Source organism: Magnolia sinica, chromosome 15 (genome assembly GCF_029962835.1).
Source record: "Magnolia sinica isolate HGM2019 chromosome 15, MsV1, whole genome shotgun sequence".
NCBI lineage: Eukaryota > Viridiplantae > Streptophyta > Magnoliopsida > Magnoliales > Magnoliaceae > Magnolia > Magnolia sinica.
The window spans coordinates 11044909-11116997 of NC_080587.1; the positions used below are offsets into that span (position 1 = coordinate 11044909).

The following is a 72089-nucleotide window of genomic DNA, read 5'->3' on the forward strand; positions in this document are numbered from 1 at the left end:
AGAATCGGCGAGTTCTAAGCCCATGCTTCGTGCGCGGATGACTTAGCTCGGGCTAAGCTTGAGGCGGCGAGGCATATCAACAGGCCGAGGAGAAGACTCGGGAGGCCGAGACGGCTAGGGACCAGCCGTCCAAGCATTCCTTGAGTCGGCCGAGTTTGAGGACGAGAGGGATCGCCTGTTCCAGACGGATATCTGGAATGCGTCAAGGATATAAAGAAGTCTTTTCCCGACCTTGACCTTTCGGAAATCGAGGGGGAGGAGCCTCCGAATCCGAGAATCCGGACGCCGCCGCTGAAACAACTGACGGGGACGGGGCCGACGCATGAAGACTTTGGTTTTTTTTTATATGTAAATATTTTTGCTCCGATGTATTCGGTTGCTTTTGTACTTACACGTATTCGGACGAATGAAAAAGCATGACTTTAAACATCAAATACAAAGCTAAGCATAGTAAACCATGAGCTGTTCGGCGTTCCATGGATGAGGCAATGACTGTCCGTTTAGGTCTTCCAGCCGATATGTTCCTGGTCTAATGGTGCCCGAGACGATATAGGGTCCTTCCCAATTGGGTCCCAGTGTACCCGACCCAAACTCCTTAGTGTTGGAAAACACTTTCCGAAGAACCATATCTCCCCTTCGGAATCTTCTAATCTTAACTCGGGTATTGTAGAACCGAGTCACTTGTCGTTGTCGAGCCTCCGTGCGCAGCCTCGCCCTTTCCCTTTGTTCGTCCAGAAGGTCGAGTCCGAGTGCAAGGAGTTCTTCATTCTCTTCCGCATTGAATAAGGTGATTCGAGCCGAAGGTAATCCGATTTCGACGGGAGTGACTGCTTCCGAGCCGTAAGCGAGTGAAAACGGGGTTTCTCCTGTGGCCGTTCGGGTTGTAGTTCGGTAAGCCCAAAGAATTTTCGGGAGCTCTTCGGCCCATGCTCCTTTGGCCCGACCAAGCTTGGTCCGAAGATGTTGCTTGATAATCTTGTTAACTGCCTCGACTTGTCCGTTGGTTTGAGGGTGATGCGGTGATGAATAAATATTCCTGATCCCGAGGTTCTTGCACATCTCACGAAAGCTCCTATTATCAAATTGCCTTCCATTGTCTGTGACAATGGGGGCACTCCGAATCGGCAGATAATGTTTTTCCATACAAACTCGGTGATCTTTTGCTCGGTTATTTTAGCTAATGGCTCTGCCTCGGCCCACTTCGTGAAAATAGTCCACTTCTACCACAGCAAACTTGGTCTGCCCTTTTCCCATAGGGAGCGGTCCTATGAGGTCGATGCCCCATTGTGCGAAAGGCCAGGGACCAGTCATCGGTGTCAGTGCCTCGGGTGCTTGCCTCGGAATTGCCGCAAACCGTTGGCATCTGTCGCATTTTTGAACGAGCTCACGAGCGTCGTGTTGGATAGTGGGCCAGTAGTATCCCTGTCGTAAGACCTTGTAGGCGAGGGATCGCCCTCCAGAGTGGTTTCCGCAGATTCCTTCATGAATTTCCCGTAACACATAGTTTGCCTCGTTGGGTTTGAGGCACCGCAGCAACGGGGCGTAGTATCCTTTCTTATAAAGGGTCCCGTTGAATATGGTGTAACGGGAAGCTCGGATCTTAATTCGTCGGGCCTCGGTGCGATCCTCTGGCAACTTTCCTTCGTCAAGGAATTGGCGGATTGGATCAATCCAGGATGGTTCCGAGTCGATTGTATTGACGGCCTCGCTAATTGGCTCGTCTATACTTGGTTTATCGACGTATTCGACAGGGACGGACCTGGGTATATCGTCTTCTTCGGCCGAGGCGAGCTTTGCTAGCAAATCGGCTTTGCTGTTTTCCGTACGAGGTATCCGAGTTACACGATAGAATTGAAATCTGTTGATAAGTTCTTTCGCTTTCTCCATGTAAGCCCGTAGCGGTCTTTCCGTGTCTGGTATACACCGGTAACTTGGTTAACAACCAACTGAGAGTCGCTCAAAACGCTTAGGTGCGTGACCTCCATGCTAGCGGCGAGTCGGAGGCCGAGTAGCAACGCTTCATATTCCGCCGTATTGTTCGACGCTTGAAATCCAAGTCGTAAGGCATACTGTATATAGGTGTGATCGGGGGTTTCCAGCACCACCCCAGCCCCACTGGCCTTCGAGTTGGAAGAACCGTCGACATACAGATTCCATGGAATAGGGCAAGGGGAAGCGGTCGAGGCGGGCACTGCATCGACCTTCGGCGTATCGTTCACTGAGAGTTCGGTTGAAGGTGTTCCTTCGGCGATAAAATCAGCTACGGCTTGCCCTTTGATTGCTGCCTTTGGTCGGTAGTGAATATCAAACTCACTCAGCTCGATAGCCCATTTGGTGAGTCGGCCGGAAGCTTCTGGTTTTTGCAGTACCTGGCGAAGCGGAAGGTCGGTCATTACAATGATGGTGTGGGCATGGAAATACGGCCTAAGCCGCCGAGATGAAGTTATTAAAGCCAAGGCAACTTTCTCCAAGCTTGGGTATCTTGTTTCTGCCGGTAGTAATGCTTTGCTGACATAGTAAACCGGCAGTTGCTTTCCTTCAGATTCTCGTATCAAAGCCGAGCTAACAGCTGCCTCGGACACGGCTAGGTAGAGGAGCAACGACTCCCCTGGTTCGGGTTTTGATAAGAGAGGTGCAGAACCGAGATATGATTTTAATTGCTGGAATGCTGCTTCACACTCTTCCGTCCAACCCATCGCTTGTCTCCCTTTCAATTGATTGAAGAAAGGGAGACATTTATCCGTAGCTCTGGACAGGAATCGATTAAGTGCTGCGACTCGTCCGGTCAATCTTTGGACGTCCTTAATGGTTTTGGGGGATTCCATATCAATCAGAGCCTTTATCTTCTCAGGGTTTGCCTCTATTCCTCGTTGACTGACCAAGAAACCGAGGAATTTACCGGAGCCTACTCCAAAAGCACATTTACTTGGATTCAACTTCATCCGGAACTTCCGTAGGATTAGAAACATTTCTTCCAAATCATTCACATGATCCGCCGCGTGTATGCTCTTGACAAGCATGTCGTCGATGTATACCTCCATGGTTCGGCCTATAAGTCGAGCAAAAATTTTGTTAACTAACCTTTGATGCGGTGCCCCGGCAGTCTGCCGACCAAATGGCATCACTCGGTACCAGTACAGGCCTTTGTCGGTGACAAAGGTAGTTTTTGATTTATCTGTTTGATGCATTACAATTTGATTATATCCGAATAAGCATCCATGAAGCTAAGGAGCTCATGTCCAGCTGTAACTAGCAGGTCTATCCTCGGAAGCGGAAAGCTATCTTTGGGGCGAGCTTTATTCAAGTCGGTATAATCAATACAGGACTCGCCATTTCCCGTTGGACTTCTTCACAAGCACGACATTCGCGACCCACTCGGATAGTGTATTTCTTCTATGAAATTAGCCTAGTAGTTTGTTGACTTCTTTCTCGATGATGGCGTATCGTTCGGGGCCAAGCGGTCGTCGCGTCGGTCGGATCGGTCGATATGACGGATCGACGTTAAGCCGGTGAGTCACCACGGAGGGGTCGATCCCTTGCATATCTTCATGATTCCAAGCGAATACGTCGGCGTACTCTCGGAGCAAGGCGATCAGCTTTTCTCTCAAAGGGGACTGCAGAGATGAGCCAATTCGCACTGTCTTGGATTCATCTGTTTCGACTAAGGGGACCGAGACAAGATCCTCGACCGGCTGTCCTCGTTCATAATTCTCGCCCGAGGGTCCAACGATTCGATTGTTAATATGTTGGTCGGATTCTTGTCGGCGGCTCCTTTTACAGCTATCATGTAACATCGCCTTGCGTCTTGCTGGTCTCCCTTAACAATTCCACTGACTCGGTCGGGAATTTCATTGTAAGATGGTATGTGGATACCACGGCCTGGAGGAGACTCAATGAAGGTCGGCCGAGTATCGCATTGTATACCGAGGGTTGATCGACGACCAGGAAGTCAATCATCATCGTCGTCTGATGTGGAGCATTGCCAGCAGTGAGTGGTAATGAGACAGTTCCTTCAGGCAGTACCTGTCCTCCGGAAAAACCGATCAACGGGGTCCGAACTGGGCGCAGTGTGGATCGTTCGATCCCCATTTTGTCGAACGCCTGGGTAAATAACACGTCTGCAGATGACCCCGTATCGACTAGTATACGAAACACCTTTCGGTTAGCGATAGTCATGGTGACAATCAATGCGTCATCGTGGGGGTGATAGATGCCTCGGGCATCTTCTTCTGTGAACGAGATGCAATATCTTTCTCTTTACATCTCCTTTGATGGACTATATATAATCATGAGCTCGGACAGAGGCACTCTAAGTATTCGTGATTTATTCCTTCGTGCGTTGTTTGAGAGGCACCAACAATGTGGACCGCCGATAATCGTCAGGATTTCTTCCATAGGCTGACTCTCGGTCGGGCGCGCCTCAGATGCCCCAGCTTTGACCATATGTTCTCTGAGTCGGCCGTCTTTTATGAGTCTTTCGATCTCTTCTTTTAAGTGACGGCAATCACTTGTGTTATGCCCGTGATCGCGATGATAATGGCAGTACTTATCCTTATCCCGCCGATTAGGATTACTCCTGAGCTTACTGGGCCAGCTAACAAAGCCTTCGTTTTTTATTTCCATCAGTACCTCTTCCCGAGTCTTATTCAGGGGAGTATATGTGGAAAATTTTCGATCCGGCCGTTTTCCTGACCTTCGCTCGTCACGTGCTTGATCCTCTTTGCGTTTCCTTCCCCCGGCCGAGTCGGCTTCTTTTCTGGCCGACTCTTTGGCCGAGGTTTTGGTTTCACGCAGGATTCGCGCTTCCTCAGCGTTGGCATACTTATCGGACCGTGACATAAATTCTGCCAGAGTATCGGGCGGAGTTTTGTCTAGAGATGCCAGGAATGACTTATCCCTAACTCCTTGCATGAGTGCATTGAGGGCCGTTTCTTCCGAATGTTTCCGAACTTGAAGGGATTCAAAATTAAAACGCTTGATGTAATCTTTCAATAGCTCTCCCTGCTTCTGAACTAGGTTATTCAGATGTGCAGGGGGCTTTAATTTTTTCTTTCCGCCGATGAAGTTGGTGAGGAAGGCGTTGCTTAGCTCAACGAATGAACTGATGGATTTTGGCTTCAGCTGTTTGAACCACAGTCGAGCTACATCGGTCAATGTAAGAGAAAAGGCCCGACACATTACTGCATCCGAGGCATCATGGAGTTCCATATAGGTTCTGAAGCACTCAATATGCTCGGTCGGGTCAGTCTTGCCGGTGAAAGGAGTGATTTGAGGTAATCGAAACCTCTCGGGCAATCGGGCTTTCATTACCGAGTCCACAAAGGGGGACGCTTTCGCTTCGGACCCGGTTTATATATTTCGGCCGTGCTTTATGTCCGCCATCTCTTTTGCCATCTCTTCCCGCACTTCTTTTTGAAATTTTGAATGTCGGCTTTCCAAGGTTCGCTGCCGTGCCTTCCATGGAAGGGCGATTGCGCCTTCTTCGTTTTATTTCGTGCAGATCAGTCGAGGGGAGGGAGGCGTTGGCCGACTGCGCTGGTGGTTCTGAACCGCCTTGGGGTTGGCTCGGCCGGAAAAACTGCGGCGCCGAAGGTTGAGGATCAACCGCCGCCGCCGTACGCGCGCCGTCTCCCCTTGAGGATGCGGGAGTGGTTGCATTTGCTGCTGATACGTTCCAGCATCTGTTTCATCGTATTCATATCGAGCGGATTTCTTGAACCTCCTTGTCCAACCGCCCATCGTCGCGACCCGTCTGATTGTTGCTTGTTCCGGTCGCCTCGTCGGCGGTTGTTAGGTGCGTTCTGGGCTGGGAGAACGGCGGGGCCCGGTGGCCCTGTAATCGCGTTCTCATTCAAATCTTCTTCTGGGACCGTCCTTCTAGTCATCACCATTGGACTCAATATAGAGGTACGGGATGGCTTTTTGCACGTTCCCACAGACGGCGCCAAACTGTTGATGCAATTACCTGGTTCGTCCTCCTGGATCCTTGTATGCCTGCACAGAAAAAGGACAAAGGAGACCCTGGCTAGCGCAGGGGACCCTCCGATGCCAAAGTCAGGCCTGGACTCGGGGTCTTAAAGTATTGAAAAGTCTTTTGGAGGAATTTGTTTTTCGTACCTCTCAAGGTGAGGGCCCCCCCTTCTTTTATAGCTGCTGGGGCATTTAATCGTACGAGGATTCTCTTCCTGGTATTGTGCGCGAGATCTTCTCCTGGGATCACGGAATCTTCTCCTGGGATCACGGAAACAGGATCGTGCCCGTCTCATGCCTTCATCCGATCCCGTGAGCTTCGGGATCGGGAATCTTATCCCAAGACATCCGGAGTGCGGCTTCATCTTGTGACGGTCGATCCGATAAAGAGGTCCGCCCGAAGCATGCCCGAGACACTGACGACCCTACCGACCCGTCGGGGCCGACTCAACCTTTGCCTCGGTCTAGCGAATAACTCCTCGGATTTGACACATCCTTTGGTGGCCCGAGGCATTTAGTCCGAGTCTGCGGACTTGTATGTTTTGTCCCCAACAGCATCTACAGCTGTATCATGTGGGGCCCAACATGAGAGTGCATGACATCCACACCTCCATCATGTTGGCCTGCTTATGTTTACCTTATATTAAAAAAATCGGGCTCATTCAAAACTCAGTTGAACGATGGCACACAAAAACATGTCTAAAACTACTTAACCATGTGGAATGGCCCACCTGGGTTTGGAAATTCTGGTGGGCACTTATAATGAATGGATCAGATCACATCTATAAAACAAGTGGCGTGCCCATCCCAACTCTTCCTCGTGGCATGACACACCTATGTTTTGTGTTGGTCTGACTTTTGGGTATTGGGTGAACCTCAAGGGGCACACTATGGACGGTGTGGATGTGGGGCCTACATCACGCTGGGCCACACTGGGCCCCACACGAATAATTGCAGAATAAGCTTATCCTACTGTAACTAGACTCCTATTTTTCACCAGATCGGATTGGGTGACGGCGCGGCCCTTACCATGGGGTTGCCGTGGGCTCCTAATTTTTGGTGGGGTCTTCTCAAGCTTTGGATCTGATTCATTTTTTGGATCATACCTTAATATGATCTCTCCAAATGGATGGACGATGTAGATACAAAACATACATCATAGTGTGGCCCATAGAACTTGGTGACGTCACTTCAGTAGGAGCCTCGCTACTCAACATGCAATTATATATATATATATAGTGAAGCTATATATTCATTTCAAAAAAAGGAAAAGATTACACAAGGCTCTACACATACTTAACCGGCCTCTCACAACAAAAAGGACGAGAGGAAGAAACAAGAGTGGGCACGGTGACCACCTATCTACAACAAGCGCCAAAAGGAAACAAATAAAATAATCATGCTAGTCGTTCAACTTGAGTGCACCTAACCTCACCCTATCCAAAAAAATCATACGATGGACAACAAGAGGAAGGTACCTGTACTGAAGATAGATGGAAGACTTGAAGAAGACTCTTTTCTCGAGCTAAACCATCAGCCGGACCGTTGCTTTCTCTGAGAATGTGAGCGAAAGCAAAAGTTCTCAGCTGGCACAATCGGTTAATTCTAGACAGCTAAGGGTACCACTTCCAAGGGGTCATGGCGTGATTAGTGAGGCTATGAATCACCAATATATATATATATATATATATATATATATATATATATATATCCACACCATCCATCAGTTTTTCTAGATTATTTTAATACATTATGCCAAAAATGAAGTAAATCCAATTATCAGGTGGACCATATCATAAGAAACAGTGGTGATTGACTATTAATGGCCACGAAAGTTTTGGATCAAGCTGATATATATATATATATATATATATATATATATATATATATATATATATATATATATATCCACACCGTCCATCAATTTTTCCAGATTATTTTAATACATTATGCCAAAAATGAAGTAAATCCAATTATCAGGTGGACCATATCATAAGAAACAGTGGTGATTGACTATTAATGGGCCACGAAAGTTTTGGATCAAGCTGATATTTATTTTTTCCCTTCATCCAGGATTATTTGACCTTATCAATAGATTGGATAGTAAATAAACACTACGGAAAAATTAAGGTACAGCCCAAGAAGTGGTGCCTGCATATCATCAATCACACTCTGCCAGAGTATCAAATAAAAGGAGCAAGAGAAAAAATGGCCCCAGTTATAGAATCACGAGAAATCGTGTCCTTTAATCTCACTTTGTTCTTGTCCTGCAGACTAAGCGTTGGGTGTAGTTAAAAAAGGTTTGAAGGTCAAGATCACTCCAATGAACTCGACCACGTTTAACATAAAGAAGACCATCTGATCACCTGCATTTCAACAAACTAACAGTAATTAGGATCCAATTAAGGAGAATGGGACACATGCATTATAGTTATAAAACCCGAATACTTGACTCGCCTCAATGTTCAGCTGGGTTGTGTCGAATCGAAGACTCGACCCAACTCGATTTGATATTTCATAATTAAGTAGAGACGCGTTTAAAGTGATAACAGAAATTTAAATTATGGTTAGGTAAAAAATGGCACATTTAGAGATAATTAAGCTTAATGAATAGTTAGCACCTGTTTTAGAGGTTGTGGGTTTGGGTCTAATCAGTTCCTGAGTTTCTTGCCGAGTTGAGCTGACTCAGCTGAGTTTCGACTTGTTTTTAAGTTTTAGAAAACCGAGTAAAAAGCCTTTTAGTACCTGGTAGGAAGGAGGCATTTTGACGCCTTTGTGCCCACGCAAACCTGAAAATACCAACATTTTTTAATTCAAGGACAAGTGAATATGGCCTATATGGTTTTTCAATTTCCTATGAAATGCAATATAAATTAACCATTATTATCATTTTCAGGTGTTTGTTTTATCAGGAATAATGGCTTGTAAATCGAGAATCAAATATTCTTGCAAAAAAAAATAGGAAAAGCAAATCGTAATCGTTACATTTTTATACTATAAAACTACTGTTTTTACAATAATTTCAGGGTAAAACAAAATGTAGTAAAATCATCATTGCAATTAAACGTATGTGATATTACCACACAATTACAAGAGTAAGTAATCATTACCCATTTACAGACATTTAGTATAGTAATTGGAAAACAAAACATGTCTTAAAAGAATAAAAGAGATTAGGAATTGCATCGCATGCATAAGACGTTGATCTTGTGGGCCTCACCTTTCAGTTAATGTAAGGAGTTGATATGGAGTGCCCCATCATTGGAAAGGAACCATTATCCTCCCAATGAAATGATCATGCATGTCCATATGATGGACATTGGAAATCATCGCTAGCGAGGGACTTTATCAGATGGATACAACTTGGAAACTTGGAACCATGAGATGGGGAGAAGTTTTTGGGCATCAACTTCAACAAGGTCCACCATATGAACGTTTGGATCACCAAAGGGTGGACCCCACATGTACAGTTAGTTGGACTTTCCAAATCCTTTATCAAACTGACACAGTGGTGCCTACATGGCACTTTCCAAATTGGAAGAAGTGCCTACTCTCATGGTGTGCACATGGGATGCTTCCTAGTTGGAAACTCCTTCCTTTTCCCTCTCTTGGTTCTAAAAGTGTAAGAAGCTGGGTTTAAGTATCTTTTAGACAAGTTCCCTCTCTTGGTGATGTAGAGTGGGTTGTCGACACTTTCATGGCAAAGATGAACCAGAGAAGTCCCGATCAAAGGCATCAGAGGTGGAAGTGATCAGTATCATCAGAACCTCAAAACAGTCATATCACACAAATTGAAATGAGTTTTTAGACATATCATATATGATTTTGGGTAGGAGAAGCTCTTTAGCCAACCAATTCGCTATGCCGGGTTGCCCATGCTGGCTGCGATATTCCATCATATCGACGGTCAAAAGTCCAATCTAATTTTGTTTTTACCATAAATGGTAAGTTTTAATTCGATCATAACTTTTGATCATTTGAGTTTTAAGAGTCATGCTCAACATGAAAAGGCTTAGAAAAATTAAGAGAATAACAGGGTTAAGCCAAATTGGACACTTACTATTTTTGGCCAAAAACCATGAAGTATAGTAGGAATGATAACCATATGTAAATAGTAAGTTTACTATTTATAGTAAGTCACATTTTTAGGGAGTTTGAGTCTAAAACTCTATCCTAGGTTTGAAATCATTATTTAAAGGATTGTAATTTCATTTTTATCATCAATCAATTTATTTTCAAATTTATTAGAAATTATTTTTATTTTATCCCTCGTGGATTCGAAGACTCTGTGAAGAATCTAGAAAGCTCGTCGATTCGGAGTACTTATCCCTGAGGAAGATAGTGATTGACCTCATCACGTCCTTCCTAGCGACACTTGGCCTCTGTGTTGGCTATAAACAGGAAAACACATGCACATAAAGGGGAGAAATTCCTTTACGAAAGACCTTGTTTGCAGTGAGAGAGGTTAGCCTTGTACTGTTATTATTATTATTATTAATAATAATTTATTTTTCTTATTTTTGTGAAGAATAAAGCTCTATAGTATTATCCTCCAGATAAAGGCAATTACTGAACCATGTAAAATCTCCATGCCTCTTATCTCTTATTGTTCTTTGGCTCTTTTCTTCTATGTTACATTGTTTGAATATGGGAGCTTTTTCCACAACACAAAAATCTTAGATTTCATCTTTCTTGAAATACATCATTCCATATCATTGCATAACAAAAAAAGATCAAAGAAAAATAAGTTGTATAGAATACTCACAAGGCACCTCCTCCTGCAGGACCCATTGCCTTGAAAATGGACACTGCAGTCATAGAAATGCCATTTGCAGCTCCTCTTTGTTGTTGGGGCTGCCATTGCAACAGGAAGCTATGAAAAATGCATTAATGCAGAGTGACTACATGTGCCAATTTGAAACACATGTGCATGATCAGTGAATTTGCCCAGAAGATCAAAGGAGAGTGGCCCACATGATAGAGATATTCTGATCAAGCACACATCTTTCATGTTGGCTCCCAGTTTCATGAAAATTAGAGTGCAGGGATGGATAAAAGTAAATGAAGCATAGAAAATTACCACAGCATTGTTTTGCAAAAGTAACAATCCAGTCATAATGGTCACCTAATTGCATTCCAATAGGTCAGATTCTTGATTTTTTGTGCTTGCTTGTGTGTTTATTTGTGTGAATAGAGCAGTAGAACTTATAATGTACCTAGTTGCATTGGGACATATGGACATCCAATCAATCAATATGAGCAAACGGTTAGTTCCATCCGACAATTCATGGCCACCATGTAAGAATTGAACACCAACTGGGTGACTCTAACCATCTTTAGCCTCTAAAATGGATGGCCATTTCAAGATTTTGATCCATCCATTTGGTGGGAGCTAGAGTCTAAGTACATGTAGATAGGTTTAGACAAAAGGATCAAGAACGAGAGCACAACGAGAAGATGAAAGATGACATTAGAGATTCAAGAGTATGTGACTTTGGTTGGTAGATAATATTTTATTTAAGATGGATTATATAACCAAAATACCCTTAGCAGGCTGATGCAGGACATCTCTTTATCTCATAGCCTAGGCCCCACATCCCATGGGTTAGTGATGCGGACACAGGTGCATTCAAGGTGTACCAACGAAGAAAGCGCCAACCACAAGTGCCGTCCTTGTGGATAGGCGAATATTGAGGAGCTGAAGACCTTTCACATGTGATTGGACATATAGAAGACCCCACTTAGGGAAGACACATGTGAAGGAAGATTGGAGAAAGAAGACCGAGCGCCCAAACTTTCCCATATTTATGTTATTTGCACATTTTTTGACTTAGTTAGGGGTCTTTTAGTAATCTTATATCTTTATTTGCTTATCCTAGGGGTATTTTAGTAATTTTATGTCTTTATTTGCTTATTTAAGTGGGGTAAAGCCCTAAACACGAATGTCAACTATTGATTAATGAAAAGCAAACCCTTTGGTTGCCTCCTTCCTCTCTTCTCTCTAATGGTGCTTCTTCTCTCCCCTTGATCTTCTTCTTCTAATTTCTTCTTGTGCTCCTCCAACTTCCTCAAGGTAATAACTTTCTTTCTTCTATTTTTCAGTTTTGGCTAATTCCTCTTCGATCAAAATCTTGAGAACCGATCTAAACCCTAAATCCCCAAATTCTCAAATCCCTAATCCGAGAAACTTCTTGGTTTTTCAGACTAGTGATCTTCATTGATCGATTGGGTGTGACCATGCAAGATCGGGAGGTCTCATCCCTCGCCAGATCCAACCTAAGTAGTAATTGAATTCCATACTCCATGGTTGTAGTGATAGCCCGCTCCATTGCATGTTTCCTTTATGATTTTCTCAGTTATGATGATTACTGTTAGAATTTTAGATCATTTATTCCTTTTATTTCCGCTGTTTAATTATCTCCATGAGCATGCATCATAATTAGAGTTGTCCTGCGTCAAATTTGGTATCAAAGCCTAGGCTTGCATGGTTTTTGTCTAGATCGAGTTATCAAATTAGGGTTTTGATTTTTAGGTTTAACTTAGGAAAGTTTCAGGTTTAGAAAGTTTTCAATTTTAGAAACTTTCCAATTTTAGAAAGTTCCTAATCTGGAAAATTTCCATAGATTTGAGTTGTTTCCTGTTTCAACTTAATTGTGTCAGTTCATAGTAGTTTTGCATTCATCGCATTCATCTTGAAAGTCATAACACCTAGTAGTCTAATTAGGTAGAGTTTGGTTCAAGTCTTCATTGTATGCCCACGAGAAGAGGTAGAGGTTTCGGACTTCAACCTACCATGAATAACGAGCAGTTATCTGAGCAACTTGCTCAATTGATATAAAAGATAACCGCCCTAGAAGCGGGTCAAAGGCGTGAGTTTGCCCGCCTTGAGAACCAAATTACCACTACCATGACTAAGGTGGAGCAACTAGAGGCGTCCCAAAAGGAAAACCCCGCTATAGGGGAAGATGCGCACTCCCAAGTGGAAGGAATCATTGAAGAACGTGCTGCCACACGTGGTGGTAGTGAGGATAGAGATCGTGGTAACGGTCGTGGTGTGGTGCGAGAGGCACGAGCCACATGTGGTCATCAAGACCGTTATGATCCAGATGAGCGTGCGATGAAGAGTGTGAGAGTTGAGGCCCCGAGTTTTGATGGACGCTTGGATCCTAAGGCATTCCTTGACTGGGTTGCTGACATGGACCACTACTTTGAGTGGTATGGCATGTCAGAAAACCGTCAAATGCGGTTTGCTAAGATGAAGCTTGTGGGTCAAGCCAAGCTCTTCTGGACCAACACCGAGCGTAGGATAGAGAGAGTTGGTAGAGCCCCTATCACACATTGGTATGAGATGAAAGAGAAGTTGAAGGAGAAGTACCTTCCTCTCTCATACCGTCAGAAGCTCCTTGACCAATGGCAATCCTTACGCCAAGGGTCAATGCCTGCCGCTGACTACATCGCTAAATTTGAAGAGTATGTGATGCGATGTGATATCCGAGAAGACCCTCTAATAATGCTCTCGCGTTTTAAGACGGGCCTTTGTGCGGATCTTCAGCGCGAGCTTATTACTCGGCCCTTAACGGACTTAGATGAAGCATATCAAGTCGTGCAGGAGTTAGAGCAGTATCTGAAGGCTCCTGTCTTTCGTCGTTTCGAGTCCCGAGACTCCAATGCTAGATCTAGTTCCCAAGGAACTAGACCTAATATTGGCAATCAACCTAGGGCACAGGCGACCATTCCGCCTAGGCCTAGGGAGGACAAAGGCAAAGGGGTTCTTGGTGCCGGTCCTAGTAACATGAGCCAAGTGAGGTGCTATGAGTGTGGCAACCTTGGCCACATGTCTAATCAGTGTCCTACGAAGAGCCGTGGGAGAGCCTTAGTTATAGGCGAGTCCCACGAGGGTGGAGATGACCAGGGTGATTTTGAAGTAGAAGAGTATCACCCTGAAGGAGGACTTACTGATGAAGAAGTGGATGAAGAAGCAACGCTTGCAGTAGTCAGGCGTGTGTTAGCTCAGTCTAGAAGTAGTGCTGACTGGCGTCGAAGCACTATCTTCTACACTATTGCCAAGTGTGGTGAAAAGAATTGTAAGGTGATAGTGGACAGTGAAAGTTGTCAGAATGTGATTTCCACTAGCACCTTAGATCGCTTAAAACTGAAATCCACACCTCATCCAGACCCGTATAAAGTTTCTTGGGTTGACAAGACATCCCTACCTGTCACCCAGCAATGTATAGTCCCCATCGAGTTTGGGTCATACAAAGAGTCCCTGTGGTGTGATGTTTTACCTATGGATGTGGGACATGTTATCCTAGGTAGACCGTGGCTATTCGATAATGATGTCACGATCTTTGGCCGTTCGAATGCGTGTACTTTTATGTATAATGGTAAAAAGATCAAACTTAATCCCATGCCACTTGAGAATACACTAGGGAAGAAGAAGGATGAGAAAGCAAGTGAGCCTAGAGAAATGGGAAAATCCAAACCTAAGTCTTTACATATAATCAGCGCAAGAGAGTTTGAAAAAGAGGCTAAGGAGGATTCTATGGTGTATGCCCTTGTGACTAGAGAAATTACACCTGAGGTTCCATCAGAGTTGCCCTGTGAGGTGACCTCGGTCCTGAAGGAATACAGTGATGTATTTCCTGAAGACTTACCGAATGAGTTGCCACCTATGAGGGACATACAGCATGCCATTGATCTTGTCCCAGGGTCTACTTTACCGAACCTTCCTCACTACAGGATGAACCCTGCAGCGCATGCAGAGTTGAAGAAGCAAATTGATGAGCTTCTGCAAAAGGGTTTCATCCAAGAGAGTATGAGCCCGTGTGCCGTGCCTGCATTGTTGACGCCAAAGAAAGACGGCACGTGGCGCATGTGTGTGGACAGCCGTGCCATAAACAAAATTACTGTCAAGTATAGGTTCCCTATACCTAGACTTGATGATATGCTTGACATGATAACCAGGTCTACTATATTCTCTAAGATAGACCTCAAGAGTGGATATCACCAAATTCATATACGCCCAGGAGATGAGTGGAAGACGGCGTTTAAGACGAAAGATGGGCTATATGAGTGGTTGGTCATGCCATTCGGCTTGACTAATGCACCCAGTACTTTCATGCGGGTGATGACACAAACTTTGAGGCCGTTCATGAAAAAATTCCTAGTGGTGTACTTTGACGATATTCTTATTTATAGTACCACTAAGGAATCACACCTTGAACATTTAAAGAAGGTCTGTAGTGTCCTTAGGAAGGAAAAGTTGTACGCTAATCTTAAGAAATGTGCATTCATGTCTAACCAAGTTGTGTTCTTAGGATTTATAGTGTCATCTGAAGGGATGCGGGCAGACCCTGAAAAAGTCAGGGCCATAGTTGAGTGGCCAGAACCAAGGAACATTCATGAGGTGCGAAGTTTTCATGGCCTAGCAACTTTTTATCGTATGTTCATTAGGGGTTTTAGCACGATCATGGCTCCCATTACCGAGTGCATGAAAAAGGGAGAGTTCATGTGGTCTAAAGCCGCCGTCAAGGCTTTTAAAGAAATTAAGGGCAAGATGGTGGAAGCTCCTGTCATGCATCTACCTGACTTTTCTAAAGTCTTTGTAGTAGCGTGCGATGCGTCTGGTGTCGGTATAGGTGGAGTGTTGAGTCAAGAAGGACACCCAGTGGCCTATTTCAGTGAAAAACTGAATGAGGCAAAACAAAAATACTCCACTTACGACAAAGAATTTTATGCGGTAGTGCAATCCCTGAGACATTGGCGACACTACCTCCTAACGCAAGAATTCGTTTTGTTTTCTGACCATGAGGCTTTGAGATATTTGCATTCTCAGAAGAAACTCAACCCAATGCATGCCAAGTGGGTAGCGTTTCTTCAGGAATATTCGTTTGTTTTGAAACACAAGGCCGGGGTTGAAAACAAACCAGCGAATGCCCTTAGTAGGAGAGTGGCGTTGCTCAACTCCTTGAGTGTAGAGGTAGTCGGATTTGAGCAACTGAAAGATGAATACCCCATATGTCCTGATTTTGGGGGTACTTACGCGTCGCTCTCTAGTGACCAGCATATTATGGGTGAATATGTTCTTAAAGATGTCTTTCTTTTCAAGGGAGACAGACTTTGTATTCCCCGTATGTCCCTTCGTGAATTCCTCATCTGGGAGCTTCATTCAGGAGGGATAGCTGGCCATTTTGGTCGTGATAAGACCATTGCCCTCATGGAAGATCGTTTCTATTGGCCAAGCCTCAAGCGAGACGTAGCCAAAGTTTTAGGGCAGTGTCGAACATGTCAGCTGGCAAAGCAAAGAAAGCAAAATACCGGGCTGAACACGCCATTGCCAGTGCCACATGCTCCGTGGTAGGACATTAGTATGGACTTCGTGCTCGGGCTTCCCAAGACTATAAAAAAGCACGATTCCATTTTTGTCATTGTGGACCGTTTTTCTAAAATGGCGCATTTCCTCCCATGTTCGAAGACGTCAGATGCGTCTCATGTTGCTCGTATCTTTTTTAATGGTGTGGTGTGTCTCCATGGGTTACCTAAAACCATAGTGTCTGATCGTGATGTTTGATTTACTAGCTATTTTTGGAAGACACTGTGGCACATTATGGAAACTCGTTTGCAATTTTCTACTGCTTACCACCCACAAACAGATGGTCAAACTGAAGTGGTAAACCGTAGCCTTGGAAATCTTCTACGTTGTCTAGTGGGTGAACATGTTAAGACTTGGGACCTAATTTTACCAACTGCTGAACTTGCTTATAATGGGTCAGTTAATAGATCTACAGGGTTGAGTCCTTTTGAAATTGTAAGTGGTTATAAACCTAGAATGCCCATAGATCTCTTACCTATGTCTGTTACCCAAAGGTCTTCTGAGTCAGCTAATGCATTTGCACGCCATATTCATGATTTGCATACACATATTAGACAGCGGTTAAATAAGAGCAATGATGATTATAAAGGTTCAGCTGATTCTCATCGTAGAGTGCAAGAATTTCAAGAAGGAGACTATGTAATGGTGCGAATAAGGCCAGAGCGATTCTCTCAAGGATCAGCAAAGAAATTACAAGCGCGTAGTGCTGGACCATTCAAGATATTACAAAAGGTTGGGTCCAACGCGTATCGGGTTGACCTTCCATCTGAAATGAGCATTAATCCAACTTTTAATGTGGAAGATCTAGTCCGTGCCTATACTCCCATTGTTGATACATCGTCCCTTTCATGGCCTTTTTCTGAGTTTGCTACCCAACCCCTTCCCCCCCTCGTCCACCCATTACCCATAAAGAAGCAATTGAGGAAATCTTGGATGACGAGATAGTATCCACGAGAGATGGGGGTTTCCAAAGGTATCTTGTCAGGTGGAAAAACAAACCATCGTCTGAATCTACGTGGCTGTCGGGCGACGCATTGCAGGGTATTGATCCAGATCTACTTGAGCGCTACAAAAGTTTCAACTCATCGGGGTCGAGTTTTTCTCACCCGAGGGGAATTGATGCGGACACAGGTGCATTCAAGGTGTACCAACAAAGAAAGCGCCAACCACAAGTGCCGTCCTTATGGATAGGCGAATATTGAGGAGCTGAAGACCTTTCACATGTGATTGGACATATAGAAGACCCCACTTAGGGAAGACCCATGTGAAGGAAGATTGGAGAAAGAAGACCGAACACCTAAACTTTCTCATATTTATGTTATTTGTACGTTTTTTGATTTAGTTAGGGGTCTTTTAATAATCTTATATCTTTATTTGCTTATCCTAGGGGTATTTTAGTAATTTTATGTCTTTATTTGCTTATTTAAGTGCGGTAAAGCTCTAAACACGAATGTCAACTATTGATTAATGAAAAGCAAACCCTTTGGTTGCCTCCTTCCTCTCTTCTCTCTAATGGTGCTTCTTCTCTCCCCTTGATCTTCTTCTTCTAATTTCTTCTTGTGCCCCTCCAACTTCCTCAAGGTAATAACTTTCTTTCTTCTATTTTTCAGTTTTGGCTAATTCCTCTTCGATCAAAATCTTGAGAACCGATCTAAACCCTAAATCCCCAAATTCTCAAATCCCTAATCCGAAAAACTTCTTGGTTTTTCGGACTAGTGATCTTCATTAATCGATTGGGTGTGACCATGCAAGATCGGGAGGTCTCATCCCTCGCCGGATCCAACCTAAGTAGTAATTGAATTCCATACTCCATGGTTGTAGTGATGGCCCGCTCCATTGCATGTTTCCTTTATGATTTTCTCAGTTATGATGATTACTGTTAGAATTTTAGATCATTTATTCCTTTTATTTTCGCTGTTTAATTATCTCCATGAGCATGCATCATAATTAGGGTTGTCCTGCGTCAGTTAGGACCTCGGCTGAACCCCCATCGTGTGCCCCACATCACATGTGTATCACCTCACATGAGCCACCTGCTTCACACAGGTGGGGATCGCCTCACACGGGCCACCCACCCCGATTGTGCCCCTACATCCCACAGGTAACCCCACTCAAGCCCAATGTGAAAATGCCTCTGCATTATAGGTCTATCATGAACTCCGTCTAGTTTGAAGGAATAAGTTTATTTAAACGATTCTAACCATTCTATCCAAGGTATTCAATAAAGATAATGGTGGTTGTAACCGCCAGACTTATAACCATTATTATAAGTTATGCAATTGACTTTACAGCACTATAATGGTCGAATTAAAAAGAAAAAGAAAAAGAAAATTGGTATTGGCTCTATATTGCCCCTCATTGGGCCCATAACAACGGTTAATTACAAGCTCATTATGAGCCATTTTTATTGTTACCATGACGAATTACTTAACCATTTTTTAATAACATAATTCCATTAAAGTGGATCACTATATGAACACTTGGGTGTTTTTGCATAGTAGCCCTTGAATTCTAATGGACAGTCCACATTGATTTATTTGACTGTCCACATACCCCCAATGCAATTAAGAGCACTACAACTGATAGTGCTTCTAAGAGTAAAATTTAGATTGAATTTATACTTACAGAGAGAACATTCTTCAATACAGATGCACAATTAATTAACAATGTAAGGCTTAACCCTGATAGCATAGCTATGAAAGGGTAGCTTGATAGCAATGGTATTGACAAAATCTGCAAGTTGAACGCATCAAAATTCAAACAATCCAAATACCATACATGAAATGCGAATGAATCAAAATAATGAAAGGTGTTGGAGAGCATACCGCCGCAATGCGGGATACCATGACAGGTCCAAGAATCTTCTCAACGGGCGGATATAGAAAAAGTTGAAATATCAAAAGACAAAAGCCTGCCAATTTCATTAGTAGTCAATAGTTCAAAGTTTTATATACATAATGCTCAATAACACATCGAAAATAAATGCTTAAATTCCATTTGTGTAAGCTTGTTAAGCAATGTATGCAACTCCAAAACAGAACCGTTTTTCAAGATTGCGTTTGCAATCCTCATGAGTTTCAACCAATGTTACCGAAAACATGAAACCCCCACCTTTTCTGTTCTAAATTGAGCAATCCGGATTATGGGTCATTTGAGATCTTAATAACCATTTTTAGCAACCCAAAATCTATTCTACTATGACTACGTTAATTCAAACTTATGTTTACATTAATGTAGATTTATACTCTTTTTTATTTGAAGGGTACTTGTTAAGGAGAACTAAACAGGTAAATCCAAAATGTGAAGGAAGGTTCTTCTGAAGCCGAAACAGGGAAGGAAGTAGCACATTAAGTAGAAGGTTCCTATAAGTAAGGATTAGCTAAACCAAAATATAAATATTTTGGAATGGATTTGTGATCTAAGGTGTCTTGTTTGGAAGAAGTAAACAACATCCTTCAATATGATGACGAAAAAAATTAATGGACTCTTTTGCTAGAACTCTTCATCCAAATGTCCAATTTTATATTCAAATGCAGGTTGGGGAATAGATTCAAACATAATAAGATAAGTCTTTAATTAGTGTTTATTATGTAGTAACTTCTTTTAATAAATATTATAGAAGTAAGTGGGTCGATTAGGTGACTAACGAGAAATCATTATTGGTGGTCCAAGAACATAGGTATTGATAGATGGAACTATCATTTATTTACTGAATAGACGGTTGAAAAAACAATAACTATACTTAGCAATGAAACACTAGGAAAGGCCACTGGAGTGGTAACTATTTGGCAGGTTACATTTTAGCTTATTTTTTGTTATTATTATTATTATTATTATTATTATTATGATTATTATGGATTGAGCAAGACAATTACACGAACTAGTCTGGAAGTGAAACATGGAACTTAGTGGCCCGTTCATATTAACCATACGTGAGAAGATAAGCCAATTCACCTCTCCGATTTGACGACAAAGTTGGTATGCCGACCACACAGAGCCAGTCGAATGCCGGTGGACAGGCTCTACTTTACATGCCTTTTCTAACCTCTTAGTAAAATAGAGAAGGCAAGTGCACAATCCACTTGAGGGTGAATGGGCAGTCCACCAGATGGAGGAACAGGTATGCTGTCCACTTGTTGGAGGCGCAAGTCCGTAGTCCACTAAACAGAGGCATGGTTACGCAGTCCATTAGATAAAGGCGTGAGGCCTAAGGTGGAGTGTGTGTTTGTGTAGTTCAAGGGATGGGTGTGGCCCTAAGGTAGAGGCACGTTTGCGCAGTCTGTATTGTGTAAGCACTAGAGGGGATTTAACTCTAAACAACTGCATAAAAAAATCTCCATGAATTTCTTATGTATTGGATTTGATTCTAAACAACTGCATAAACCTACTATTAAGAATTCGTCGGGCATTTAATTTACATTGGTTTAGATTATCAGTTCTATAAACTTTGCACTTGTAAGTTGAAATATCAAACAAAATATACATTAGAAGTTTCTAGGTAATACGGATAGGGCTTTCAATGCGCTAGGTTTTTGTTTTTTTTTTTGATGGCTCTGACTTGATTTTAATTGGTTTGGGTCAATCTTTTGGGCCTGTTAGGATTTCGGTTTAGGTTTGGGTCTCATCTTTTAGACCCGGTTAAAAATAGGGTCTAATCAGGTTTAGGTTAGGTCCAAGTGATGGACCTGGTTAAAGTCGATCGGGTCAGTTTCAGTCTAGTTGGTTTTTACCATACAATAATACACACACACACACACACACACACACACACACACACATACACTGCGTGATTCTAGCAATAAAATGAGGTTTCCTAAGTCATATATGTAAGAGAGCCCATTTACATACCATGAAATGCTTTTATTTTTCCCAAACCCAAACTGGAATCTAGATCCAAAGACCCAAGGTGTACCCAAAGTCAAGTAGATCCGGGTCTAGTATTTAAGAATTGAACCCGGATTCTAAGGACCCCAGACCCTGCAAGTCTCGGACCTAGCTCGCCTGGGTACAGGTACTTCAAGACCTGACTCATTGACAATCCTAAATACAAAGAGATAATAGTAGGTATATGATCGAAAAAATTACTCTTTCTAGTGGAGGCTAGACCTTAGATCAAATCGGTGAACTTGTATATATATATATATATATATATATATATATATATATATATATATATGGGAAATGGTACTATAAGGTCGACCTCATGAGAACTTTCCTTGAGGTCAAGCTGTGTGGGCCACACTGTGATGTGTGTAGAACATCAACACCGTGCATTTGATAGGTCCCCTTTAGGTTATGGGATATCCCAAAAATCAGCTGTATGCAGAACTCAGGTGGGCCATACCATCTAAAATCATGTGAAGACATGCCTAAAACATATAAAAGCACTTTGTGGGGTCCACCTGAGTTTTGGATACAGCTGAAACTTGGTCTGACCCCTCATCCAAGTGGGGTCAGATTCACTCGAGTATCACAATCACAATACAAGCATTTTTAGTAGAAATTGTCCACTTGATTGTGTCCAAGTACCTGATATTGCAAGCACTTCACCAACATCCTCTGATGAAAAGCTCAGACCTCCATAATTTCTATCACTTACTGCCCATAGTGAAAATATCTGTAAAAAAGAATTTGATTGATTGACATCATGTCAATTATTCAACTAGTTATGAAATTCAAAATATTCACCTGTTAAAAAAAAAGTAGTAACATATTGGAAAACAAAAGCAAGATGTCTTAGCTTTGAGATGTCAAAATTGGATTAAGATGAACTAGATAGATAAACCATCTATACTTCATAAAAAAATGATATATAGAAAAGTAATGACATGACAATAGAAGCTGTTCAAATTATTGTAAAAACCCAAAAAAACTCAGCTCGACTCAATGGCCATCTGTGTATGTCAGCTTGAAGATTCAATCAGAGTCTTTACTTAGTATCAAAAATAAAATTGAAGAATAGTCAGTAGCTATAAATAATTAACATATTCATGGCTGGTAAAATATCTGAAATAACTTAAATAAATAGGTGCCCAACCCATGGTGCATTGGTCTTTACTTCGTCCACAAATTGCATAAAGTGGACTAAGATGGTGAGTTAACATGATGAGTCTTCTTGATTTAGAATAAAGTAACACCCACGAGCAAGTTTTCTAGTTATTCGGCTCAAAATGTAGTCTAGTTGAGTTGACTCTGGTAAGTTTCGGGTCAAGTCACCAACTTTTCAATGGTTCAAATAATATTGAAAATGAGATAAGGAAGCTCAAATAAGAAAAGTTACCTCTGTGTAAGCCATATCATGAAGAGAGAAAACACAAAATACAATGATAGATGACATTAATGGCCAATTCTTCAGAAGGCTTCCATTTGAAATTGATTCTCTTCCTTTAGTTTCTTCAATGGTTGCTTTCAAATCAGAACCATTTAAGGAAGCTTCTAGAGCATCAAATGAGTTGCTCCTTTCTTTGATTTTGTCACGGTGTTTGTGCAATGTTTCCTGAAAAAGAAAAGATCAATGACATGTAACATAGGAACTACATTCCATGGTTAGCTTTTGATGTTATCTAAAATCATTTTCAAACCACCCAATATTAGTGTGCCAATACTTTATGCTAAAGAGATGAATATGGTAATTCAATAGATGAACTAGCATGATAAATGGATTGAAAACATATGGATGCATCTCCTAACCTTTACACATGCATCCACAAGTGCCAACATGGCACATGTGTCCAACATTCGAGCCATCCAATGGATAGGGTCCACCATACAGGTAAAAAATCAAACTGGTTTGCCCATCAATTGAAACAAGAACACAAGGAACAAATGGACAACTAAAAGAATGAGCTTATTTAGCGATGTGTTTAATTATGTGCAATTACATGCACTAGCAAACCTAATTAATATTTTTCATGATTTTTTGGATGAAGCTATCTCCATAGTGGACCCACCTGATAATGGCTTTGTTGTTCCACACGTGTTAAATTGCATGTCAAGGTATGTATGGTGTTGGAGTTGTGCCTTGGAAAACCAATGGAACCTTGTCCACTAGTGACGTGATATCAATAATCTCAGTCATAGATTATGATGACCAAGGGTCCTAAACAAACAAATTGATATGCCTTAATTAATATGTGGCAAGTCTAAATACATACATGAATAATGGTTAAAGAAGAGGGATTCCATTGTATGTCCTTGGGAACATGAGATTGAACACAATGGTTACTGACAAAGAGAGTTTGAGGAAGTGGGGGAGTCTGTAAGTGGGGACCCGGGTATGTTGATGAATAAATCCACTGAATGTTGATGGATCTTCTAGAGGTAATCTGGGTATGTCTGGAAGTGGGGGAGTCTGTAGAAATGAGAAGGGCAATTTCCTCTTTGCATTCACAAGGGGATATAGGGTGGGGACGAATTTCATGGCTGAAGTCAAGGCTGTCATTGATGGATTAAAGCGTTGCAAGGAATTAGGCTTCACTAATGTTGAGGTGGAAAGTGACTTCATCTCCGTCATAGATTTATTCTCTACTAGAGGGACTGTCCCTTGGATCGCCTTCTACTGGATAAACCAATTGGATAATCTTCAGGGAACTCTTTCAATTTTTGTTAATTATATTCCTTGGCAGTAGAATGCAGCGGCAGATAGCCTGGCCAGATGGGGTAGCCTAAATCAGTAGAATCGGTTGTTCCAATCTACTGCGGATCTTCCCCGCATCACTCGTGGGGAGCTGGTTCTCGATAAAGCTGGCTTGGGGGCGCTTCGCTTCTCGTAGCCTCCAATTTCTCCTTCTGTCTGTTAGTCCGCATGTTTCTTTTGTTTGGCTCTTTATGATAGGCAGGCCTAGTCCTTTTTCTCTGGGCCTCTCCAAAATTGTAAATGCTCATTTTGCTTTCGAATGGATTCAGGGCCGTCAGTTGGCCGTTTATATATATATATATATATATATATATATATATATATATAAGGGGAGAGTTCGAGGATTTTTTTTTCCTGGCCAATGAAAGAGGGTTTCTCTACTAGCTGAAGATTCGCCTTACATTGGTGATGGGGGACCTCGCCGGGTCCAGCAATGCCGGACCCAATGAAGAATGGCAGTTAGTTAAAGGATGACGCCATTCAAATAGAGTAGGAAGATTGCCCCAAACAAGCGCTGCGGCCTCGATTGGTTTTTCATCCCCAAACCCAAATGGGAGGGGAAAGCACATCAACACCAGAGATTTCAGCTTGTTCGTTAGGAACATTACTTTTGATACATCAATGGAAGACCTCTTTCGGATCTTTAGCAAATTTGGAAAGGTGATAGACATGTACATTCCGAAACTTCCGGGGACTCTTAAGCCGAGAGGCTATGGCTTCGCTCGATTTAGAAACAAGTAGGAGGCAAAGAACGCCATGGATGTTCTAAATGGCAAGCGAATCAATGACAGAATAGTAGACATTCGATGGGCCCGGAGAACGAGAACTCAGACGAGTGATGCGCCGATTTGACACAACCCCGCTCAGAGGTATGTGGAAGCCGTGTCAAATCCAACTCTATCCTTTGCCAATGCAGTGTACACCAAAGAAATTTCGCGGTCAGAAAGAGCTCCGCAGGAGGACGAAGCAGTCACCATTGCAGACCAGAAAGCTGTAGAAACTAGATTGCACACCTTAAAATTGGGTGTGGTCACCATGGTTTCAAATATCCACATTTCGATCCTCTGGATCCAGAGCGCTATTAGGGCATCTTGCTTCGGACCATCCATAGGTGAAATCACCAGAATATCCCCAAACAAATTTCTGATAGTATGGAAATCCAAATAGGCACTAGATGAATTCCTGTTGGATTCAGAACTCCAAAATACTTTGAACATGACCAACGTAACAAAATGGACCCCAGAGGAAGTTTCTGGAGGGGAAGGAGTCTGACTCAGATTATTCGGCATACCAGCACACGCTTGGATGGAGTCAGTCTTGTTGGATTTGGGAAATTAGCTGAGTAGAGTGACTCAAATCGATCCGATAAGTGCTTATGGCATTTTCCAATGCTTCGCTCGAATCAGGGTGGCCTTATGCCCGCGGAAAAATCTGCAAAAGGTCCTCAATCTTGTAGTTCTCAGCAGATGCTTTCTGATTGTTGTAGAGGTAGAACCCATTAGTAGAGCAAATACCACTGATGGAGTGCAGGGCTCCAAGGAAAGCATGAGGGAATGGGTGGACAAAAGCTTTAACACCAAGCAGGTTGGCACAACTTCATGCCAGCTACATGTTTGTAGAAAGGCTGATGAGGCGGTAGAGGCCGACAATATCACTCTGTGTGAACTGGATACCAATCCTTTGGATGGGAAAAAGGTAGATAGAAGAGTAGATGGAATAATAACTCTCTCAAATGCTATGGAAAAGGAGAATCCAGATGATACATTTGGTACAAGGGCTGACGGTTACTTAGCTCTAGACCCTGCTTTGGGAAGAAAAACAATGCTTGCAGCAAATGGAACCAGCTAATTTGAGGGTGATTTTTCTATTAATACAGACTAGGATTTGGGAAGACATGACTTACCTATAGCCCATGGAGAAGATCAGCAGGTGAGAACATTTCAGGCTTCTTAGAGACATCATTCCACAGGTAAGGCACTTCAAAGGGAAACCAAATTTGCAGCCGGAAGCAGCGAGAACAGCAATCCTAGCCCATCAATCCTTCAATGCCAAATCTCCAATATCCAACAACAAAAACATCAATTAAGTAGTGCTATGGCTGCCATTTCCAGGGACCTTTTCAGCATGGAATTTGCACCATCTGATCATCTTGAAATTCAGCAAGAAGTATATAAGGGATCGAACTCTATTAGCAAGATGCTGAGAGTTTACAGGCGCAGGAAAATAAGATCGGCAGGAAATTCGCACTACTTGTTGGGTAGACAATTTCAGGGAAGAGAGGGAGGGGCGCAAACAGAAACTGAGGAACATTTTGCAGATTCAGAAAATGAGATGTATGAGACGCAGCTCATGGCCTCTCGGTATGATACTCAGGAGGACTCACACCCATCATAAGGTTTTAACTCTCCAGCGAGAGACGATTTGTTGCATCAGTTGGAGATCGATTTATCTCCATATTTTAGGACCCAATGCATAGCGATAGAGGTTGGAGACAGGGTAGCCTTGCAGGTGCAATCCTCAACAGATATAGCTCAGTTGAAGGGAGGTGATCAAGCAGGTGAAGTTGCAGAACCTCAGCTAAAACATCCAGAAATTGAGCAGAACTTGGACCAAGTCCCAACACTACAACAAAAGCAGGGGCAAGCAGCAACTCAAAAAGAATGTTTGCAGGGAATGCAATAGGACAAAGTTTTCGAGGTCCAAAGGAGAAGGACGCACATTTTCTACAGCAGAGGTAACTGGGAAACTAGGCTAAGAAGACTCAAACGAAGGGCAGTGATCACAGGATGTATCACAGATGGATAAGATCCTTGTTTGGAATGCATGGGGTATTGGAAACCGAAGGACGGTCAGAATGTTGAAACGAATGATGAGGACTCACAACCCCTGGATTGTGGTGATCCTTGAATCGTTGATCAAGGATTTAAGTAGAGTGAGGATAGACCTGTCATTAGGTTTTCACCTCTCCTACTCAATGATGAGGAGGGTGGAAAAATCTGGTTCTACTATAAAGATTTTTTATCTTGTTCAATTATTAAAGAAACTAACTAATTGCTTTCTGTTAATATGTACATTCAGACAATGCAAATCTCTATCAATCTAACCACTATCTATGCAAGCTGCTCATGCCATACTAGGAGGCAGCTTTGGAATGATTTTGGCAGAGTTGTCTAATAGCCTGCATGGACCCTGGGGAGTTTGTGGAGACTTCAATGCCATCGCTGTAGCTGAAGAAAGAAGGAGCAGAGGAGTCTTTAACAGACACAGTTCCAGGGAATTTAGCGAAGTGATCGAGACCGCGAGTTTATTGGATGCAGGTTTCACGGGGCTGGGATTCACATGGTGCAATAACCAGTCAGGCACATCAAGGAGTTGGGCCAGGCTGGATAGAATGCTCATCAATACAGCCTGGGCATCCACGTTTCCGACGTTCCACATTGATCATTTGCCACGGATTAACTCGGACCACAATCCTTAACTTTTATCCTTCCCTCCTCAACCTCCAACCACTCCAAAACTGTTCAGATTTCAGAAGATGTGGACGAAGGAGAATTCTTTCATGTAAGTGGTCAAAGAAGCATGGGACAAGGTGGATTCATATCATCCGGTTATCAATGTGCTAGTTAAGCTAAAGAGTGTGAAATATCAACTTAAATCTTGGAATAAAGAACAGTTTGGGGATATCTTTGAGGGGCTTAAGGTGGCAGAAACTAAAGTAGCAGCCTTAGATCTTCAGCTCCAGCTGTCAGACGCAAACCAGGGAAGTGACACGAACCTGCAACATAGATTTCAGGTAGCGTCTGCACAGCTGTACTAGTGGGAGACAAAACATGAAATCTTCTAGGAACAGAAGTCCAGAATAAGCTGGTTAGATGAAGGGGACCGCAACACTAAGTTTTTTCATACCACAACTACTGAAAGACAAAGAAGGGCCAGAATTACTTGCATTCAGCTCGTATCAGGGGAAGTTTTGACGGAGCTTGAAGAAATTAAGAAAGTAGCAATCAGCCATTTTGAGGAACTGTTTAAAGGTAGACGCAGTACTTTGAATTCAACTTTACTCAATTTGGTGCCGCATTTGGTGACGCAGGAGATGAATGACTGTCTCATGGCGCATCCATCCATCTAAGAAGTTAAATCAGCTATCCTCTCCATTCTGTCAGAAGGTGCGCCTGGTCCAGATGGTTTTTCTGGTGTTTTCTATTCGGTTTGTTGGGACATTGTTAGCCTGGACATTCATAAGGCGATGGTCTACTTCTTCCATGGAGGAAAGATTCCTCGAGCAGTAAATTCCTCACTGATTTGTTTAATTCCCAAAGGGGTAGCTCCTAAGAAATGGGCTGACTACCGCCCTATAAACATATGCAATTATCTCTATAAGATCTTCTTTAAGATCATAGCTATCAGACTCATTCGTTTCCTCCCCTCTCTGATCTCCCCAGAGCAGGGAGCTTTTGTTAAAGGTCGAGCCATCTCGGAAAACATTGCTCTTTCTTAGGAGTTGCTCAGGGAGGTAAATAGGAAGACCAGAGGAGGCAATGTGGTGCTCAAGCTAGATATGAAAAAGCATACGACAAGGTGGATTGGACTTTCCTAAAGCACGTTTTGACGCATTTCAGGTTTTGCGATAGGTGAGTCAACATCGTGGAGAATTGTTACTCAAGTTGTTGGTTCTCTGTCTTGATAAATGGGGAAGCAACTGATTTTTTTAAGTCATCCTATGGGCTGAGGCAAGGTGATCCACTTTTGCCTAGTCTGTTCATTCTAGGGGCGGACGTTTTAAGCTGAAGCCTTCATCACATGGTAACGACGGGCAGTTGTACTCCTTTCTCTTTTGGGAGGGGCAACTCGGTTGTTTCGCATCTTCTCTATGCGGATGATACCCTCCTCTTTCTAAATGGAGGCATGACTTCGATGAGAAGGATTGCAGCTCTGTTGGAGGAGTACCAAATAGCGTCGAGACAATATATTAACAAAGGCAAAAGCTCTTTTTATTGCTCTGATAAGATCCCGGTCGCCAGGATTCGAGCAACCTCCAGACTTCTAGGCATCGGAAGATCCACAGGTCCTTTTCTCTATCTAGGAGTCCCCCTGGTAGTTAGTAGACTGAAAGCTAATGCTTTTCAGCCTTTGGTAGACAAAGTGGAAGGCCGGATAAGGGGTTGACGATCCAGGTTTTTATCGCAAGCAGGGAGAACGGTACTTATCAAGCATGTGTTGGGTAGTATTCCTATACATATTATGGCCGCTTCTTGCATTCCAAAACAGGTTCTGTCCGATTTAGAGAGAACATTCGCTTCTTTCTTTTAGGGGTGGGGAGGTGGTAAACGAAAATTACATTGGAAAAGTTGGAAGTGTATAATAAGGCCGAAAGAAAAAGGTGGATTAGGCATCTAAAAACTATCAGAGGTGATGAAAACCTTCCAAATTAAAATGACTTGGGTACTTCAGTTCCGTAGGGAATCCAGTTTATGGGCCTCTTTTATGGTAGCAAAGTATAATTACAATCAGGAAACGTTGGTGCCCAACAGAAATGTAAGGAGCGCATCCCCCTATTGGCAGAAGATCTTGAGTGTCATTCCTTTCCTGGCAGATGAGGTCTAGTGGAGTGTAGATACGGGTGACTGCAACTTCTGGCGATGCAATTGGACCGGTCTTGGCCCTCTTCAGAATTTTGTGATGTCACAAATCTCAGCCGACATTCTTTCCTTGCAAGTTAACCACGTATTGGGCCCATCTGGCCCTCTCCTGCTGTCGATGGCTCTTTCCATGCTCCCTAGCCACGTTTTTGAGCATATATTCCAGCGCGAATTCTATGTTTCAGCAGGTCCTGATACTCCTCTTTGGCCCTTCACCTCTTTAGGCGCTTTCTTCGTAAAATCAGCCTGGGACATCAGCAGGTTGAATGCTCCCAGAAAGGGCTAGGCGAGATGGGTGTGGCATGGAAAAATTCCACCAAAAATCTCCCTTTTTATCTAGAAAATTCTTCACAATGCAATTCCGGTTGAAAAAGCAGTCTAATCCAGAGGTGTGTCCCTTGCATCAAAGTGCGGCTACTGCAGGGAAGATTCTGAGCAGGGCCCAGCCGAAGAGACCATGTCTCATCTCTTTCTGGACGGACAACAAGCCACATCCATCTGGAGATTTTTTGCTGTTTAGGTAGGGATTTCCATCATGCAGGCGACAATGGTGGAAGCAAGAATACCGCAATGGAGGAGGGCCTATGCAGACAGAAGAGGACGCTCGATATGTAACCTTCTTTTTCCAACCTTTATTCTTTGGGAGCTTTGGCGATCTAGGAACGGGGCTCTTTATGATGATAGAGCTATGAAGACACAATCGGTTATCGCAAAAGTCTCTTGGTGGCTGACCACCACCACCAATGAAGATGTTAAAAGAAGGTATGTGCAGCCTCATCCAATGCAATAGTCTGTGGTCTTATGGCAGAAACCCCCTACCGGTTGGGTGAAAGTGAATGTTGAAGGGTCCTCTAGGGGAAACCCGGGCTTGGCTGGGGGTGGAGGTGTTTGTAGAAATGACAAGGGTGACTTCATGTTTGGATTCGCTTTTGGTTATGGTGTGATGTCCAATATTGGAGCTGAGATTCGTGCAGTTCATGATGGGCTTCTTCAATGCTTAGAAAAAGGTTTCTTGAAAATTGTGGTGGAGTCAGATTCAGATTTGGTGATTAAGGTCTTTAATGAGGAAGCAAACATTGGTTGGCAATGGAATGGATGGAGAGCCATAACGGATAGACTTCGGAATCTCGCCTCGGTGGAGTTCAGACACGTGTTCAAGGAGGGCAATGCTTCGGCTGATGCGCTCGCGCGTGATGGAAGTGTGTCCCAAGCTTCAAGGAGGGCAATGCTTCGGCTGATGCGCTCGCGCGTGATGGAAGTGTGTCCCAAGCTTGTTTTCTTACTTCTTGCAGGGCGGATTTGCCTCAGCAAGTGAGGGATCTCCTCTTCCTTAACAAGATTGGACTCGGATCGATCAGAGAGAGGAAGAATTAAGGCCTTCAGTCTCTTTTCGTGTTCCTTTGTTTTGTCTCTTTCGGCCAGGAGGTCCTGGCTTCTTTACGATAGGTCTTCTATAGGTTCTTTTTTCCTACGAAGACCCGAAAATCTGTAATTTTTTGGATATTTATGAAATATACCTCTTTCGTTTAAAAAAAAAGAAAAATAAAAGGGAGAGTTCCAGTCCTTGGATATCAATATTCTGTTGTACCATGACCATCTAACAAGTTATAGGACAAACCTATGGTTATTATCATCATTATTATCATCATGATGGACATGGTCATCATATCTAAGGGGATTGACGATGAGACAGGATGGAATGTCTCTATCATTGGGCACGACAATGAGTTGGTATGCCCTTATATAATAGTGTGAATCTGCCATGGATGTAAGCTCTTGGTGTTAGACCTATTGAGCACTTGCATTAGTGGATTGAGGTCAAGTCTCTAAATCATGACCCATTATGTCTAAAATATAATTAATTTGATGATGCATTGAATCTGTTTAATCCTTAGACTTGAAGACATGTAGGTCAAGGTCTTGATTACATGCTTTGACTTACTTTTCGAGGTCCTTACTTAGCCAATAAAAGTGGGTGTGGCTGGGTGCATCTATCATAGTTTGTTGATGCTTACATGGGCCAATAAGGGATCCATTAGTTTCTTAAAACTCATTTATTATTTGGATCCAAGGGATCATATATTCATCAAGTAGTTTTACTATACACCTGATACTCAAAACATTTTAAAAGGCTTTACAAATGTTTTTTACTGTTAAACTTTTGTTCTAACAATTAAAAAGGTTTTGATCGCACTTGATGATTATATAATGGACCATATCTGATTGTCCATCACTTGATCTGCATGCTCATTAGGTCTTTTGTGGATGGCCATAGTAGTGGAAGGATTGGATCTGATATATTGTATGGATAAGATAGGATCCCAAAATTTCAATATAGTGTGGCGTATGAAAATTTATAGGGTGGCAAAATACCATAATTATTGTCTCCCACCGAGCTTGGAGTAGGTCTTGGCTTGGATTTTGAACTATTTCGGGCCGGGCTAGCCCTATTCAAAATTCTAATTTTTTAGGCCTAAGCCCTGCCCATTGACACCCCCACTCCCATAGAACCCTAAACATTTCTTATAAATAAATCATATCCTAAAAGGGAGAGAGCACTAGAGCAAAAAGCCTTGGATGTCCCTACTTGATCTGCATGGGCATTAGGTCTTGTGGATGGCCATGACAATGAAAGGATTGGATAGGAAACACATGCATGGAATAAGTTAATTAAGATTACAAGATTCCAATGTATTAAGGCACATGAAAACTGTAGGGTGGTGGAGTACCCTAACTGTTGCCTCTCTTGGGTTTTAAAATCTTCATAATAGATCCTATCCTAAGAGGGTGAAAGAATTAGAGTATAGAGACTTAGATGTCCTCCCTTGGGTGTTAACTTGTAGGTAGAAAGAGAGAGATTAACCTATCCTCATCCCTCCATCGCACATGTTTCAACATGTCGGGTTCGTCTTGTGGATAACATGCGTCTCCCTTGATCCCAGTGAAGGGTTGAGTGATTGGCTCTCATCTCTATTTCAACTATGATAGATCAGGGAGAGACTTTATGCTTTGGAAAATTGATAACAACAAGTTCAAGATTATTGAGCGTATTTTGATAAGGTAAATTCTAACTATTGATCTTATGGGTTTTCTTTCTTAAAAACTTGAGATTTTCAAAGGGAATCTATAGGGTTAATAACCTCTCTCTCTCTCTCTCTCATATATATATATATATATATAAACCTGCACTGCATTTTCGAAAAATCCAAAATATGGAATTTAGGGCATGTAGGCATGTAAGGTTAGCAAGTTTTTTTTCACAAATATGATGAACTTAAAATAAAATGCTCCCCTTTTAAGAACTGAAAATGATGATGCTATAATTTATATATAAGGTATGTTAAGATCTACCTAGCACATAGAATCTCACGGGATACACAGAGGAAAAGAGGGCAAAAGAGAAGAGCGGATGCCAAAATAAGATATGAGAGCTTGCTTTTATATGATGCTTAAGATGGAAGACAATTGTATTGCTTAAATATAATGAATGAATTATATACATGTTTATAGACCCTAAGACTAGATCTAAGAAGCTTATAAAATACATAGGAGAGATTTATATTTTTGAAAATCATATAATTACTAGTATGCCACCACTCAATAATTAAAGGAATGCCATTATAGTATAATGTCACTTACTGGAATCCAATAACAAGCAATGGAGACGGCTAATGCAAAAAGCGATATGCAAAAGCAGGGTAAGAAATACGGGAACCTACAACACAACATTGGATACTTAATCAGTTATAAGTGATTTAGAAAAACATCACAGTAATTTGTAAGAAGATTAAGTTGTTTTAGTATTGAATACCTCCCAAATAGAGACTTCTTGGAAAATATACCTGGATATTTATCTGCAGGCTAACAAAAAATGAATCTACAGATAGTAAATTAGCAAGTTCTCCACAAGCAAAAATTATGAATAGAAAAAAGACTTGGAAAGATGGTAAACCATTTAAAAAAATTAAAGAAATAAAATATACAAATATTTATAAAATTTGATATTAAATAAAAAGCATCAAAGTTTAAATAGTGTTCAAGTAGACCATAAAATGCAAGTATAAACATTGCTTAAACATCTTCACCATAATCTTCTAAGCTTGATCCCAACTAACTGCGGTTGGCCACATGAATCCTTTTCCGTCATGGTCATAATGTTTTGATTCATGTTGGATGTGGTGGCATATAATGTCAGTTACCTCCCTAATGTAACCCTCATAATTTATCAGGGCTAGGGTTCAACAATGAGACCATAAAACTCCCACACGTGCAATATAATAGGCTATTGCATAAGTTGATTATAATAGAATGTTATTTAATAGTCTATTATATGGGTTAATTCATTAAATATCCTCTATATGATGAATGCCTTTGTGGCATGTAACTTGAATAACCTTGTCCATAATAGTAACCCCCGCCTCCACCTTCGTCGCTAGAATCATCATTTGGTTATCTTTTTACAGTTTTTTTTTTTTTTTTTTTGAAATTAAGATTTTTCATTCCATGAAAAGTGGTTACAAAAGATTGTATACAATTTAGGTTCAGCAGTTCTAAAATAGCCTGCCAGAACCTATCATCTGACTATCCACTGCACAATGCAAAAAACCAAGCAACGAGGACCCGACAGAGCTAACTTCTAAGGGCACCCAAGCCCACCCTGTCTAGGAAGATGAGGCCCCTAACCTCCCAAGGGACCTCGACGACAGAGAGAATGGGTGGAGGATTGGGAGCCGCTGCCCAATCTAGCCAACCTATCTGTCGACCCATTCCCCTCCCTAAGAATATGGCGGAATTCGACTTCCCTGTCCTTCTGGAGAGAGTTGATCCTGCTCAGCCAATACCTCCATTTCCACCCCGGGCTGGTCGCTCCAGTAAGGAAATTGATCACCATCAGAGAGTCAGACTCGATGATGATCCTTTTGAAGCCCTTCTTAAGACATAGGAACAACCCATCATGAATGGCCCTGATTTCGGCTCGGGTGTTAGAGGCCCTGCCATACCCCTCTGCATCCTGCCCTCTGCAAATCCCGCCCCCTCCCGCGAGACCTGGGTTTCCCCTGGCGGAGCCATCTATGTTCATTTTTACCCAACCGTCAGGGGGCTTCATTCATCTAACAAGAATGACTTTAGGCTCGGGCGGGTGGGACACTTGATGACGTAAACCCAAACGAGATAGGAACTGGTTGTCGGAGTGGAGATGGGAGCGCTCTGGTAACCATCTGTTGGAGATCGCGTGGAGCCAAGCTAACACCCAAGACACTTGCACCTGAAATGTGGGGTGGTTGCCTTCAAACTTGGCATGGTTCCTACCCCTCCATAGTTCTTAAATGTGCCTGAAAAAGTTCTTGTTATAGCTTTAACTGTGGGAAAACTCTGGGCTTACTCCAAGTTGGAGGTGTTCAAAAGATTGTTGTTTACCTCTGCTGAATCGGATGTCGGAGATACCTTTCTATTGTCTTTATTCATAGATTCAAAGAGTTTTTTCAGTCTCTTTTTATGATCCGATTTGTACGGGATTCCCAACTACCTATAGAATGCTACGAGACTTTAAAGAAACTTTGATGATTTATCGATCGACTTATATCCCGTACTCATGCTTGCTTCGGCATCATGTTATCTCGGATGGGGTTGATATTGTTGTCTGGTCCTGGATGCTATTTTCAAGAATTTTTTTACAACTTCTTTATAATCTTATTCTTATTGTTCCCTTAATAGTCTCTCTTGTTCTTCTCTACTAACTGCGGAGGTAGTTTCCTTACTTAAACCCTTTTTTAATTATAATAGGCTCACTTTTATATCTTCTGTGATTGATTATATTGGTTGTAGTTATAGGGGAAGGGGTGGAAATAGTATTTGTATTTGAGTCGAGAATGGCTTGAAATAAATTTCAGACTTCTTGATGAGCTTTGCTACATGGGGCAACATCTCCTCCCCGATAAGCCAAATGTAATTTTAACCGATTTATTTTGTATACAAATAATTTCCACACAACTTGCATTGCAAATTTATCTTTCCATCTTGGGGGTAGACTTAGGCTTCATAATCCCAAATATTTACTGATGGATCATCTTCCGATGACATATCTATATGTGTGTATTTTGAAAGAAAAAAATGGTAATGTTAAGGTAACATAAATAATTAAGGAATGAAGATAAATAAATGCAATCAGCCAACCATATGAGATTTAAGCAATACCAACTAATTTAAAAGCATAAAAAAAGAGAAAAATATCCATCCACCCATCAAATATTACAATTTAAGTCTACAAAAAATAATTGTCAAAATCCTGTTGTAAGCAAATGCAAGAGAAATAGAAGATAATGTCTTATCCTACTTCATACAATTGTTGCAGGTACTGTCTAATTGCTTGTTACTGTTCTCTTCCTCAAACTCCTCATCAACAGAGTTTTCTTTTATCTAGATTGGACTTAGCCAATCTTGTGTACAAATGAACACTTCAATTGATTCTGGTGTAAGTGAGCTTTGATACTTGTTCATAACCCCACTCCGGTACTAAAAGCATATTCTAATGCCATAGTTGAAATTGGAATTGATAATATGTCTCGTGCCGTTAATGAGAGCACAGGGTATTGTGAATCACGAGCTTTCGATTTCCACTAGTCTAAAATATGAAATTATTCATCTTTATACTTTATAAGTAGCTCCTTGAGATAGTGGTCAAGTTCTGTTTGGGTTGTCTGCATTTGAGTTTCAACCTATGCTATGAAAGACATAAAATCATTAATCGTATTTTGTTGTTCATCAACACTAGAACTGGAACTTACTTTAGGAGTTAAACCTACGGTTACAGTCTTATCTTTTGCGGTGCCCAAAGTTTGTACATAAAAATCGTACAAATCATCAATTGCATCATAAATCTTATTGGCCTCAGTACTACTCTTCTCACTATATAACTTATTAAAGATGAATATAACCATGAACATCTTGTATCGAGGATCAAGAGCGACTGCAACAGCTATTATCAGACTACACTCAGACTAATACTTATCAAACTTTAACTGCATATGCATAGTTATTAATTATAAAAAGTCTGGTCTACTACGACTTATATACAAAACATTTTTTACTCTTCAAAGTTCTGGCAGAAATATATTTGTTGTTGGATACTTGCTTCCGTAAAATTTCTTTGTTGTATCGTAAAAAACTGAAAGGAACTTGCGAACTGCTTTAGCCCTTTTCTAACCCTTAATTTTCATGGTCAACCCTGTATCAAACAGAATCCCATGGTTGACCGCGACAGTGTGAATGTTTGTGCGTGTGAGGAATGCTATAAAGCCCCATAGGGCTTCATTCCTCACAATTCTTCACTTCCAAATAACCCTCCATCTCTCTCCAAACCCTAGTGATTCCCTAGACATGATTAAAGACCCTACTTATATAGGTTTTGCTTAAACCTACCTAAGAAACTTCAGGTTAAAGCCATTTTTCACAAAAAAAACTATAAAAATTAGAGAAATAAGCATACCTATAAATATATAGCACATGAATATGCATTGAATGTCTATTCACTATTGCAAATGTATGGCTATGTATAACATTAATTTTCCATGCAAAAATTCCATCTTCTAATAGCTTTTTAAATCGAACCTGTGCTAAGAAACCTCCAAGAGCTGGACCAATAATCAATCCTATGCCCCATGCTGTACTAACCTGATATGATATGATTGGAAGGTTATTATTCATTGATAATGATAATGCTCCGATAGGGCTTGAATTTTGCTAGCATTGCACATGTACATTCGTTGCCTATCCCCTATGGTCAACCACATGCTCACCCAGACTGTTCATCTAGTAGCCTCTTTTGGATAGGACATATGGAAAAATTCAAATTATTATTCCCCATCTATTCAAAATTGTTGAAATGTTGATGATGGTTTAGCTGTCCTTTGTATGGATGCTTACGATGTGGAAGAAGGCTTTTGTCATGTAGCCCTTTCACTAGATCAATTTACTAGCCAGAACAACGACAAGGCAAAATGGGTGAGCAGTAGTGGATAGCAATTAATGCTAGAAAACCTCTAATATCTATACATGGCATGCAAAGATAAAAGAAAGTTTCTTACAAGTGATAATGCCAAAGCTTGATATTCTTTTCGACAAACTTCCGAAGCATATGCCTGGAGACATACTAAAATGAGGAATTTTAGAATATTTGAAGTGAATAAAAGTATATTTGGTTGCACCAAATTTCATGAAATATCATTAAATTCGACATGAAATTAGACTTAGTAATCATGATATTTGGTGCAACCAAACATACTTTAAACAAAATAAGGAAATGAAATAGTGCGCTAGTGAACAATAGTAGTGCTTGATTGCATAATCATAGAAATTTAGATTAATTTTATTGACATTTGAAATATGGTGCTCTATTTGTTCAATATAACTGTAACATAAGCCATTGATCAGGCAGGCCGACAATGGTATGGATTATGAATGAATATATATATCATTTTCATATAATCTTAACCACCCTCCTAAAATGTATAATTACTATATATGAATGGTACATAACTGATAGGGCTTTATCAAGTAGTTATATCTTCCAATGTAGGTGATTTCTAACATACAAACCATCTATCACTAAGCCTACTATAGAAAATTCTCGATTTAAAAGGTGTACCCTTATCGGGCCAAGTAGACCATTGAAACATCCAAGAAGAAACCTCATTGAAATCGCCATCCAAAAGCTTGTACTTAGGCCAAAGAGAGTGTTGAACACAACCCTGAAACAAAATCATGCATGGATGAAAAAATTTAAATAAGATGAAAAAGGTCAGCACTTAATTCATGTAGAAGTTTGAATCTAATAGATAAGAAAATATCAAGTCATACTAACACTGAAACGGTGCCAATAATTATAATAGGTTTTCGTCCATATCGATCTGCCATTATTCCCCAAAAGACAGAAGTTAAAGCTCTCCCGATCATAAAAGCGGCTCCTTCAAGAAATAAAAAGATTTTATTTTCATTGTATTGTCGACTGTAAAATCTAAAATATTACTCTCTCAAATATACTCACCTACATAACCTGCATAAAAGCCGATATCTTGTTCACTTTTGGCAATATGAAAGTCTCTTATCTGCACAAATTATGAAAATACATTATAGAAATAAACAACGAAACATGAAGTTAAGCAATTATAAAATATTGCTAAGAGCAATGATGTCTTCTTTTTATAATTTCCACAAAGTAAGTTAGAAAAGAAGCACTATAAGAGCATATGGTGTAATTGGAAATAGTATTCATTACATAAAGTATATATTAGAACACCCTCTTAGGCTAATGAGTGTTGGAATTTAAATGAAAAAGATATATTGATATTTGAACATAAATTCTAGATTTTGTTTGTTGTTTCATGGTCCCGATACCTTTACAGGGCTATTTGGATTGGTTCAAATAAAACAAAAGGAATTGAGAAATGAAATCAATTTATTCAGATGCGAATGTTTTCCCCGTTTGCGAAAGACATAAGGATTGAAGAAATCAATTTTATTTTTCTTAGATTTCATCTATAAAAGGTCATATTCTTTCTACTCTCAGACCTCAGGAAAAAGAAACATCTTCCGTTTTTTTTTTTTCATACCTTTCCTCAATGATGATGTTTTTCTTCCCTTTTGGTTTCCACCAATCCAAACAAGTGTCTCGTTTTGCCTTAACTGATTTAGAAAAGGATACTCAGAACATTCTTATTCTTTCTCTAACATATTGAATGACTCTCTCATGTGATTTTTTTGCAACCGTTAGTTCTGGTGACTCCATCTTAGTCTTTACCTTGTCATCTATAATAACTCCCTCAATTCCGAAGTGCCCAAGTCACTCAACTCCAAGTGGAGGTTTTAGTCCAATTAACGATATGGATTCTCTTTCTTCTTTCTTCATTTAGTTCTGCTTGGAATCTCTTCCAAGGCGCGATGCTAAAATATGAAAAAAAAAAAAAAAAAAAATCCGTTTTCACCAGAGCCACTCACTAACAAATATTTTATCTTGTATCTTTAACTTTTCATATTGATGATGAATTATTTCTATTTTTTTCTCTCCTAAGTTTGGAAAACGATAGTCTTTCAAAGAATTCTATTGTGCAAGTACTATTTAAAATTTTTTAAAAAAGTGATTGTTAAGAACGAATTCATTTCCTTGAATTTTCAAGCTAACCTCTGATTAGGAACAAAAAATTTCTCAAATTAGGGATCAATTCCCAGCTGAAAATTGTTTTTAAGGTTTTCCATGGTTCTGAACATTAGATTTACCCTACTCACATATTCTATTTTCAGACGACTACTTTTTTGGGATTCCAAGTAACCCCTTAGTGAATGGCTTTTGAACCACTGGCCATCCAAGGTGGAGCCCACTAGATTGCCAACCCTAAATCAACCATCAAGTTGGCCACACTGATGTTAGAAGATCGCTCAACTCTACCATATTGTTTCTTTCCAAAATCATCCTTACTAGTATTAAAAACTTTTGAAATTATGCAAAAGAAGACTTTCAATTATCATCCGACTTCTAATTATCTATTTCTCCTAAAATCTCATGTATATGTTTGTAATTCTTGCTGACCCAATGAGAAATTTTTAAATGGTTGAATTTCAAGAGTGATTAGCATATGTTGTGTTTGGCTGTGGAAAAATATCATGAAATTTCATTGTATTTCATGATTAATTAGTCTAATTTGATGTAAAATATCATGAAAATTTGTGATATTTAGGGAAACCAAACACACCCTTAGGAATTTCAATTCATATTTGCATAGGTTTGCAATATCAAGCGATAGAAGGATTTGTACTGCAATACGTACCATAGTTCGAAAACTCAAAATCTCAACTCGACTTGAAGTTTAACTGGGTTGGATGGACTTAAAAGACTTGATCTGACTCGACCAGATATTTAATAATTATAAATAATTTTTTTTTATAATTACTAATACATATTTAAAATAGTTACTAGGTGGCTAAGAAATATAGAATTATCAATAGCTCATTGAATATTGCATTGGTTAAATTCATTGTCCCTCTTCCTTTTTGCATTTTACATGCCAAACCAGGTGACTCAATTCGAATTCACCCAGTCATATCAAGCCAATCAAGTGGTCAAGTAGAGTGGAGCCAATCAAGTGGTCATTCGAATTCATTGTCCCTCTTCCTTTTTGCATTTTGCAGTGATTAGGCTCCTCGCTGAGTCAACTCGGGCAAGTTAACTCGGTTGAGTTTTGAGTTTAGTCAAGGAATTTTAGAATTATGCTCCCAACCTTGTTTATGCTCTTTCAACTACTAAGATTCTTCAAAAGGACTTCATAGTACTTATAATCATCACCATCATATTATTTAGATTTATAACGAAAGTTATGGTATAAGTTTTACATTGGTTGAAAACTTTATGCAAACCTTACTTCTTCCAGGCCGCAAACTGGCAATGAACAGAAAACTCCCATAGCCACAATGTAATAGACTATTATACAAGTTGATCATAATCAAGTGCTATCTAATAGTCTATTACATAGGTTGATTAAAATACTTATATTTTTTTATTCATCATGTCCCACATTTTTTTTTTCTTCACATCAGTCATTCTTTTGTTATAAAATATTGAGTTGTCTTTGGATGCACAAGGTGATTGGATGGCAAATGTTTAGTTATTTTAGAGAAAATTTTTTAATGTCTCCAAGTATTCTTAATGAGAAAGTCATTCAAAATTCTTAGTTATGTTACTTTCAACTCCAACCCATGGCTTTGGCTCGAGGACTCGGATCGACTCAATTGTTCCCAAGTTGCACCATGACTCACCTGAGTTAGGGGGTGATTCATCAAAATTGAGCCAATCAGGCCTATATGCACTACCAACTCGTGATGTCAAACTACATCTGACTCAACCAAGTTCAGGTTGACTTGGATGCGTTGTCAGTCCATGCTCTAACGTTAAGGCCACACAATTGGAATTGGCTTTATTATAGTGTAAAGGTCCCTTGATATGCATTGATACGCTATCTTTTGACAACTCGAGCTTTCAGAGCAAGTGGTAATTCAACATGGTATCAGAGTGGGTCCTACACAGGCTTGATTTTTCAAATCATTTCGTAATTTTGCTTTCACTATGGACAAGTCAGGCACTACTGGTGCCAATAATTTCAAATAACAAGCCTGCCGGTATGCAGGTAAAATGTGAACTCTCCGATGGTAGACAACGGCCTCAATTTCTTTTACTTTTTGTAGTCATTCAATACAAAATAGGGAAAATGACATAAAAGGGTATGGTTATATAATTCAAGAAAATTTGTTGAATTTAATAATGGTGTGTTTGGTTGCACCAGATATTAGGAAATTTTCTGTTCTTCTGCACCAAATTAGGCTAATTAATCATGAAATGCGCACTACAATTGTATGATGGTATGTGTTGTTGTGGGGGGCCTTGAAATGTTTTCTCACATCCAACTGTACATCCGATGTGTCACCTCATCTTATCCCTATTCATCGTTATTGTCGCCAATTCTTGTGAGAACCAATCAGAACGAGTTACTTGTGATTTGGATGGATCCGCGTGGTGTATCTAAAGATCTGTGGAGATATACGAGGAGATCTTTTGATAATACAGCTGGAGTACATCGAGCGATGCCACAATATCGCTTAAGCGGCCGATGGAAGAGCAATCGTGTAGAAGAGGTTAAGAGCAAAGAAGGCCATGTAGTGTCGAACGATTACAGTAACTGTTAGAACATGTGAATGATCTAGATGGCCAAGTAAGGTTATAAATAGGAGATTTCAGCAAGAAAAAAATCATCTCATACCAACCCAATCAAACACAAGCATTATCTTTCAATTTGTCCTTTCAATTACCCATCATTTTACTGTCCTTAGTAAAATCACTTTACTTTATCTATCAAATCAATTACATTTCATAGTGTAATTATTTATTTTCTGCCTGCTATTTACATTATGTAGTGTAATCCATAGCAGTAATCAAGTAGTTGGTAATTTTATCTGTAATTTGAGTCTACGCTCGCACGTTGGATTTAGTTTCCTATACAAGAAGGTGCTTCGCAGCTGTTTCTACGACTGACTTTAAGAACTCCTTTCTCCTTTCTCTTTTATCTATAATGAAAAATCCTTTTATACGGAAGGCAAATGTGTAATCCATCATCAGAGGATGAACCCCACCATTTGAATATCACCTGATCCTGTTTACACATTGAGCGAGTGGCTGAATAGGTGACTGATCTCATCATATCTCAGTTATATACTATTTATTTGCCTATCTTGGTGCTTGGGTTATAATTGTTCGGTTTGAATTGAGCCACAAATTCAATTCTAGCATGCCCGCACTTACTACATGATCAAATTGCCGAAAACAATGAGCAACAACCCCAAGGCCAAAAAACAGTCCAACCCGTGTATCAAGCAAGCTACAAATCAGAGAAACAAGAGTTTTTTCCTACTGTATGCCTCACTTTTAAGCCACATACCTCATCACGCCCATCCAAACTTACCTTACCAAACTAATCCCCTGTTGTATGGTGCACTTTTAGCGGACCAAAATACCCTCGCCATTCCTTTCAAAAGTGGATTGGCTGGTGTGTGAAGATGAGCTCCGAGTTGTACGAGTGGGCCCCACACTTATGTATTTATTATATCCACAACGTTCATCCATATTTTGAGATCATTTTATAGCATTATCCAAAAAGAAAAAAAATCATATCCAAAGATCAACTGGACCACACCACAAATAGCAGCATGGAAATTGATTTTCACCGTTAAAAATTTCGTAGGGCCCACCATAATGTTAATTTTCCATCTAATTTATTCATAAGGTCACAAAGACCTGGATGCAGAGGAAAAACAAATTTCATATTGATCCAAAACTTTTGTGACCCCTATAAGGGTTTCAATGGTAGACATTAAATCCCCCATTGCTTTTTATAGTGTGGTCCACTTGGTAGTTAGATCAGTCTTATTTTTCGTCCCAAGCCTTAATACGAGCTCGCCAAATGGATGGATGGTTTGGATATAATATATACCTCATGATAAGACCCACAGAACTTGTTGATGTCACCAGCCAATTCACTTCCTGTTTTATGCGGCGGTACTACCGTAGGTCCGGTGGTAGTGCCGCGGCTGGCAGTCCTGCTAGCAGCGGGGAGCGTGTTTGGTCCATGGAATTGAATGGTATTGAATTATATTAGATGCGATTAACATCATTATTGCACAATAATTGTATGTCTAGAAATTCCATGGTATTATAGCTATCCAATCTCATGTTTGGGATAAAAATTTTGCTACCTGAAAACACTGGATTAAGCAAAATCATGTTTGGTGGACCATGGAATTGTTATCAATGAACCAAATTCAAAATGGATTTCGTTCACTCGTACACATATATAACTAGAATGACATGTGTAAACGGTGTATGTAGATGGACCACAGGGATATTCACATGCATCAATGTGGGGCCCACATGTGTATTGGATTTCAAAATCCATGGAAATCCTACACGAGACCAAATGCAATTCCATGGGACTAAATGAAATTCCATTCCACTTAATCCCAACCTCTCCAAATGCTGGATGGAATTGCACTGTACCAAATGCAATTCTATCCCACCTAATCCCATCTAATACCCTACGCCAAACGCCCCCTATGACAAGCTCAGATACCTCACTGTCTTGCCTCAAAATTTGAATTGAGTTGACTCAACTGAGTTTCAAGTTGAGTTTGCGAATTTTAGAACTATGCTGGCAACCCAGGCCCTATCCATTTACTAAACAAGTCCAGGATTTAAGACTATGCTCCGATCCAAAACAAATTATAAAAGCCAATGCCCCACATAACTTGCCTTGTTTATCATTGTGCCTTGGTGGATAGTTTTTTTAACAGATTAATCGAAGGGAGAGGAGCCAATGCTAAGTGCTACATCTAGCTACAGATCTGGAATGTTTGTCTGTGGGGTCCACTCATGGATGCCCCATATACCAAAAGTTGCATCAATTGAATGATAGTAGCTGCTAATTGGACATTTTTGTGCATCTAATGTACAGTTGGTTGGACATTTTTCTGATCATTTAAAAAGCTTAAAAGTCCTCCAATCAGTAGCTAGGATCACCAATAGATTTGATCTTGGGGTGTGCTCCATCCATGGTAGGGCCAAACAAAGATGAAGAGAGTGCTTGATAACTTAGATACCGATAATAGCATCAAATACTTTATCATAATTGAAATGTAAGAAGGTTCAAATAGAATAGGAGAGCAGAGATGGCTATTGAGCTCATTCAATAATGTAACATTAGTAGGAAGCTTTCGTAGTGAATTTCATTAACTTCGCGGTCAATTTCAATCAGTTCGCGGTGAATTTTATTCACTTCGCAGTGAATTTCATTCACTTTACGGTCAATTCCATTCACTTTGCGGTGAATTTCCTTCACTTTGCGGTGGATTTTCTTCACTTCGCGGTCAATTACATTAACTTCATTCACTTTGCGGTGAATTTCCTTCACTTCGCGGTCAATTCCCTTCAATTCGCGGTGAATTCCATTCAGTTCATCTACTTCGTGGTGAATTTCATTCACTTCGTAGTCAATTTTATTCACTTCGTGGTGAATTTCCTTCACTTCACGGTTAATTATATTCTATTCGTTCACTTCGCGGTCAAATTCCTTCACTTCATGGTGAATTTACTTCATTTCGGGATCAATTCCATTCACTTCACGGTGAATTTCATTCACTTTGTGGTGAATTTCCTTCACTTCGCAGTGAATTTTCTTCACTTCGTGGTCAATTCCATTCACTTCATTCATATCGCGGTGAATTAAATTTACTTCGCGGTCAATTCCATTCACTTCGCAGTGAATTTCCTTCACTTCGCGGTGAATTCCATTCAATTCATCTACTTTCCTTCACTTCGTAGATTGAAATCTAGGAGTTTTCTAGGGAATCTCCTTCCATGTTGGGGTCCTATGTAGATTGAAATTAGGAAATAATTATTCCTACTTTTATCTCTCATGGATTCGAGGAAGCTTTATGAGAAGTCCGGAGAACTCCGTAGATTCAAAGTAGATATCCCCTAAGGTAGACAGTGATCAACCTTATCATGTACCTCCTTGCACTAGGATTGGATTTATTAACCTTTGAATCATGGGACCTTTGAAGAAATCTATTAGCAACTTTTTTCTATGGTAAGTAGCTCTTAGTAACTATATCTAATCCTGGGAGAGAGAGAGAGAGAGAGAGAGAGAGAGAGAGAGAGAGAGAGAGAGAGAGAGGCTTTGTTTTAATAGGTATGAGGCCCACCAAAACTTTTAATAGGTGTGGGGCCTATCAAAACTTTCAATAGGTGTTGGGCCCACCAAAATCCTAATAGGTGTGGGGTCCACCAAAATTATTCCAATAGGTGTGGGGCCCTTCCAAAATTTCTAAAAAAAAATTGCTAATGGCAGCAGTGTCGCTAGACTTTGGAAGTCTGGGCAGGACTGCCGCCCGGACAGCGGTAGTGCCACCGCAAATTTTTTTTTAAAAATTTTGGATGGGTCCCACTATATTTGTGTACTCTCTCTACTCTCTCTATTTATTTATTTATTTATTTTATTATTATTATTTTTTTACACACCCCCACACACTCACGCGCAGTGGAATTTCACCACCCATGGATACTCGAACCCTTGACCGAGTGTTGAAACTCTGAGAGTCTACCACCTGAGCAAGAGTAGTGTTGAAACTCTCTCTACTCTTGAGTTTTAATAAACTCTCTATTTATTAAAACACCCCCACACGCCTAAACCCTCTCACTAGTCCGGACGAGACTGCTTGCAGATTTACAGATGATGACCGTCTCTATCAGTATAGTCATGGGATATTCTCGTGCTTATTTTAAGTGGGCATCTTTGCACTTTATAGGAAAAAGATTCAATTTGGTCACTACAAACATAGCTAAGTGCATTAATGCTCTATTTAAAGAAGCACGAGAATATCTTGTGACTATGCTGATAGAGATGGTCATCATCTGTAGATCTGCAGGCAGTCCCACCCGGACTTGTGAGAGGGTTTGTTTCATTCACTTCGTAGTTAAATTCTTTTACTTCGCTGTCAATTTCATTCACTTTGCGGTGAATTTCATTCACTTCGTAGTCAATTTCATTCACTTCCTGGTCAATTTCAATTTTCATTCGCTTCACGGTGTATTTCATTCAGTTCGTGGTCAATTTCATTCACTTCGTCCACTTCATGGTCAATTTCATTTATTTCATGGTGAATTTCTTTTACTTTGCGGTCAATTTCATTCACAATTGCTACGGTTATAATCCATAGCCAGAGGGAGCCGCAGCTTTCAGAGATAACATTTCTATTAAAGTAGGGGCATTTTGGTCTAGTAAATGTACGTCCGTATAGTAGGGGAGTGGTCTGGAAAGGTAAGTTTGGAAGGGCTTAATAAGATACGTGGCTTAAAAGTAAGGTATAAAGTGGGAAAAAACTTGAGAAACAATTGGGAAGTGACACCCGCATGAGCTGCAAAACCCTGATTTTTGGTCGAACCCTTCATCCGCACTGATACAAGTCAATGGAGGGCGTCCCCTCTAGAAATTTTCCCCATGGTGTGCCTCCCCAAGTTTTGGATCAAACAGATATTTAGGCTTAGAGACAAAGGTCGGGGACCACATCTGATGGACGGGTTAGATGTCCTGCAAACGTTATATGGGCCCCACAATGGCCTGGTACCCCCATTAGCTATACCACTGATTTTTGGTGCAACCAATCGCACCGAAGACATTTTTTAATTTTATTTTTAATCCGAAAACGTACTTTCTAAAATCCTGCGCCATAGAAGCTGCCGTAGGTAGCATACGTACCATGAAATATAGGAATGGAAATAGAGATGCAATTGGCAAACCTGAAAAATGAAAACATTAGGAGAGAGATTAGGATTTAGAACACAGTAACTTGTAAAAAAAAATGCATGGCTAAGAAGCTAACATGGGACACGTGTGAGATATGTTCCATTGATTAATTGAGGCCCACCTGGAACTTGTCGTCGATAAAAAATCAGGCTGGTCCATTGATACCGTGGGCCACCCATATGAAGAAAATTGAAGTTGAACTGTATTCTTCATACACAGGTGGTTTGGACCATTAAATTTGTGTATCTGACCAATTTCTGTCACCATCCATTTGATGGCCACTGATTGAATGGTTAGGATTGCTCAATTTAGTGCAGTTCCAGGATATGATCCATCTACTATGGGCCTGACAAATTGGATGGTCTGGATTGGGGTAGATATATGCATGTGTCAATGTTCAGTAATCTTGACCGTTGGTATGTTGATTTCCATTGTGGATGAAGAATGCCCCAAAAAATCTACCGAGATCAAGACCACTATCTGTTGGGCCAGATAATGAACGCACCCTGCCCCATAAATCTCCTCTATTAATGGACAATCCTATCCATCAAAGTTGGGCCTTTTTCTCAGATGAATGTGGACTGTCTATTTACAGGCCACGAATTGAAGGGTTACGAAAGATAATCATAATTCGTCTTGTCAGCAGTCTAGATAGAATGATTATCTTGATCTAAATAAGAAAATTTGGAATAAATCTACAGCATCAACGGTTCGGATTGTCTATCAACAAAAGATATGGGCCATGCGGATCAATGGCAGATTCAAAAGAGCTGGTGCAATGACTGGTCCGAAGGGGACCAAGCAAGTGTTATCTCTGGCCTTAAATTGCTGAGTTAGCAATCTCCCAAAGCAAATGCAATTCAACAATTGAATTCAGTCGCAGTAACTCCCATTCATTTTGAGACCGTTTGGCTGTACCACCAAATCCTGATTTGGGTACGATTCGGTCGATACCATCAAGGCAGACCATCGTTATAAGAAATTTGTGTCCGAGACAAGCTATCCATGGTGTTTGAATAATCAAAACATGCAGTAGAATTGAGTAGGATGAGGATAGCTTATTTTGAAAAGATGGAATAAAGTTTAGAAAATCATACGAGAGAGCATATTCAAAGGAGAGCATTCCACATGCATCAATATGTTAAATGTGGCATATGTTCAACCATTTATTTTCAAACACATCACAATTGGTGTATGTATCGCTAGAGCTTGGCATGGGACAACTCGACTCGGCAAACTTGACCTGTCCGACTCGTTTAGAGCTGACTCGATCCGAACCGAGTGGGTGAGTCGATTCGAATCGTGTTGACTTCGTCCAATCCAAACTAAAACCGAGTTGAGTTTGAGTTACCCAAGTAACTCAACTCGACTCGACCCGAAATCCAACTCGGTACTAACTTGACTCAATCTAAAACTCCGAAACTCAACTCGTGTGTGTGTGTATATGTGTGTGTGTGTGTGTGTGTGTGTGTGTGTATAAAATCTAAGATGCTGATGGAGAGGCTGCATTTCTGGCAAGTGAATCTAGGTCTTGAGTCGTGATTTCAGCCCATGGATACCTGTTGCACCAGACCTGTTTCGATGCCAACTTGACCAGACTCAGTGCTGACTCGACTCGATACTCTTGATCGAGTCGGACTTGGTCCGGATTAGTACAGGCCAAACCCGAACTCGGTACCGAGTCAAGTCGAGTTCGGATCAAGCCTATTTTAAAACCGGATCTGAGTCGGATCAGCCCTAACTCGTTCCGACTTGACTCAATGCCCGCCTCTATGTATTGCTATTAAACTTAAAGCATCATATATTAATGAACATGTGCCGTAAATGCTACATCTACTACCGTCTATTTTAAACATCTCATATATATTGTATTTTATTTCTATAGAATATTTCACAAACAACAAATAAAATAATTAATCCAGGACAACACAATCTAAATAGCTTATGCATGACAAAATGACAAAATAACATGTGCAAGATCATCTTTAAAGCGTTGCTTATATGTTCATGATCAGCTCTTACCAGTGCAAAGTATCACGATCCAAATATACAAGAATTCCTTAAAAGGGATTCCTCGCCGTTCTTCATTGATCTGATCTTGCTTACAACCAGGGCAATTCTCATAGTACACTTTCTCCAACAGCGGTACTTCCATCTCCGCCATTGAAATGATGTCAAACAGGAATTGGACTAAAACCCAATACCCCCCTTTTGTTTTTAAACCTTTGCAATGCTTTTCTTAGTAGAATAAGAGCAAAAAATCTTTTCTAAAATCATGAAAAAGAAAGGTAGGGATCTCTGTCTAATGTAGCCACTTGAGCAGAGCTAATCAAAATTCAAATCCATTTGGAAAACACAACCAAACATCTCAATCTGACCGTTGACGAAAGCTATATATATGCATCATTGCATATGTCATTTGGTGCAAGAAGTCCACATTAATCAACAAAAAAAGTACATTCACATGCAATCGCTCTCAATGCATCCGGAGAGAAGCAAATTACAACTCAAACACATGATTCCTCCTTTTCTTTATTATAATTGGCCATGGACCGAAACTGATTATACATTGAATGTTGGATAAAGAATGCCCTGATTAATTCCTTTGAGGTTGATGGCCTTCTTTTATTAAAGAATAAAAGAAGAGATATAATGCATGATACTCGAGGCCACCATATGCACATCATACTCAGATTTGATATATTGCAAGTGGGGCCTGCGATCTGGTGATCCAGTCCGCTCATTAGTCGGCCTCAAAGAGGTAGGAAAATCTAATATCTTAGATTTCTATTTTTCGGGCAATTTTCGATTCAAAGTGGTCCCGAGTGGTATTTCTCTTACTGATCGCTGATTTACGAGATGAAAAAACAAAAAAAAAAAAAGAGGTTAGGATTACTTTAAGGAGATTTGGGGCATGGTTAATCCATGTTGGGGCAACAAACCAATGGTCTAGATCATTGGATCATTGGCTCCACTTGCTAAGAAAAGTGACGAGGATTTACTGCCTAAGGCGAGGAAGTTCCTGTGCTGGAAATCTAGGTGGGCCCACCATGATGTTTGTGAGAAATCCATCCCGTCCATCCATTTTCTGAGATCATTTTAGGATTTGGGACCAAAAGTGAATAGGATCCAAGACTCAAGTGGGCCGCAATAAAGGAAAACGTGTGTAGGGAAATTCCAACCATTGAAACTTCCCTGCCTCGACAGTGATGTTTAAATCCTATCCATACCTTTCATAACGTCATTCCTACTGAGATAAACTGAGAACACAAATATTACCCTGATTCAAAACTTATGTGGCCCCACGAATATTTTAATTGTGGACGTTCAATCCTCACGTTTTCAGCTCACTTAGTATTGGATCCAGCTATTTTTCCCATGTCTTAAAATGAGCTTACAAAACGGATGGGCGGGCTGGATTTCTCACAAACATTCAGGTGGGCCTCACCTAGGTTTCAGGACAGTAACTTTATGCAGAAAATCCTTGTACATAAGAGTGTAAGAATCATGTAAATCAAAGTGCATCTTAAAGAGGCATCCAATCAAAATCACTATCAAAGGCAAAGAGTCTTCATGACTCGATAATTGAGGCGGGCCGCCTTGGATGGACTAACGTGTTACCCGGGAAGATGATACCCAAGTAACACTTTGGTGAGTGTTTCTTTGATCGTGTGGCTCACCTTGATGTATGCGCTGTGTATCCATGCCATCTATCAGTTTTTACAGATCATCTTAGGACATTATCCAAAAAATGAAGCAGATTCAAATTTCAAGCAGACCGCACCACAAGAAACAGTGGTGATTGACCATAAAAAACTTCTTGTGGGGCACAAATTTTTTGAATAAGCACATATTTGTGTTTTCCCTTCATCTAGGTCTGAGCGTGACCTTATCAACAGGTTGGATGGCAAGTAAACATTATGGTGGACCGTATGAAGTTTTCAATGGTGGGCGTTTAATGACCACTGTTTCATGTGGTGTGGTCCATTTGAGAATTGGATCTACTCTATCTTTTAGGTAATTCCCTAAAATGAGCAGTAAAAAGCTGATGGACAAAGTAGATATACAACAAATACATCGAGGTGGGTCTCACGGTCAGGAAAATAGGGTTTAAGCAGTGAGGACTCGTTCCGACCAGAATATGTTTATTACCGGGACTTTTCTTCTCTTGTCCCTGTACCGTAACATACTTAACCAAAATATATTTATTAAAAAGATATGATCACCCTTGGTTGAATGGACGGTAGTTTAAGTGTTCTGAAATTCGAACAGGCTGAAGCACGTATTATAACGTTCTCCTTAAAGAATAATTTGCTTTTGCTCAAATATATTAAGTATGCTGAAAGGTTATAAGCAAATTGCTTCTAGGATATAACGAGCCTGATGTGAATCTGCATTCAGTAAATACGAAAACCTACTAAGGGCGTGTTTGGATTGTTATTAGAAAAGTCTTCACCGCCTTCGACCGGTCGTAGGGATTGCTCGACCGGTCGTGGGAGTTGCACGACCAGTCGTGGCCCGCTCGACTCAAAGTCCAGCAAGTTTAGTTTTTTGGTGTCCGGGATGCTCGACCGATCGAGGGGATATCATGACCAGTCAAGGGGGTCCCTCGACCAGTCGTGGCCATCCCTCGACCAGTCGTGGTTACGCAAATTCGTTTCCGAATTTGATGTGAACTGCGGATTCTGTGTCGCCTTTTGCAAGGGTGCGAAAGGAAAGTTTCTTAAACTATGAATAAGGGTCCCTAGGGCTATTCTAGATGATTCAAAAAAACTTTCTAAAGGGTTCTAGGGTTATCAAAGAGTGTAGCAAGGGTGAGATTCGAGGTTCTTCGAATCGGGTAAGTCCTTTCTCTTGTAATTTCTATTTCATAGTGGATTTCTATCGCTTTGTGCCGTGGTTTTTTCCCGCGAGGGTTTTCCACGTTAAAAACATTGTGTTCTTCTGTGATTGCTTGTTACTATTGAATTGCTAACCTAGATATAGATTTGTGTGATTCTGTAGCACAAATCCCCAACAAGTGATATCAGAGCAATCGTTGGGGCACAAATCTGAATCTGCAGGATTAGTAATAATGGGAAACGGTAAGTTTGATATTGAGAAGTACTTGGGCAAAAATAATTTTGAGTTATAGAAGGTTAAGATGCTTAGCCTATTAACCAAGCAAGGCGAGATTAAGATTCTTGAGGAGCGAAAATCTACAATGAAAGATAATGAATGGAAAAACCTTGATAGTAATGCTTTAGCCTTTATCCGTTTATGTCTCACGGATGAGGTTCTCTATAATATTTTGAGGGAGAAAACTGCGGCTAGTTTGTGGGCGAAGTTAGAGAACATCTATGCAAAGAAGTCCTCTGAAAATTGCCTACACTTGAAGCTACAATATTATACCTTCAAGATGGCAGAGGGTGGAGATCTAGAAGCTCATATCAGCAACTTTAATAAATTGATATGCAAATTGTTGGATATGGAGGAAGTGGTCAAAGATGAGGAACATGCATGTATATTGTTGAATTCTCTTCCTGCATCATATGAGTCTTTCAGGGACATGATGTGCATCGCAAATAAAACCCTAAGTGTTGACACCGTTATCTCAGCCCTTCAAGGGAAGGCTATGAGAAAGTTAAACGGTGACATGGGGGCATCTTCCGATGCACTGATTACGAGGGGCAGAGATTCTGAGCGAGGTACAGGATCCTCAAGACCTAGATCCAAATCCAAGGGCAGGGGCAAATGAAAATTAAAGCGTTGGAATTGTGGGTTGTCTGGACACATGAAGAAGGATTGTAGAAATCCTAAAACGAAGAAAGAAAATTCAGCGGCTTCTTCCAAGGAGGCCAATGTGGTCACATTTGATGAAGAATCAAGTAGTGGTGGTGTTCTGTTTGTTTCCGTGATTGGTCACTTATACGACAATCATAAAGACGAGTGGATACTTGACACAGGAGCATCTTATCACATGACTCCTCATAGGAGTTGGTTTACCAGTTACAAGGAATGCAATGGTGGACAAGTTTTTATGGGCAATGACAATGCCTGTAATGTTGTGGCTATTGGCACGGTGAGCATTAAGATGTTTGATGGGATGGAGCGTACCTTGACTGATGTTAGGCATGTTTCTGATATGAAGAAAAGTCTGATTTTTCTCGGTGCACTCGAGGTTATAGGGTGTAAGTTCATCGGTATTGATGGTGCGCTTAAAGTTTCAAAAGGGGCACTTGTGGTTATGAGAGCACAGAGGCACGGAAACCTTTACAGGCTGATTGAGAGTACTTCAGCAGGTGGAGCGGCAATGGCTATTGCAAACTTCACGTCTCTATGTATGTGGCATGCTCGACTGGGCCACGTGAGCGAGCAAGGCATGAAGGTATTTTCTGATCGATGTTTGATTCCAGTTTTTAAAAATTGTAACTTAGATATATGTGAGTATTGTATATATGGTAAACAATCTAGACAGTCTTTTAAATCTGGAAAACATATTTGTAAGGGAGTGCTTGATTATGTGCACTCTGACGTATGGGGGCCATCGCCAGAAGTTTCCATTGGGGGGTCATCATGGTTTATTTCATTCATTGACGACTATTCCAGGAAAGTTTGGGTTTACTTCATGAAATGTAAATCTGAAGTTTTCACCATATTCAAGCAATGGAAGACAATGGTGGAAAAACAATCAGGGTGAAAAATAAAGGTTTTAAGGACTGATAATAGTTGAGAATTTACTTCCACTGAATTTAATGATTATTGTAAGGATGAAGGGATCATCAGGCATAACACAGTACGCCACATGCCCGAGCAAAATGGTGTGGCTGAGCGAATGAATCGGACTCTCCTGGAGAGGACCAGATGCATGTTAAGTAATGCTGCGTTGGGCAAGGCCCTATGGACTGAGGTCGTTAACATAGCTTGTTATTTGGTGAACCATTCTCCTTCAACGACAATTGAATATAAAATCCCAGAGGAAGTATGGAGTGGTCAGAAACTTAACTATTCAGATCTACACATATTTGGTTGTGAGGCTTACTCTCATGTACCGTCAGTTGAGAGAGATAAGCTAGACCATAGGGCCAAAAAGTATATCTTTGTTGGATATGACATTAGTGTGAAAGGTTACATGTTATTCGACAAAGTCACACGCAAGGTCATTACCATCCGTGACGTCAGATTCGATGAAAGCTCCCTATTTTGTAAGAATGATCATAAGGAAAAAGAGGAACCAGAAAAGGTGATCGTAGACGTCCAGATTGACATAGATGATACTCAGGCAGAAACAGATGCAAAGACAGAGGTATAAGATCAGGTGGAGCAACCACCTGTGAGAAGGAATCCACCGCGTGATCGCAGGTTACCGGCAAGATATAGGGACGACTCCAATATTGCATATGCCCTCATTACAGATGAGGGTGACCCATCTACTATTCAGGAGGCTCTTGATAAGTCTGATGCAGAAAAGTGGAAGGTGGTTATGGACGATGAGATGGACTTGTTGCACAAAAATTACACATGGGAGCTGGTGGAGTTTCCTGTGGGCCAAAAAGTGATCAGATGCAAGTGGTTATTCAAAAGAAAACATGATAGATACAAAGCAAGGTTGGTAGCGAAGGGTTATGCTTAGAGAGAAGGAATCGACTTCACAGAGATATTCACGCCGGTGGTTAAGCAGGTATCGATTAGATTCGTGTTGGCATTGGTTGCCCAATACGATCTCGAGCTGGAACTGATGGATGTGAAGACTGCATTCTTGCATGGGAAATTGGTAGAGCAGATCTACATGAAGCAACCAGAGCGCTACGAAGTTAAACGGGAAGAGAAAAGGTTTGCAGGTTAATGAGGTCGTTGTACGACCTGAAACAGTAGCCTAGGTAGTGATATAAAAAATTTGATTCTTTCATGGTGAGTCAGAAATTTACTCGGAGTGAATACGATCACTGTGCCTATTATAAGACACTCAGTGATGGAAAATTCATCATCCTAGTACTGTATGTTGACGATATGTTAATCGTCTGTCATGATATGTCTGAAATCAACGTACTAAAGACTCAGTTATTAGAGACATTCGAGATGAAAGATCTGGGGGCTACAAATAGGGTTCTCGGCATAGATATTCATAGAGATAGGAAGAGAAGCAGACTTTGGTTATCACAAGCAGAATACCTTGAAAAGGTATTGATCAAGTATGGGATGGATCAGGCAAAGCCGGTGAGCGTTTCTCACGTAACTCACTTCAACCTTTCCTTAAAACAATGTCATAAATCAAATGAGGAAAAGTAGGTTATGTCTCATGTGCCCTATTTGAATGCGGTTGGAAGTTTAATTTATGTCATGGTCTATACAAGACCGGATATTTCATAGGCAGTTGGTGTTGTGAGCAGATACATGTCAAACCCCAGCAAGCAACATTGGGAGGCAGTGAAATTACTACCTCGATATATTCAAAGTACGAAAGACTACATCTTAACTTTTGAGAAAAAAGGGACAAAGTTGGTTAGGTATGTGGATTTCGACTAGGCAGACAGTATAGATTCCAGGAAGTCTACTTCAGGATACTCGTTTGTACTAGCGGGTGGAGCAATCAGTTGGATGTCGAAGCTTCAGTCCGTGGTGGCTCTTTCCACAATCGAAGCAGAATATATGGTAGTGAAAGAAGCGTTTAAAGAAGGTGTTTGGCTCAGAGGCATGATAAATCAGTTGAGACTTCAGCAGGAGGTAGTACTGGTTAACTGTGATAGCGAGAGTACTATAAATTTTGCTAAAAATTCTGTTTATCACTCACGTACTAAACACATTGATGTTCGTCACCACTTTATCCGACAGGTGCTTGAGGAAGGAGGCGTCACACTAGAAAAGATTCACACCAGCGTAAATTCAGTAGACATGCTCACCAAGGTCATTCCTATAAAGAAGTTCAAGTTTTGTGCAACTTCTCTGGGCTTGGTGATGGCGTAAAAGAAGGACGAAGTGTGCACGAGAAGCATTGATTGAAGCTATGATGTGATGAAGAGATAAGAGAAGAGATCAAGAAGCTACACGGTTGAAGGTTGACGACTTGGTGGAAATTGTTATTAGAAAAGTCTTCACCGCCTTCGACCGGTCGTAGGGATTACTTGACCAGTCGTGGGAGTTGCACGACCGGTCGTGGCCCACTCGACTCAAAGTCCAGCGAGTTTAGTTTTTTGGTGTCCGGGATGCTCGACCGGTTGAGGGGATGTCATGACCGGTCGAGGGGGTCCCTCGACCAGTCGTGGCCATCCCTCGACCAGTCGTGGTTACGCAAATTCGTTTTTGAATTTGATGCGGACTGCGAATTTTGTGTCGCCTTTTGCAAGGGTGTGAAAAGGAAGTTTCCTAAACTATAAATAAGGGTCCCTAGGGCTATTCTAGATGATTCAAAAAAGCTTTCTAAAGGGTTCCAAGGTTATCAAAGGGTGTAGCAAGGGTGAGATTCGAGGTTGTTCGAATCGGGTAAGTCCTTTCTCTTGTAATTTCTATTTCATAGTGGATTTCTGTCGCTTTGTGCCGTGGTTTTTTCCTGCAAGGGTTTTCGACGTTAAAAATATTGTGTTCTTCTGTGATTGCTTGTTTCTATTGAATTACTATCCTAGATCTAGATCTGTGTGATTCCGTACAAAGATCTCCAACATGGATTGCAGGCCCAGAACGTACTGCGTTGTTTTATTTTAAAAACATTAACTTTTGTTTGAATTTGATTTGAATTTCGATATACACTCGCTGCCCATGTACGTCTCGGAATCAGAAACGCAAGGCCACGCGTCTCAGTACAGTTGTCTATTCACATTGTGCAGTGCAACGCCTTCATTGCGTTGCACCGCCTCCGAAGAAAAAATCCCTTTTTCGCTTTGGTGTTTCAAGAGAGCATAGCGCATTTCTATTGCTTCATTCATCTTCTCTGTTCGTCTTCCACTCTGTGAAAGAGGAGATCGTTCCTCTCCGACAACATCTGGGACGTCGGCCTGGACGTTCGCTAAAGTGTCTCCGGCTACGACGTCGATGATATGAAATTTTATGCTGCTTCATACTGAGAAAAATCGATCTTCTTTTCCCGTATACACATCATTCTAACAGACTCTGTAAGACCAGGTAATGTATTTTCTGTCGTTTGCATTTTCAGGGACTAAATCCGATCAGTGTTTTTAGTTGACAATATCCATTCTTTGCATTGTGGATATACATTCTCTCCATGTACCTTCTGTTGTTAGAGCAGTCGAACAGGGTTGTAGAGACAGTTCTCTCCTGTACCCTACAAACAAGGTGTAGCATGCAAAACACCCGAGTGACAATTTTCTTCAAATGAAAATCTTGATGTCAACCTACGTATCAGAAGAGTATCCGAGAGATGGATTCACCTCCCGACACCCTCGACATGACTTTTGCATGTCATACAGTGTGGGAGTAGATGAACTCTACTAACCGATATTAACTTCATTTCATATATGCCTATAAAAGACACTGCTGTCTTCCATATTCTTCCACGAAAAATATATTGAGTGAAAAAAAAGAAGAATAGAGAACTAAGTTCTGAAAATATTTTGTAGTGTTTCTATAAGATTCAGAGGCTTGTTGATTATTGCATGTAATATTCCATCTTTCTTCTTACATGATTTAAAATGCATCGATCTTTTTCACATTTGGCTGATAGGATGCATCTTCAATCGATTGTTTGTATTGATTGTATCCACTGTACTATTTGTCAATGTTCATTGGCTGTGATAGATGTCTGAAGGACTAACATATTATTTCATATTTTGCAAACTGTATTTGAAAAATGCACCAGGATCATTTCAATTATGTACTCATATGAATACAGTATATATTGACATATATACGTCCCCAACTGGTGCAGACAAATCTCGCAAACGGTTGGGTAGATCCTGATTAACAAAGGTGTGTAATTACAGTGCTAACAATCACTTAAAATCAAGCCTATATAAGTGGTCACTCTTAAGTCGGTCAAATGATTATTCTTCTCCTACTCATGAACTCATTTTAATCGATTGTAACATGTGTTATATCTGAGACTTCACTGTAATATGTTGAACTGATAAATATATTTTGCATATATGAAATCCTCTGAAGAATCCAATTGCATTGATATCAACTCACCTTCTGTGTACCTGAATTCTTTTCTGTACAAATAGTATTCTAATGTCATTTGCACTAATAAATAGAAAATATTTGAAAAGAATAACAGGTCAGTTCCCCATCTGTCTTATGGGATCTCATAGTGGTGAATCTAGCTGTGATCAGTCCTCCAGTAGTGAATGGAATGAAAACGAAATAGCAACTGCATTAACGGCGATTGCAGCGTCTGTGTGTGTTATAGGAGTTGTTGAATATTATCGACATTATTGTATAAAGGCTTCGCCTAGAGGTGGTCATATAGAGAGAAATAGATTCATAAATGGAATCATTAAGAAGAGCGATGTTGACTATCTAGCACAGCTAAGAATGAGTCGGGATAAGTTCTTCGAATTGTGCTCTCTAATTAGAGATAGAAATTTACTTTCTGATTCAAGGAGGTGCAGTTTAGAGGAACAGGTGGTATTATTTCTTCATACTATCGGCTATAATGTCTGAAACCGTGTCATTGGTCATCATTTTTCAAGGTCTGGTGAGACAGTTAGTCGTTATTTTCATAGAGTTCTTGATGTTGTAATTGGACTGTATCCCGAATATGTGAAGTTCCCAAGTTTACATACTTCGAAAGAGATATCCGATAATCCTATGTGGTCGCCATACTTTTAGGTAAAACAATTTATATTACAGATGTAAATGAAATGAAGTGTGTGCTAAATAGTAATTAATAACCTAAAATTCATAACAACTTTCTTGTAGGATTGTATTGGGGCACTCGATGAGACTCATATACCCGCATATTTGGTCAAGGAAGCAAGCGTCACCTTTCGAAATCAGAAAAGTTTTCTGTCTCAGAATGTAATGGCAGCTTGTACTTTTGATATGAAATTTATATATGTACTTACGGGTTGGGATGGTTCAGCCTTTAATGCTCGTGTTTTGTAGAATGCGTTAACCCGTCGACCAGATTGTTTCCTCTCATGGTAAATAAAGATTATTGTTATTTCATCTAAAAAGTAAGAGAAGGGAAAATGTAATTTCCTTAATATACATACCTTGGTTTGTGTAAAGAAATACTATGTGGTTGATGTGGGATATGCGCACTCCTGGGTTTATGACACCTTATCGAGGTGTTAGATATCATTTGAATGAGTTTTGTACAGGACGAAAGCCTGCTAACAAGAAAGAACTCTTCAATTATCATCATGCACAGCTGCGAAATGTCATAGAACGTTGTTTCAGTCTCTTGAAAGGCCGTTTTCCTATACTATATATAACACCACAGTTCAAGTTTATAACTCAAGTAAAGATTGTTATAGCTTATTGTATTATACACAACTTCATTCGTGTCTGTGGTGAAGATGGTTTTTCACAAACAGTTGAGGATAGTGCAGACAGTGCTGAGGATATCTCACCATCTCCTGTGGACGTAACTGCGACCGAAGAAGATCACGCGTTATCTCGCGTGGCTGATAAAGCAAGGGAAGAGTGGGCGAAAAAGAGGGATGGGATTGCAGATAGGATGTGGAATGACAGTCTCCCTCGGACCCGACAGCGACATTGACTATGTCAATTTTCTTGATATGTATAATGCTGTTTGTGTAATAGCAGAATTTTTTTTTCATGTGTTTTGTTTTGGGATATGTGTTGAATTTTAGGTTAAGGTTGTGATGGATCATGCATGGATTTTTATTATCACAGAAACTTATTTTATTTGCTAACTGCTAGATTAAATTTTCTGTCATCATAACTAAATTATGTCGGGACATATATCTGTAATGTTTTCTTAAATGTTTTCTTATTCCCGTTAAATGTTACTAACTCATAGGTAAAATGAATTTCTTATAGAGTTCATACAAGGGGAAAAGGTGTCTGATTGAAACGGGTTCCCCTGCACGTGATACATGCTCCCAAAAAAAAACAACTGCATCTCCCAGTAATCTATTTGGTAGCCCGAGTAAGAGAAATGCGACACCGAGCAAAATTAGAAAACCTATAGGTAGTAAGAAATCAGGGCAGATTCAATGGACAAACCCTATGGATAATGCACTAGTGGATGCACTAGTCGAACAAGTGAATCTCAGAAGAAAGAGTGATATGAGATTCAAACCTGAAGCATATAAGGCCACAATAACTGGAATTTTTGATAGATGTGGTATTGATTTAGAGAACAAACACATCTCAAACCACTTGCGTACATTAAAGAGATTTTATTGGGCCGTGCAAGACATGCTCAATGCTTCCAGGTTTGGCTGGGACAGTGAGAAGAAAACAGTGACAACGACAGACGAAGTATGGGATGAGTATATTACAGAAACTCCTCGAACGTAGTGACCTAGTTTGAAAACAAAAATTACATTTGATAAACAGTAGTGAGGAAGTTGATGAAATTGAACTCTTTCTTTGTTTATGTTCATTTTGTATAACTGTTATGTTAGTATGGGTTTGGATGGGTGGTGATTTCGAATTAGATGGGTGCTCAATGGAGCAAAAATTACTCTAGTTATTTGTTAATTTTGGATAGTGGTGATGCTGATGGTTGCACCATCAACAATTTTGATGATATATATATCATAGTTTCATTTCATTTGCATAGATGTTAGTATATTTCACTTGACTTCATATGAAATATTGGGCAATACAAATAGCATGGTTAATGCAGTGACCTGCATGTAAGTCTGTCTGGATATATTACAGATGTTCTACTTGTGGGTTTGGAGATGTTGCTTATTACTATATTTCATTATATTATATTAACCAAATGCTATAGTTGTTATAATCTGTTACATTTGTGGTGATTTTCTACATCTGGTCAGTGTTATTTTTACAGTCTGATTTCATATCATGATATTAGAACTTGTATAAATCTTCTTTCAAGTAAACAAGGTCTTTAAAATTCATTTCACAACAAGCAGGTTTTGAATCCATCACTCGGATGGGTAATATAATGTCAGTTTGGGTTTGAATGAAGGGTCCGTATCAGGTGAGAAAGCCTATGTTTATTTTGTTGAGAGAATTTCAATTTCTTTTATTGTTTATTAATTCCATCTTAATTTTCATATGTGCTGTTATTACATCTATACAAGTTTGAAAAAATTGCTTCATCAATCAATGCACATCCAAACTGACGTTCATTTGGTTTTTTATAGGTACAAATGGAGAAATATTATGTGGTATTTGTCGGTAGGGTGCCTGGAATTTATGAGAAGTGGGAGCATGCTCGGGCACAAGTAGAGGGATTTAGTGGGTGCAGATACCAATCTTTTAAATCCTACGCATTGGCTGTGACAGAGTGGATGTGATTCAAGGTATGAATTTGATTTTCATATACATTATTTGATTATTTTGTTAAATATTTTTTGTTTATGACCATATTTGTTGTTCACTCCCCAAGTATAGGGTTGTGATGTAGTAATAAACTCGGTAAGACCGAGGTCGAATCCACAGGGACTGAAACTTGTATGTTTCCTGAAACTAGGTAGAAATAGAACTAGCCTAAGATGCAATCTAAATCAAATATAAATTAATGGACGCATGGACGCATGTGTTTTATTCATGCCGTTCATCCGTATGTACCATTTACAGGTGATAATCAAGTTACATATGCATACAAGTTACGGACATCAGTTGTGAAATCTAATCCATTGATTACAATTCTATAGTTTATTAAATATAGGTTTCGATTAATATAATATTTTTATCAAATGAAGAATTTGATCCCAAGCATGAGATTGAATGGTCAAAATACTATGGCATTTATAGGTATATGATATTAGGGGACCTTTCATTGAGTAGGACACCCAACAACCAAAATGAAAAATTCTGAATTTTTAGGATGGCATCGAAGTCTACATCGAACTGTCAAACATGTTAATTTCTAGATTTAAGACATCAATCAACATGTGATTATTAGGCAATAATGATGTTAATTCTTCCTAATGCAATTCAATACCATTTAATCACCCATTCCAAACAAGTTCTTATAAACAACAAGCTTATTTTGCCACTATGAGCGGGGCCATCATAACATGATAGTGCATGACATCCACTAGCTCCTCCTTGTGGGCCCGCTTATATTTCCCTTGGATTAAAAAAATCCGGCTGATCCAAAACTGTCCAACAAGTAAAACCATGCCTAAGACCACATAACTATGTGGTATGGCCCACCTAGGTTTGGAATGGCCTGATTTTTCTGTCCATTCATTCTGTTGGGTGCTTATGACAATGAATGGATCAGATGGCATCTACAAAACACAATAGGCCCCACACAACTAGATGGTTTTAATTGGTGGCGTGCTCATCCCGACCTTTCCTTGGGAAGTTTTTAATGGTGGATCGGCCAATCACCACTATTTCCTATGGTATGGTCCACCTAAGATTTGGATCTATTTCATTTTCGGGCACATGAACAAAAAGGATCTGGAAAATAGATGGACGACATTAATATAGAATAAATACATCAAGGTGGGACTCAACACTGCACTCTCTGGTCCCATGTAATCTGATCCCAAGCATATTTGAAAGTTGTTAGGTTGAGTACCTGTAACACCCCATACCTTCAATACACGGGTGTTACCTTTTAAACCCACACTAAACAAAAAAATTACTTGGGTTAACCAAAACGTGAACTGAACATATGCAGGATGGGGATTTCCGTCGACATTAGAGCCATCCATCAGGGTCTCAAGGAGCCAGAATACTCCCTATGACAATCAGGAAGGTGAGACCACTTGAATACTCAAAGTTGAAGCCATTATGCTAGTTAATTTTGGTGCAACACACTTGTCACTAACACTTTAGAATTCGTTAGCTACAAACGAAACCTTCATCATAACTAATACCCTATATTAACCGTTGAAAAAGTTTGTCAGGCCCACCTGATCGGTGGATCACGACCTATGGGCCAATGATGGCCCAAGGATGTATGTAACGGGCCACCCAGGACTCACTATCAACCCAAAGTGAACCAGGATCCCTGGGTACTGTCCCCGAATGCAAATGAACAGAGTAGATCATGGTAATCACATTTCAGCGGACCCCTACACAATGCATTTACACAAAGGGTGCTTGGGCACGACGTGTACTAAACCCAATGCTCGGTCAAACTAGCTTTGACCAAGCATTTCGCAAATATCTTCCGCCATTCCTCTCTCTGTTTCAAACCGACCCACTTCAAACCTATAAGTGGGCCACCATGATCACTTTCCGAGCATTCTAAACCGTTCAATTTCTTCGTGGGACCCACATGAACAAAACGGTATAGCTGTTTGATCATTTGTAAACGGACGAAGGAGATTGAATGCCACCGTCCAATCCATGTCAAAAACAGACCGACCAAGGGCCTGTGAAAAGAGGGAGAGAGAAGCCGACTTCCTCTTTAGGAAGGGCAAAGCTCGGCCGTCCACGGTGAGGACGATCACAACTGTCCATCCCTCTCTCACTGGCTATCAAAGGAGGGCACTGTAGCCCTTAAAATCTACGCCAAGAGAAAGAGAAAGAGAGTGTAGGAGAAACAGAGAGTTGGGAGCTGTGAGTGTGAGAAGGTGAGAGAGACAAACCTGGTGCCGCACTGCGTCGACCCGACCCATGCAGGTTGAGTCGAGTCAGTGCAGTCCGGTCGAGTCAAGTTAAGAAAGAGAGTGAGTGAGGGAAGAAGAAAAAGGAGAAACAGGGGAACTGACGCAGGTGAGATAGGCTGTAACTGTTCCAGGGGAAAACATTTTCCTTTTGCTTGTTTCTCATTTCTTGATAGCCCCTCCTCTAGTTGCTTCTCATTTTTAACTCTGTAGCATTAGCTAGTGGTAGGTAATGTTCACTTGGAAATAAATGGTGGCTGTAACTCTGGTCTGAGATCAGCCAAATAATGACTGAAATCCGACCGAGAGAGAGAGTGGAAGACAACCTAGTCTCAGACCGAGATCGAGCCAATCAATGGCCGTGGACGGTCTGAGGAAGTGGTGTCGGTGGGTCCCTGTTTTGGGCTAGGACTGAGCCAACAAATGGCCCTGTTCCAGGCTGAAATCCGACCCAACCGGAGCCTCTATTTCGGGCTGAGATCTAGCCAAACAATGACTGGGATCAAAGCCAAACCAAAGCTTTGTTTGGAGCTAGTAGCACGTGTTGCAAATGGGCCATGCAACAGCCTTGTTCGGGAGCTGAAACTGACCGAGAAATGGTTGGGTTTCGGTCAGGCAACGGACCTAAGATGGTGACCGTATGCCAGGCTAAGGTCGAGTAGTGTGAAGCTCTGCTTTGTGTTGGAGACAAGCCAATCAATGGCTGCCTTCCGAACTAAGAAGTCGGGCCAAACACGGCCCTGCATGAAGGCTACTTGACTCAGCTCCGACGGCAGGAAGATGGGTCGACACCATGCCAATCCATGGCTAGGAAGATGACCCCGAACTAGGCCGCAAACAGACCTTCATGTGGCTGGAAGCGTGCCTCAGTCGGCCTTGCTGAAGGCAGTGCATAGAGTTACGTAGGCTTTTTCTCTTCGGTGAATTGTTCGCAGCAGGTAGGCTGCTCATGGGCCCTGCATAAATGCAGGTGGGCCTCACCCAAAATGACAGTTGGCTGCACCAACCAGGGGCCCTATGCTGACTGTAGGCCCCACCAATGTACTGATGGCTTGCACTGGTCATGGACCCACCCTGAGGTCAGGATTCACCCTAACCGTCCATTAAGGGCATTGCAAAGATCCCTGGGCTGGACGTCCCTCAAAAAGCCCACCGCTGGTCGATTGGCAGCTAACGTAGGCTGCCATATTGCACATATCCGTATACATTCACGTGATGTATCCTAAGAGGTGGGTCCCGCATACCGTATGCATCCATCCATGGCACCCAGCAGGGTTGGGGCCCACCAATCACATGGGACCCACCTATGATGTGCATAAGTGGTGTGCGTGCACCAGAACGTGGTAACAGAGGACACTGAACGCTCCTCTGCCAATCAGTTCACGTAAACTGATTTGCAAAAGTTGAGATCTCATCAGCTATGATGAGTCTGGAAAATCCGAATGGTCCACATGAAGCAGCACCTCATAAAACCCCTTGGTTTCAAATTTTACTTTAAACCGAAACTTCGGTGGGCCGCAAGGAATGAAAACAGTTTCTTCCTTTAAATTGAAATTATTCTTGCTATGGCCCACCAGAATCTTGGGTCATGGTGAAAACTCACGCCCTGAGGTTTCTTGGGATTCTACATCTTATGGACCGTTCGGATTTGACACCCATGTTTACGCAGGACCCACACGTGAAGTAAATTGGCGGTGCATGCATGCACCAGGAAGTGAAAATATGTCAGTTCACGTAAGCCACTGCAAAATTTCGAGATCTCCCCATGGCTGATTAATCTGGGAAATCTGAATGGTCCACTTGGAGCAGAACCTCATAAAACCCCCTGGTTCCCATTTTTTATGTTGAACCAAAACTTAGGTGGGCCATGGTTAATGCAAACAGTCTCTTCCCTGGAAAGTACATTTATCTTTGCTATGGCCCACCAGAATCTTAGATCAGGATGAAAATTTACCTCTCAGGGTTTCTTGGGATTCCATATCTTATGGACCGTTCGGATTCAGAACCCATGTCACAAGTATGAAGGAGCGCACGTATATTCATATTTGCATGGTGAGTCCTACATGTGTGGGACCCACTTTTGTGCACGCTGGATACAGACCATCCCGGGGTCTGAATGTGGTGTGCCTGGACACACATCCACACCGTCCACACAGAACTCGTGTGATACATGTATAATACACATATATATGTACGTACGTACTGTAGGTTGCAATATCATATACATAACGGATATAGGGATACATTGTGTGATGCATATGTACTATATACAGTGTGTACATGTATACCACGTGAGATGTTATGTATGTGGTGTATACATTATATGCCATGGATACATACCTCGGATATATATATGTATATATATGCTATGTGCTACGTATGTAATGTATACATGTATATTACGTGATGAACCCGTCCTAAGGATCTAAGGAGAAGGGTGAGGCTGATCTAGCGATCAAGTGGGCCCTGATTGGACCAAGTTTAATTAAAAACAAGGGTTTATGCTTAGTGAGTTTGATTGCCTTGAGTACAGCCTAAGACAACCTCAGTTCAGGGTCTTCCTACCCTCCACCTATTCTTATCTGATCAAATTGGTGACTCATTATTTATTATAAATAAATTACAGGGAGTCACGTGAGTGGTGTAAGTGCACCATCTCCCCAAGGAAACTTGCCCCCAGGAGCATTCTACGAATTGACTGGTGATGATTCTTTCCCCTTAAGCTTTCCACCCTTAACTAGACCAGAAATAGTAGCTTTATTAGAGTAAATGGCTAGCTAGACTAATGATAAATTGTGTGTGGAAATAAACTGTATTCACTTGATTTATCTGTTTAAACATGATAATTCTCATGCTTACTATTGTTTAGATTCTTGATTTTCTCTGAACTGCTTAAGTGAATAATCTAGTCCTTTAATGTCATGTAAATTCAGTTGTTGTATATCGATAGGAATACATGTGTCATTCCTTATTTCCCTTTCATATTGCAAGATATGTTGCTATGACACACATACTGCTAAAATCTCTCCATGGGAAGTCCTAGTAAAGGAGAGTCCGTGCTTGGGGTGTAACTAGATTGGTTGTGACATGAGTAAGCCCCTAACATGGAGGTTTTGTTTGTGGTGCTTGACCATGGGGTTTACCATTCATGTGTGGTTTCACCTTAACTGGCTTGGGATGGACTCCATGACCCCTCTAAACACCGATGTTTACTCATTTTTGAATCATTCATGCTGACATGTTTAAATCGCCACTTTTGGTAATTTCAACCGTTCACCCCTAATCGGCATTGGTGGTATCCCCTTATGTTGAATTGATTGACCACATGTTAGTAAGTGCTACACACACCCTAAGACGGTAGTCTCATGGGCCAGGGATGGTGGTAATGGGACACTATGCCCGAGCCGTCGGCCTACGCTGGGCCATGTGCTCCCCGTAGTGACCGTGAGCTTATTTAAATTGGCTGTTTGCAAATGGACTAATAATGGGTTGACAAATCATACATACATGGCATATTTCGATGACTTGGATTACTCTGCCCTGCGATTACGCTGAATGTTGCACTTATGACCAGTCATTCGATAATGATATTGACTTGGATTATCATGCCCTGCGATTATGCTGAATGTTGTGCTGATGACCAGTCTTATCCCTGGGTGACGACCCCAATGTCCATCCGGATGTTTTTTCCCGGGACATAGGCCGTCTGGATGTTTTACCCGGGCCGACGATTGCATTCATACATTCATGCATTTAAAAAGACTGCATCTACTGTGTTTTGGATTATCTGTATGCTTTTATGCTATTCTTTGTTTAGGGCAGTGGTGTGTAATCTTAGCGGGAGATCACACTGAGTTGGCCACTCATTCATCAATATTCAACTGTACAGAGGACATAGGGACAGAGGAAGTTGTGAAGGAGCCGGGGGCAATGGAGGCCGAGGAGGAAGCTTACAATGAGGAACCGTACCAGGAGGCAGCTGCTTATTTTGGATTGAATCAGTTGCCTATTTGTTTATTAACCTTTCAGTTCATCTTGAGAATTAAAGTTTTGTATATGGGCCCCAGCTGAGTGGCCCATGATATTATTATTGCTTGGGTTTTATCTATACTACGCTTGGTTCCGTTAATCGCACTTTGATTTGGATTTGATTATCCTTATGCTTATCAGTTAACACCTGGGTTTTCAAGAGATGAGTGATATACTCGGGTCTCGAAAACCGGGGCGTTACAGTACCCTTCACTTGACTTATCTCTAAAACGTCCCAACACTAGCGAGCTATATGGTCTTGGGAGTGGATTAGGTGGTGAATCCAACACGAACGTGGATTGCATATAGAGGTGTACATGAACCGAGCTAGATTGGTTAGCTCACTCGACTTGACTCGAAAAAACTCGAATCGACTCAGTTTGAAGCTGAGTTCGAGCCAAGTCAAGCTGATTTTTTGAGCTCCAAAATGAGTTCGAGCAGAGTTTGAGCTAGCCCAGCTCGACTTGACTTGGATTGAACCCAGCTCGAATCGAACCAGTTCGGTGACTCGGTTACTTTAATATTGATGTTGCTCACCAAGTGTTTGATGAAATGACTCAAAGAAGTGTGGCTGGTGGCAAGGAAGGTATGTATATGACACCAACACCCTTTTTTCTTGATTTTTTATGTTACTTAGAAGGTGTTTGATAAAATACCCGTAAAACCATTGCTGCTGTCTCAAGTATAATGAAATTTTGAAGATGCAATCCGGGTGTTTGTGAAAATGCTGCAATGGCAAACTCGGCTTGATCTTGGCTCGAATTGGCCCGAGCTGTTGACCAAATTGAGCCGAGCTAGCCAGTCAGGCTTGAGGACCGAGCCGAGCCAAGTTCGAGCTGAGGTCTGCTAGTGGCCAAGCCGAGTCAAGCTGAGGCCAGCTCGACTCGGTTTGACTCAATGTACACCCCTAATTGCATACTAACCATCCCTACCGGTTGGTGCTGGAAAAGCTCTATGAGCCCAACCATGATGTAGGTGTTTTATCCGCTTCGTTCATCCATTTTGCTAGCTCATTTTAGGGCATGAGCCCAAAAATTATAGCAGATCTAAATCTTCTCAGGTGGACCACACTACATGAAATAATGGTGATTAAATGTCTATTGTTAAAAACTTCTTGAAGCCATAAAAGTTTTAGATCAAGCTAATATTTTTCCCCCCTTCATCCAAGTCTGTGTTATCAAATCAAAAAGTTGGATGGCAAGTACACATTATAGTGGACCATAGGAGTGGTGAGCGTTCAATCACCACTGTTTTCTGCAGTGTGGTCTACTTGAGATTTGGATCTGCCTCATTTTTTTACTCATACCCTAAAATGAGCTAGCAAAATGTATTAATGGTGTTGATAAAATATATATTGTGATGGGGCCCATAAAGCACTAACTAGTAGTACTGTCACTATTGGCAGGGTTAGTATACAATCCAATGGTAATCAATCTGCTCTTCTAGGTGCCATGTTGAAATTATACGTAAGATCGATAAAGTCACAGGAAAGTCGATCCCAAGTTTTAATTAGATGGTGTTCAAGTGATATGTTGTACCAATCCAATGCATTGCCCTTAAGGGATTTCTAAAATAGGTAAATTAGAGTCGTGTTGTTTCCTACTATGATATTGAGCTCTCCACATAATGTTTTAAGCTGGGCCGGAAGCACCTGATACTATCATACCTCTTGAATTTGGGTATTGCTGGGATTTTGGCCTGCAGAATCACACAGATCTAGATCTAGGATAGCAATTCAATGGCACTAAGCACACACAAGAGAGCACGCAGATTTAACGTGGAAAACCCTTGTGGGAAAAAAACTATGGCACAAAGTGATAGATCTTCACTATGAAAATAGAAATTATAAAGAGAGAGGAGTTACCCGATTCGAACAACCTTGAATCTCACCCTTGCTACACCCTTTGATAACCCTAGAACCCTTTTAGAAACCCTTAGAATCCCTTAGAATAATCCCTCCTAATCTCGTTTACACCCATATATATAGTTTTAGGAAGAATCCCAAACAAAATCGGAAAGAATCATAAACAAAATCGAAAACAAATCCCGCTCTTTCATAGTTGCACGAAAAATCTGTACAGAATCTGATTAGATTTAAGAAATCAAATACAACAATCTCCATCATGTCTTCAATCTTCAATCATGTAGCTTCTTGACCTCTTCTCTTATCTCTGCATCACATCATAGTTTCTTGTGCACACTCCGTCATTCTTTTCCGCCATCGTCAAGCCTAGAGAAGTTGCACAGAACTTGAACTTCTCTGTAGGAATGTTCTAGGTGAGCATCTCTACCGGATCAGAATCCACGTAGCCAACCACCTTTGCTCCCGTCTTCTCAAAAGGAAAGACGTAGTCTTCTTACCATCTCACCACTACCCAATATTGATTGCTGAGGTATTTGCTCACAATACTGATAGCTTGTGAAATAACCTGTCTAATACAGACCATGGCATGCACTGCCAACCGCATTCGAATAAGGCTCATGAAATATATCCTGCTTTTCCTTATCTATTTTGAGACATGTCCTGAGGAAAACTTTGAGGAGAGATGCGTAGGGAATGCTCTCTGACTTTACATGGTCCACTACCTCCTTGATCAATACCTACCCAAGGTATTTTGCCTGAGATAACCAAAACCTACTCCTCTTCTAGTCTCAATACCGAGAACTATCTTTGAAGCCCCCCGATCCTTCATCCTGAATGTCCCACTTAACCGAGTCTTCAGTACATTGATTTCAGACATGTCATAATTAGCGATCTAGCAATCTACATGTCATCAATTCCTGACTCACCATGAAAGAATCAAACTACTACTTAGGTCATAAGTCGAACCACGACCTCTTATAAACTTTTCTCTTAGCTCTTTAAGTTCAAACCGCTCTGGTTGCTTCATGTAGATTAGCTCTTCACTTTCCCTTGTAGAAGTGCAGAATTCACATCTATCCTTCCAGCTTAAGATCACATTGGCCATACAGTGCCAATCACGGATCTAATAGGCACCTGTTATATCGTTAGTACGAATATCTTTGAGAAGCTGATCCCTTCTCTCTAAGCATAACCCTTCGCCACTAACCTCGCCTTGTATCTATGTTGTATCCTCCTGAAGATCCACCTACATCCAACCGCTTTTCGACCCACTGGAAGCTCCACCGACTCCCATATGTCGGTCTGGTACAACGAGTTCATCACATCGCCTATAGTCACCTTCCACTTCTCGGCACCAGGCTCACCTAGAGCCGTCTGAATAGAAAATGAATCGCCTGCGATATTAGAGTCGTCCATGTACCTCGCAGATATCCTGCAATCATGCTGTGTGATTCTCCTCACAGGTGGCTGCTCCACCTGCTTTGTATCCCTATCCAAGCGTCTCAGCCTTCCTGCCCTACCCGCCCATGTGGCAATGCCCAATATGCTACACACGTGCATAGGTGAAATCTGCTACATCCATTGCAGCTCCTACTTTTGAAGTGCTCCTGATTAACTTATATATGTTATCGAGTCGTTGTGCTTTCATGATTACCCGTGCCCCCTTAGATACCTTAAAAGCACTATCAATACTTGTGAACTTGCAGCCTATTGCCTCAAGTACACCAAGAGAAATCATATTTTTCTTCATGTCAGGAACGTGCCTCACATTAGTCAGGGGACGCTCCACCTCATCAAACATCTTAATACGTACCGTACCAATAGCCACAACATTACAGACAATGTCATTGCCCACAAATACCTGTCAACCATCACACTCCCTGTAACTGGTGAACCAATTCTGATGAGGAGTCATGTGAAAAGATTCCACTGTGTTTAGTATCCACTCGTCCTTACGATCATCGTATAACCATTTGATCGTAGACACAGATAAAACATTACCATTACATCCACTC

At 40.9% G+C, this 72089-nt stretch overlaps 1 protein-coding gene across 1 annotated transcript; it reads right to left on the reverse strand.

Moving 5' to 3' along the window:
• Positions 1 to 7970: 7970 nt before the first annotated feature.
• LOC131227427 (protein ZINC INDUCED FACILITATOR 1-like) lies at positions 7971 to 49915 on the reverse strand. The gene is made up of 17 exons (XM_058223236.1): positions 49537 to 49915; positions 47467 to 47507; positions 38661 to 38721; positions 38478 to 38580; positions 38262 to 38364; positions 37702 to 37755; positions 37226 to 37288; positions 33429 to 33478; positions 33257 to 33332; positions 22623 to 22838; positions 21872 to 21959; positions 19168 to 19253; positions 18968 to 19075; positions 11051 to 11095; positions 10736 to 10824; positions 8716 to 8759; positions 7971 to 8336 (listed from the first exon to the last, which is right to left on the reverse strand). Exons 1-17 carry the CDS (start codon positions 49676 to 49678, stop codon positions 8245 to 8247), a joined length of 1461 nt encoding a protein of 486 aa, XP_058079219.1. The 5' UTR covers positions 49679 to 49915; the 3' UTR covers positions 7971 to 8244.
• Between the last annotated feature and the right edge of the window lie 22174 nt (positions 49916 to 72089).

Excerpts from the sequence above, each read along its gene's own strand:
- LOC131227427 (XM_058223236.1), bottom strand. The coding sequence starts at position 49,678 with ATGGCGGAGATGGAAGTACCGCTGTTGGAGAAAGTGTACTATGAGAAT. Across the intron at positions 47,508-49,536 it reads GATCGTGATACTTTGCACTG|GTTTGCCAATTGCATCTCTA; the intron begins GTAAGAGCTGAT and ends TTCATTTTTCAG. Across the intron at positions 38,365-38,477 it reads ATTATTGGCACCGTTTCAGT|GGTTGTGTTCAACACTCTCT; the intron begins GTTAGTATGACT and ends ATTTTGTTTCAG.